A 72089-nucleotide genomic window follows, 5' to 3' on the forward strand; every position below is an offset into this window, starting at 1 on the left:
AGTTGAGAGAGAGTTTATGCAGAGCTCCAACGTAGGGTATGCCTGATTACACATAGTCTTTCACATTGTTTTGTCATGAGCGTGATGCATGTTCATTGTCTGTCTTGACACAGGTCCATGGAGGTGCTCATCGCCCAGTAGCATATTTTTTAGTGGCTTTGGGCCCAGTTGCAGCAGCCTTACCAGGTTGTTTGCTTGCAGTTGCCGCAGTTCGTCAAAGTCTTTCACAGTGTGAAGGCTTGGTGATGGGATATCCCCTGACTGTAATGGACCCTCACTCGATTGAGGTTTAATTGACAAGGACGAAAACCCAATACTTGACTGGTGCTAAGTTGACTAGGTACAAAACAAGCAGTTTGAGATCACCAAATGTGACACTGAAAAGATGTACAGTGCTGAACACTGGAACTTTACTTCTGAGTAAAAATGTTGAAATCGAAAAAGAGGAAAATGTTGAACATGATTGTAGGAAGTTGGCTCTGTATGCACTATTTCAAAGTAAGGAATAGTATGAACAGAGTCCAAGGGTTCCCCTTAGAGGTAAGATAGTGGCAAAAAGAGATAATACTAATGCTCTATTTTGTGTTAGTGTGGTCGAGCAGTAGGCTTATCAAAGGAGTAGTGTTAAGCATTTGTTGTACATACACACAGGCAATAAATGAGGAACACACACTCAGAGACAAATCCAGCCAATAGGTTTTGTTATAGAAAAATATATTTTCTTAGTTTATTTTAAGAACCACAGGTTCAAATTCTACATGTAATACTTTGCATGAAAGGTATTGCAGGTAAGTACTTTAGGAACTTTGAATAATTACAGTAGCATATATACTTTTTACATAAAACACATTTAGCTGTTTTAAAAGTGGACACAGTGCAATTTTCACAGTTCTTGGGGGAGGTAAAGTATTGTTAGGTTTTGCAGGTAAGTAAACCACCTACGGGGTTCAAATTGGGGTCCAAGGTAGCCCACCGTTGGGGGTTCAGAGCAACCCCAAAGTCACCACACCAGCAGCTCAGGGCCGGTCAGGTGCAGAGTTCAAAGTGGTGCCCAAAACGCATAGGCTTCAATGGAGAGAAGGGGGTGCCCCGGTTCCAGTCTGATAGCAGGTAAGTACCCGCGTCTTCGGAGGGCAGACAAGGGGGGTTTTGTAGGGCACCGGGGGGGACACAAGTTCACACAAAAAGTACACCCTCAGCGGCACTGGGGCGGCCGGGTGCAGTGTAGAAACAAGCGTCGGGTTTCCAATGGATTTCAATGGGAGACCAAGGGGTCTCTTCAGCGATGCAGGCAGGCAAGGGGGGGGGGCTCCTCGGGGTAGCCACCACCTGGGCAAGGGAGAGGGCCTCCTGGGGGTCACTCCTGCACTGAAGTTCCGATCCTTCAGGTGCTGGGGGCTGCGGGTGCAGCGTCTTTTCCAGCCGTCGGGATTTTAGAGTCAGGCAGTGGCAGTCAGGGGGAGCCTGGGGATTCCCTCTGCGGGCGTCGCTGTGGGGGCTCAGGGGGGACAACTTTGGTTACTCACAGTCTCGGAGTCGCCGGAGGGTCCTCCCTGAGGTGTTGGTTCTCCACCAGCCGAGTCGGGGTCGCCGGGTGCAGTGTTGCAAGTCTAACGCTTCTTGCGGGGTTTGCAGGGGTCTTTAAATCTGCTCCTCTGAAACAAAGTTGCAGTCTTTTTGGAACAGGGCCGCTGTCCTCAGGAGTTTCTTGTTCCTCTTGAAGCAGGGCAGTCCTCTGAGGATTCAGAGGTCGCTGGTCCTTGAGAAAGCCTCGCTGGAGCAGGTTTCTTTAGAAGGCAGGAGACAGGCCGGTAGGAATGGGGCCAAAGCAGTTGGTGTCTTCTTTCTTCTTCTGCAGGGGTTTTCAGCTCAGCAGTCTTCTTCTTCGGTAAGTTCCAGGAATCTAAATTCTTAGGTTCAGGGGAGCCCTTAAATACTAAATTTAAGGGCGTGTTTAGGTCTGGGGGGTTAGTAGCCAATGGCTACTAGCCCTGAGGGTGGGTACACCCTCTTTGTGCCTCCTCCCAAGGGGAGGGGGTCACAATCCTATCCCTATTGGGGGAATCCTCCATCTGCAAGATGGAGGATTTCTAAAAGTTAGAGTCACTTCAGCTCAGGACACCTTAGGGGCTGTCCTGACTGGCCAGTGACTCCTCCTTGTTATTCTCATTATTTCCTCCGGCCTTGCCGCCAAAAGTGGGGCCGTGGCCGGAGGGGGCGGGCAACTCCACTAGCTGGAGTGCCCTGCGGTGCTGGAACAAAGGGGGTGAGCCTTTGAGGCTCACTGCCAGGTGTTACAGCTCCTGCCTGGGGGAGGTGTTAGCATCTCCACCCAGTGCAGGCTCTGTTACTGGCCTCAGAGTGACAAAGGCACTCTCCCCATGGGGCCAGCAACATGTCTCGAGTGTGGCAGGCTGCTAGAACCAGTCAGCCTACACAGGTAGTTGGTTAAGGTTTCAGGGGGCACCTCTAAGGTGCCCTCTGGGGTATAGTTTACAATAAAATGTACACTGGCATCAGTGTGCATTTATTGTGCTGAGAAGTTTGATACCAAACTTCCCAGTTTTCAGTCTAGCCATTATGGTGCTGTGGAGTTTGTGTTTGACAGACTCCCAGACCATATACTCTTATGGCTACCCTGCACTTACAATGTCTAAGGTTTTGCTTAGACACTGTAGGGGCACAGTGCTCATGCACTGGTGCCCTCACCTATGGTATAGTGCACCCTGCCTTAGGGCTGTAAGGCCTGCTAGAGGGGTGACTTATCTATACTGCATAGGCAGTGTGAGGTTGGCATGGCACCCTGAGGGGAGTGCCATGTCGACTTACTCGTTTTGTTCTCACCAGCACACACAAGCTGGCAAGCAGTGTGTCTGTGCTGAGTGAGGGGTCCCCAGGGTGGCATAAGCTATGCTGCAGCCCTTAGAGACCTTCCCTGCCATCAGGGCCCTTGGTACCAGGGGTACCAGTCACAAGGGACTTACCTGGATGCCATGGTGTGCCAATTGTGTAAAACAAAAGTACAGGTTAGGGAAAGAACACTGGTGCTGGGGCCTGGTTAGCAGGCCTCAGCACACTTTCAATTCAAAACATAGCATCAGCAAAGGCAAAAAGTCAGGGGGTAACCATGCCAAGGAGGCATTTCCTTACAATGATTGTCTTGAAGTAAATGAGTTGTGCACAAAACTGAGACCTGACATTAGAGTTACCCGATGGGAAGAAAATGACCAAATTATTTTTGTTGATGGTTCTTGTCTGAGAGACAGCACAGGGACACTGAAAGCAGGATATGCTGTGTGCACAATTACAGGTATCTAGGAAGCCTCCTGGCTTCGAGGAGTGTATTCTGCCCAGGTAACGGAACTGGTTACCCTTACTAGAGCATGCCATGTTTCTGCTCAATTGAGAGTTACTATCGATACAGATAGCCAATATGGATTCGGACTAGATTATGATTTTGGTCAATTGTGGTCACAGAGGGGTTTCCTGACCTCTTCTGTTTCACCAGTGAGAAATGGTGAGAAAATAAAGGAGCTGTTATATGCAATTTAATTGCCTGAAAAGATTGCTGTGGTGAAATGCAGTGCACATCTGAAGTCGCAGGACAGCGTGTCATTAGAAAATGGATATGGGGATTAAGTCGCAAGCTGTTACCTGAAGAGGACGCAACATGTACGAGTTATGCTTTGAAAGTAATTGGTACTTTGGAAGAATTAAAATCTTTACAGAATAATGTTGACAAAGAGGAGAAACTTTCATGGAGTAAATTGAAATGTGTTCAAAGACAAGATGAGTTATGGGTTTCTAAGGAAGGTCAATTGGTTTTTGCCATATAGCCTGTTGTCACAAATGGCAAGGGACTATCATGGTCAGGCAGATATTGGGAGGGATGCCATGGTTTGTCGGTTCAAAACTGATTGGTTCAACCCAAAGTTTAGACAAGTTGCTGAAGCAGTTTTCCATCGTTGTGTCATTTGCCAGCAGTTAAATGCAGGGAAAGGGACAGTGGTTAATTTGAGCCACATTGGAAGAGATGGAGGTCCATTCAGCAGAATGCAAATGGATTTTATTGAGATGGCTATTTGTGGAGGTTTGAGATTTGTGTTGGTGATTGTTTGCATCTTTAGTCACTGGATTGAAGCATATCCTACACAAAGAAATAATAGTCTCATAGTAGCAAAACTGCTGCTTAGGGAACTGATACCACATTTCGGATTTCCGATCTCTTTAGAATCAGATAGGGGAACTCACTTCAATAACGAAGTGATTAAATTATTGTGTGCAGCATTAAACATTGAACAGAAGTTGCACTGTAGTTACTGACCTGAAGCATCAGGACTAGTGGAACAGATGAATGGTACCTTGAAGTCAAGAAGTGCAAAAATATGTGCAGCTACAAATTTGAAATGGCCTGATGCATTGCCTTTAGTGTTGATGCCAATGAGAAACACACCTGACAGGAAGACAGGACTGTCGCCTCATGAGATCCTCATGGGCAGAACAATGAGATTGCCAGCAGTACCAGCAAATGCACTTGACAACATTACAGATGATATGGTGCTGGATTACTGCAAGGGGTGTGGTTCTAAAAATTCTGGACCCATGTAATTTACTTTGCCACAGCAGTACGATTTTAGTATCAAACGACCGATAATGACTAGTACACTAAGCAAGAGCATTTTCGCTCAATTCCAACAGCGTTTTCACCTCGAAATCGCCATTTTTGTCCTGCACTCGTGGCTCCCATTTTATACACGGCAGCCATTTTTAAAAGTTGCCCTCACATAGGCTTATAATACAGTCAGATTTGATTCCAAGGACACGTACACCTTGATTGACTTTTCTCTGACCTGGGCAAACTGGAACCATTGCCTCAGGCCAAACCTGTTTGGTCAGTCCCTCTCCCAGTGGCCGAATCAGATAGCATCAAGGCACACCATGCCATAAAACCCTTATTATCGCTCACACACCCTGCCTAATCTTGCTCACACCTGCACCTGCTCTTTTCTTCTTCTTACTTTACGAGGGGGAGGTGCCCGTTTTTATTGGGGGTCCACACTTATCTGATGTAAAATACTAGGCCTTGCCGGGTAATTTATTATGGGTTGGATGACATGAAATATGAGGTTTCATCATGACACTGTTTTTTCCTTTGTAGTGAAAACATGTGAATGACCAACCAAAATGTCAAGAATGTTTGCCTGAAGCTTAAAAAACTGTATATAAGGAAACCTGACTTTGCATTGGAGAACCGTCTCCTGAGAACATACAAACCGTGCTGTTGTACTTCTAGGACGCTTGTTACTTGGTTGCAGCCAATAAATTCGATCTTTGACTTCACCTAGAAGACTCTGAGTTTCTGTGGTCTGAATCAGGAAAGTATCCGAGGTCTTTGGGTGTACCCTGGCACCGCTGGGTTACCGGATCAGTACCGGTTCTGAAAAACCCAGTACCTCAGTTGGCGCCCAACGTGGAGCGATACCAGCGGTACCGGTCCAAGCCTGAGGTCCGTGGGGAGCTTTGTGTGAAAATTCTGGAGGAAGGCCGCCACTTCATCGACCCCTGCATGTCGACGTGGTCCGAAAGTCTTTGCTGCGAGGTTCCCCGCTTCCCGACGGCTACAAAGGACTGCTGCCCTGGCTATCGCCCTGATTTGGACCCTTGATGTTTGGTAGAGCGAAACGATAAGACGAGTCTTCTGGTGACATCATCGATATTTTCAGTTAAGTATAAGTGGAGCGTCTCCCAGTCCTTAGTTGGACACTTGGTTTGGTCCTTAGTTGGACATTTGGTTTGGTATCCCTTCGGGATCACTTTGATTTGGAACTTGCAAGTACCAAAGCCGAAGGACTCGTGTATTCACGAGACTATCGTAAATGATAATCCTTTGAAGTTTGAAGCTAGACTAGTGAGCGAAGATGCCTGGTCTTAGCAGACTTGGAAATTTGTTTTGTCTTGGTTGTAAAAGGGACTCCCGGTTGGAGGACTCATGTCCGGTTCCTCCGATTGGAACTCCAACCTATGAACTATATGTGAAGCACGGAGTAGGCCCCATCACGTTTAATAAAGTATGGGTCCGCTATTCTTGGAAATAATTGAGAAAAGTTTTCTTTTTTTCTTGTAAATATGACTTACAACTAGGATCTGCAAACGGTTCTGTAAGTAAATTGCGACGGCGCTATTTATGAAAAATGGCTAAAGCGCGCTGTATTGTGTGTACTGAGTGTTTTCTGTTTATATCTGAAATGAGCTCAATGTGTGTTTGTGGGTCTTCTTGATGTTTACAGTTTGTTAAGTAAAATGTTGGTTAATTAATATTAAGTAGAAACTTAGAAAAAATCCAGAAATGAACCATGTGATGTGCTAACATAGCTATATGTTGCTCTTTAATTTATAGAATGAGCAATTGTGCACATATACAAAACTGCCGTTAAATGCTTAATAAATTAGAAAACACATTCAATAGATATAAATAGGGCCCCAAAAAAAAAACCGAAATTATCTATTTTTGCAAAAAAAAAAAAAAAAAATACATTTACAGCATTTTTCTTAGATGCATTGTATTAGATGTTCACAGGCAAACTTTTCAGCTGCAGTATATTTGATAGGAATGTTCAATTCAGCCAGCACTTTCCCAGTTAAACATGGGTGGAATTTTGCATAACCTTCCTTTTAAATGAAAGTGGCGCAAAAATGTGACGCATTTCAAGTTAGGCTTATGCGCTCAGGCTTGTGAGTTAATGTATCCCAAATAATAGGCAAGGGATGCAGCTTGCTTTTATATGTGGAATTATCACAAAAAAAAGAATAATTGGGTTTTTTTTTTTTTTTTTTAAAGAAAATTATTAATTATGGAAAAATTATTTAAAAAATAAGTGCCTTTCAAAATCGTTTTTTAATATTTATAAAGCTTAATACCTATACTATGACCTCCTAACATTAAAATTTAATTTAAGTTATGTTGCACCGCTAAAATGACATTTGTATGTGCAATTTTCCCTTGGCGCAGGAGCAAACAAGCTCATTTCTATAAAGTATAAGTTAATATTTTCAATGGCTGAATCATGTATTGTGTAATAGACATTCTGGTAATGCATATTATGCAAGAAAATTGTAGGATATTGATTTTTTAATGCCTAAAATATCAAAGTCGATTTTGGGCAAAAGCACTGTTTAAACTGCATTTTCTTTCATTCAGAGTACTTTTTAAAGTGTCTCAGGCTTCAGTAAATGCATACATTCAGGTTTGATATATATTTGCAGGTTGTGCCTTCTTATGATTCAATGAGTCAATGTGCCAGTACAAAGGCTTGTTTTAATATCAAGGTTGAAGGTTCTAACTTCAGCTGGGCCTACTGAGACGTTCATTCATTCGAGGTTGATGAAATATGTACCATTGCATGGGATTGCAACAAGCATTTATTCTAACAACTGGTATGTGTGTTATTAAGGTTTGTGAATTATTCACAGTAAATGTAGTTTAATAATCTGGAAATAGAGATAATTTTTTTAGCGCCTAAAAAGGAAAAACATTTTTTTTTAAATAGAGTGAATTATTGCAGGTTAGAAGGAAAATAGGAAGGCCTACTGTCTTTGACAGATTCAGAGTGGCAGAAGCTAGGAGAGCTACAGAGGCTGGCTCAAGTCATGCTGCTGAGATGCTATCTTTAGTTTTCCCATAAACAATGGAGGAGGCTGACATGTTGACACTTGTGACCTTTTAAATTAGGGCCTTGTCTCTGTGAAATGCAGAATGACCCTACGGGCCTCTAAAAGTGGGATTTCTGGTTTCTCCAGAAGAACATCAATACAATTAAAGAACTTAATTCCAAAGGGAAAATATAAAAAAAAGGGGTTTCTTCGAAAGTCCCAACATCATGTTAAATGCTCTGCAGAACTGATACATTTGTGTCTCCGCTCTAAAAAAATAAAATGATGCCTGCTAGTTGCTTTTATTTGACAGAAAACAAAGTGTTGCATTAAGTCTTAGACAGAAAATAAGATGCAGCCCTTTTCTAAAATTTTGAAGGCTACATGCCTTAATGAGAACAATTTGCCAATTAAGACTTATTTTTCACAGTGGAAATTGTAGGTGCCAAATTAATATGGAGTGTCAGTGTAACAATTTTTACTTTTAGAAAGGTAAAACTAAGGTGGCTTGATGTTGCGAAGTAACTGACAGGAGGGTAACAGTTAAGTAATGGAAATTTATTTTCATGTATTTGGTCCTATCATGAATTGTTCTTGCTGGTCCTGTATGTTAGAAGAGAAACAGTAAAGTTATATTTGACAGCTGATTTCCATTGCCTGGTGATCTACTGTCAAAAGGAGGGTAAGGATTTTAAACCTGACAAATTAAACAGGCCCAAATATTGGGTTTTGGGCTGCAGGTTTACAGTGCATAAAGTACATGACATGGTGTTGTGTGTCACCGCTTATTCACACATGCTATTGTTTTGTCTATGCTTTTTGTGCTTGATACACAGCAAGTATATCTGATGGCTTGACGTTTTGTGCGTTTTTATTATTTTTTATTTGTTTTTTGCATGTTTGTTGCTGCTTTTGATACTATTACAAGCTCCCCTGTGTTGTGAGGGGATGGTCATGACGATGCCCATCGCTACGCAACAGTTGGTTGAACTTGTTCTGGTTACTAAATTCCATAGATAATGATATTTCATGCTGTGAACATAAAAGACAACACTTCACCAGTGCATGTCTATTTGGCTATAATGGTATTGAAGGAAAATAAAAAGAGATATACAGGATCAAAGTGTGTCACCTGCAGTTAGTCACGTTACTGCCCCTTCCCTTAAAGGAACAGGCAGCCCTACATTTATGTAGCCTTGATTGGACCTAAGGATGAAATTATAGATCTGTGACTCAAGGTGGCCTAATTTCTATATTACATTAGTTAATGATGTTCTGTTTCCTAAGTAGCATATGGCTTTCGTTCCTTAAAAGAAAACCAGGTTTTCATTTTTTCCTGAAGAAGGAACTGAAACATTAGCTAGGAGTACCGTATATGGTGTAGTCGCCAACGGTAGAGTTAAAATTTGTGTAACTTTGGCCTTTGTGTATCACCCATACTCTCGGTGTTGTGTCACATGCCTGACTATCACCCAAATAATTTTTTTTGTTCTTCCTATAGATTTTTTCTTTTGTTACTTCCCCTGACCAATGTCGCATCATGCTTAGTTATTGAGATTTTAGCTATGTCCTAGTCCCATTTCTCTTTTTCGAATTCCTTTTACCAGTCAGCCCTTTTATTATTATTGATGTATTGTTCAGGTTCACATTTCCAGACTGCAGTGATGTACCAGGGACCCCCATGTTATGTATAATTCCCTTTGGTATGACCAGACTGGTTTTCAAGAATTTGCCTTAGGCCTGCTTCAATGTTTTCCAGCCTGACTGTCAGGTTAGCGATAGACTGGTTAACTGACTCAATATTATAGTAAGACAAGTTTTCCATTTCAATAGGAGATATCTTATGTTTACCTTTTTGAACATGACGAATTTTCAATGTCTATTTTAATTTGGTTTTCGGTTCCCTTCTGTTCCTGCTACTTTAATTTTTGGTGGGATCAGATGTGTCCTAATCATGCAAATAACAGGACCCTCTAGTTCTTGTCTTTTTGTTTGCACATTTGACTATTAGCCTGTGTATTGCATAGTGCACCTGATGCACAGTTTTTAAAGGAAGGTTTCTATATGTCCCTGATAATCGGTATCTTGTGATTTCTCTATTGAGATGTTCTAAGGTAAGGAGGAACACCTAGACTTAATCATTGAGGAAAATATGTGTTTACCCCATTAGACAATGCCACTGTGTGAGGAAATCCATTCAGATAGAATTCTCATGTAGATATAGATGGCAGAGAATAATGGAGAGAACCCAATTAAAGATGCTAGAGACCCTGTTTTGCCCTTCTGCCTTTGTCTTTGTATTTTATGCCCATGGTGTATGGCTACTCCTTTGAAGATTGCAGACCACCTGCTTGCAGTCCCCTTGCTAAAAACCATGAACTGTTTTTTTTACTAAATTGAAGGAAACTAACAACTGTGGCACATTTCCTACGTCACTAGATTCTGCGGGTATCAAGTCATAATAACCTGCAGGACATTGATTTAAGCCTAATTCCCATCAGTGACAGCTACAGATGAAAGACAGACGTCTTGGCCCTACAGTCTCAGCACCCAGAAAGTAGCAAAGCTGGACAGCGATCGCCAGCGCATGGTATCGTACTTGCTCCATCAGACGGCGTTGGACATCACAAAACCAAAGTTTCAGTGTAAAAGAGATAAAGAGAAGGATTCCTGTTGTTGATAGCAGAGCTGTTTTGAGGTTTCATTTCTCTACCTGTCATGTGCTGGTAACCTCTGACAGTGTGCAATCCCTTGAGCCCCTTGGCCTGAGTTTTGGCCACACCCCCCTTTTTTTTTGCTCCAACGGAAGAAGGGCAGTGCACCGGAGATTTCAAGTTTGGAAAAAGGCACTATATTGTGGTGCCCATGAAAGAGCAGCTTGAGCGTCTTCTGACACTAAATAATGAGTGTTGGATTCTGAAAGTGCTGCTGAGCTTGAGCTATTTCCCAATTAATGGTGCTTGGGTCTGCACGAGATGACTTGTGCCCTTGATCAATGAAGAGCACATTGTTTGTAGTGTCTGCCACAGAGGAGAGACACTGGTGCATTGCTTTAAGACATTGAGACTTTCGAGTGAGCTGTGGGTGTTTGCCAGGAGGGCACTCCAACTAAGCAGTACTTTTCTCACGAAGAGGCTTGAATTGAGATGCCCATGCGAAAGAAAACAACAAAAGAAAATTTGATGGACAATAGAAGCCTGCCAGAGAGGATTTTTGAACGGATTCTGGGCATAGTTGGTTTCACAAGAGGTTTCCGTGTGATTGTATAGACTAGGTGTTAGGAGACTGATTGTTTTGCTGGCATTGTTTTAAAGTACTATTCTGTTTAGTAAAAGCAGAATCAAGTCAATTTTCTGTGGAAAGAGTACCCCCTTTTCACCTTAGAGCATTGATGAGAGTCACCACTGTTCCACCTGAACATACAAAAATTACTGAAATGCAGAGGAGCCCTAAAAATGTTACTAGATAATTTTAGGATTTGCTTTTTGGTTAGGATTGTGAAAAATTATTATTTCATTTGTACTAGTGGTCACTACTTTCTCCCGTTGTCTATATGTTCTTAATCACGTGTTTTCTAGTGTCTTTTAAACATGACGTTGTCATTTATGGGTGGGATTGTTTTTCTCTACTCAATTGACTTCTGCACCCACTTCCCAACCTATGTCTTTTCCTACTATTGTTTCTTTGCACTCTTTTCACCCTTTTCCTGAACATGAGCAGGTTAGAAGATCAGAATTTGTAAGCAATTCTTTTGTACAGCTTCTGCATCAACACTAGTTAGTAGTGAACATCACTAATTGTTGGGTGTGTGATCTTATGCCACCTACTGCAGATAGAGGTATTCCTTATTTTGTCCTGCCATATGTGGCCTTTTGTGCTACTTCATGTTCAAGGAGACCTGTCCAGAGAGAGTTACCAAGTACTAGAATTTTGCTCCAGCAACATCTCCATGGCCTTATAAACATAGACCTGGACTCAGATTAGAATGAGAATAGGTTTATTGCCTATGTAAGGGCAAAAGGAGGGTTTGTGGTTCTAAAAATTCTGGACCCATGTAATTTACTTTGCCACAGCAGTACGATTTTAGTATCAAAAGACCGATAATGACTAGTACACTAAGCATGAGCATTTTCACTCAATTCCAGCAGCGTTTTCACCTCGAAATCGCCATTTTCGTCCTTCACTCGTGGCTCCCATTTTATACACGGCAGCCATTTTTAAAAGTTGCCCTCACATAGGCTTATATTACAGTCAGATTTGATTCCAAGGACACGTACACCTTGATTGACTTTTTTCTGACCTGGGCAAACTGGAACCATTGCCTCAGGCCAAACCTGTTTGGTCAGTCCCTCTCCCAGTGGCCGAATCAGATAGCATCAAGGCAAACCATGCCATAAAACCCTTATTATCGCTCACACACCCTGCCTAATCTTGCTCACACCTGCACCTGCTCTTTTCTTCTTCTTACTTTACGAGGGGGAGGTGCCCGTTTTTATTGGGGGTCCACACTTATCTGATGTAAAATACTAGGCCTTGCCGGGTAATTTATTATGGGTTGGATGACATGAAATATGAGGTTTCATCATGACACTGTTTTTTCCTTTGTAGTGAAAACATGTGAATGACCAACCAAAATGTCAAGAATGTTTGCCTGAAGCTTAAAAAACTGTATATAAGGAAACCTGACTTTGCATTGGAGAACAGTCTCCTGAGAACATACAAACCGTGCTGTTGTACTTCTAGGACGCTTGTTACTTGGTTGCAGCCAATAAATTCGATCTTTGACTTCACCTAGAAGACTCTGAGTTTCTGTGGTCTGAATCAGGAAAGTACCCGAGGTCTTTGGGTGTACCCTGGCACCGCTGGGTTACCGGATCAGTACCGGTTCTGAAAAACCCAGTACCTCAGGGGCTGGCTTATGTAGTCCACCACACTGCCACCGATCCATGACCCAGAGCACAACCTGAGAGCTGGAGAATGGATTGTCATCCGAAAGCATGTAAGAGAGATGTGTTTGGAACCTCGTTGGAAGGGACCGTATCAAGTGGTCCTGAAAACTACGACAGCTGTGAAGTGTGCTGGGATCCTGAACTGGATTCATGCAAGTCACATGAAAAAAGTGGCATGTCCGCTGGATCATGAAGAAACGTTGTTGAGAACACCAACAACAGTGCAACAAGTCTCAGAGCTGGAAGGAGAACAAAGAGGAACTGAGACCAGATCTGAGCTCGTTTAGGACGGTTCAGTCACTCCTGCGAGAGACGAGGGTGGAGACCTCCAGGAGAGTTACAGAGAACCTATCTCAACTGAAGCAGCAGAAGAGCCTAGTCAGAGGAGGGCTTTGCCAGAAGCAGACGAATCTGAGAGACAAGCAGAACAATTGCCAGTGGAGAAAAGGAAAGAGGTGGTTGTGGAACCAATAATAGAGGAAGAAGTTGATACTACGAGAAAAGAAGAACTCGAGAGGAGATCGAAAGTTGAAGAGAATAACAAATCAAAGATATGCAGGTCCTGAATGTGCGTTTGCAACTACAAATAAATGGCAGCAAGACTTTATGTATTTTTGTTTTGATAGAGAGGTTCAGGTCAATATTTTGAGGTGACGAGAAGAAGATTAATGAACTGAACTGTTGAAACAATCTGAGAGAAAAATATTTTTGAGAAAGAGACTGTTGAAAGTAACCGGAAAAGACATTGATAACCTGATTTGACTTTTTGAAAACCTTTTTGATTTTGATAAAGCTGCTTACCCATTTTGATAAGGAAGAAGGGATCCCGAAAGTGAAACTGAACTGCTGAAAGAAGAGTTGTCTATTTTTGCTTTTTGCTGCAAGATTTCTAATATACTTCTGCTTTCTCATTCTTTACAGACCATGGCTGACTTTCATTAGCAGGTTAAAGATGCTAGGCGCTGTAAATATAAGAGCATTGGTTTGGCAATTATATGTGGGATATTGTTTATGGTGTTGATTGTGGGTATGTCTGTTCTTGATGTGAAAGGAGCCAACCATACTTCTGCTTTTGAGACGACTACTGAACTAACAGCACTAGAGAAGTTTAAGTTAGATGAGAAATATTTGCATGATTACACTAATGCACAGGGAAATCTTTCCTCTAATGTTTTCTATCGCTTATTGCGTGAGTATGTTGAGACTATGGATGCGAAGAATTGTTTTGTGTGTACGCAGATTCCTTCATCAGTCTGGGAAGGAGTCACCTATCATGGCATGCCTTTAACATACGGGATAGGTTGTAGTTTGTTACTAACAAGGTTTTATAACCAGGAGTATATTCCTTGAAATAACATTGACGTTTGGCACAGCTTATACGCATAAGAATAACCTGACATGCTTGCTTGCACCCTTAGAGAAGAGCTTCTTAGATCATACTGATGACAGGAGAAAGGCATTAAAGGAGAAATTAGAGAAAGGCTTAGAACCGACTAATGCAAGTACTGATTTGAAAGAATTGAAAGAACCAGGTGTTTGGGAAAAAGTTGGCAAAGGTTTTGCTTCAGTGGGAAATTGACTCAGCAACATTTGGAATGGGGTTCTATTGAAAATATTACAGGGACTATTAATTGTGGTTTGTCTAATTGGGGTATGGGGATTATGTAAATTATGCAAAAGAATTAAATTGAAAAGGTCTAAGAATAATCAGAGGAGGGAAGAAAAGAAAAGGGAAAGAATTCACAGGGAAAATTCAAGGAGAAGACAATATTTTGAAGAAATCGAATTATAAAAGTTGGGGGTGGTAATCAGTGTGATGACACACTTAGTCATCAGAGGAGGGACTGATAGAGCAGGAGTTTTAACTAGAAATTATTAATGAGTGTTTACGTATATTGGATAACTGAATTATGTAGAAAATGAATAACGTAGAAAAATAATGCACGCATTTGGAAATGTGACCTCGAAGAATGGCGACTAGTGTTTATGACATGTATTAATTAATGAATAACACTTATGAAATATTGAAAATGTACTAGATTAATGCAGTAATATGTCATATTAAGGGTTATGAAGTGTGCCTTAGCTTTATAAATTGTAGTCCTTAACTAAGCGAGTGTCTTAGCCTACTCTTGCCAGGCCTCATGTAGAAGCTGTGTTTCTTAGAGTTTAATAAAACTGCTGACCGAGTGAATTAAACTGTGAAATGTCCATTGTCTTGCTAAAATGTGTTTAACAGAAGATTTCCGTGAGAACTGACTACAAGAAGATGATGTTCCTGCGAGTGTAACAATTTATGTGTAATGTGTGTGAGCTGTACTTTCCCAGGACGAGAACAATAAAGACACTAACTGGAGCTGAAGATGCAACAATATTGTTACCTGATGAGTCCGATGATGAGAACATCGTAAAGTGAACCAATCAACTTTATGTGAAGAGTGAAATATTAGAATTCACAGACTTGGTATAGAAATATATAAATGTACGATTAACTGACCAATAGAGAATTAGGGGATAGTTTAGGTGACTTTGATATAACAATGCAACAGAGGAGAATTATTCAGATTTTTGCCAGGAGAATTACTGTGATTTTTAGGGAAGAAGATACTTTGAAGAGGTTCGAGATTCATTCTGTCATTGGGCTCATACTCTCTGACTGAGAGACTGATGCTTTGCTGATCGATTGATTACCTGAGTCTTTCTAGGTACCAACTGCGCTGTTTTGATAGATCCATAGCTAGATGTTTTCTAAAATTGTGTTCTAAATTGTTTTGCATGAAGCCCATCATGCTTGTGCTAATCTGACGTTAGTTAAGGGCACTCACAACTGACTGACAAATTTCAGGGACTAATGATTGATGAGTTATCTTGCTGAATTCAATGTACGTTATAACTTTGTCGCATCTGACTCTGCTATTGATTTGCACTGTAGCTCTAGAATGTGTCTTGATTCAAGCTTTGACTAGATTGCATTATTTTAGCCTGTGTGAACAACCAGTATTGCTATTAGATGTGTTCCATTTGATTTTGAGATTACTCTACATGACCTTGGTATTGTTAACATAAGGGAAATAAACTTACTACACTTTTCTAAAGGTGTGGTTATTCATGGCTGAGAGGTCATGGTGTGTGACAATTACTGATGCCATTGATTATTGATTTTATTGATTACTAATGATTATTGATTAATGTGTATTGATTATTGATTATGTACTGGAGCTATGGTAAGAACTACGAGTCAAAAGGTTCATCGACCTTTTTGCGTCCCCTTGTAAGTTTACTTATTAAGGTCTGACCCGCTAACAGAGTTATGGGTTGGTGAGCTGGGTGACACAGAATGGAGTAGGCCAGAATGCCCCCAAGAATTAGATATTTTCACATGCCTCTGGCTGATTCAGATTAACTACCTACACCTAACCTATGTGGCCCTCCTTCGGTTCCACCAAGCTGGTAAGATTCCCCAAGCTAACAGTTTTTGCTGTGTTTTGTCAGTTGCAGATTTTTAACACATGGTCTGGTCCTGTTCAGTGATGGTCCTGCACAGGTGGAAAATAGAGAGAGAGCTCTTGTCAATCCTGGATCAGCCACCTTCTCCCAGGATTGCTCTACTAGGTTACTGGAGGAACTGGGAGGCATGAGCTTGGAACGCTCATTCATAGGGGTTGGGACATTGGTTGCTAAATGAAGCATGCAAAAACTGGTACCCACAAACCCCCCACAGTGGCTGGATGGTTGGTAGGGGTGGACTAGTGTGCTCAACAAGAAAATACTATTTATGCTGTCTGAGTCTGCCACAAAAACATGGGAAGATCTGGGGTAAATGGTAGAAGTACTTTGAGTTGACACTGATCACTGAACAAATTGTGTATATGAAATGTACTGTATGAAGTGACACAGATAAAACTAATTTGTCAAAACAGTTATATAGCTCTTTTGTTGGAAAGTGGTTGATTAGTAATCAGGTAGGTATCTGCACTTAGTAATGAGGTCACAATGACACATGGGCCAACCCTTGGTAGTTTGGCCAATGAGCAGTTAGGCTTAACTTAGAAGACAGGTGTGTAAAGCATTTAATAGCAACAAAACAGTAAATAAGTAAGACATAACACACAATAAAAATCGAACACCATTTAAGAAAAATAGCAAATAATAGTATCTTTAAAATGACACCCAAGTGACAAACATCCAATGTAGGGAGCTGGAGATTTGAATTTTTAAGGTTACATCTATAAATGTACTTTCTAGTGCCTAAAAGCAAACAGCACTAATCGAGGACATCTGGTTGCCCTTGACCAGGACAAAGTCAAAGTTTGAGGCTGACCGCGATGGAACCTAAGTTTTATATTCTGAGGAGGAGGCTTTGGTCAAAATTTGACCATCTGACTTTGTGCCTCATTTCAGGTTTGATGGTCCATGCGTTGCCATGACGGCGGTAGTGGTTCGACTGCCATGGGCTTGGCAGTCGGACCACTGTAATACGAGACATGCGGGCCTATGAAGCAAAGACCACTGCGTTTTTTGCTGGCACTGCGGCTGTCATGAGGCAGGACAAAAATGCCAGCAGAGCCTATGTTTCCTCCAGACACATTATGAGATTTCACACCCCCAATGTGACTGTGGTGGTCCAACCACCAGGTCCCAGCAGGAGGAAACAAAGAGTATAAAGAGAGCAACTCACCTGCAGGCAGCATTACACATCCTATGATACCATGGAGCCCATCACACATGTCGTACCACTGCTGCTGCTCATTGATGGAGCCCAAATCCATGTGGATGTGGACACAACTGACTGTAAGAACACACACCTACCTGTGTAATTACGCTCAACAATAGATTGTTGCACTGTCATCCACATGATATATGGATCACGCTAAGGGCACCAAGAACACGTGTCTATGTCCACAGTCGGAGTCATTCACAAAGAAGGACACATTAACAGCCCTGAAACGCTTCCTTTGGGCAGGTCACTCACACTGCACTGCTACTATACACAAAAACACAGGTCTGCATATCTGAGGCACAGGAACAGTGAAATGTACAAAAAGCTGTGTCACACAACACCAACAACACAGCAGCATCACATCTACCAACTGACATCCTCACATTGCACACATGCCATGGACTGTCATCAGATTTAACATACATAAGAATGGATGTGTCATAGAATACAAACACCACTCCCATTAAACATCCCTGTAATGGACCTACACATCTCCCACATTGCAACACAATGGAAGAGCAATGGGATGCACAATAGTCAGAGAGACAAATATTCAAAGCTCACTATGCAAACAATATCTGCATGATAGGGACGAGCAGCAGGAACACTCAGGGAAGGATGCTGCACTGGGATGCATATCACTTTGTACACAGCCCTAAAACGTGTTTGCACAGGATCTGGCCCTATATGTATCTCATAGACAAATAATACTATAGCCAAGTAACATGCCTAGCAGCGGAATGTAGAACTGCAAGCCAAGAAAGTACATACAACTGGAACTGCATGATTGCAGAGGTGCAATACAGCAACTCAGGAAGTGGAGGTGTTGCTGGCAGCAGTGTCAGTAGTCAAGTGAGTGAAAGTGCACAACATGGCGTTCATGTCCACCATGTATGCGTCATCACGGCCAGCGGACTCAGCCATTGGGACAGGACCGCCACAGGCAACAATGTTAGCCTATGGCTGTGTCTGTCACGGTTGGAACCACCCACCACCCTGATGACTTCTGCCAGCGGTCACGGGAGGTTCCTAATGTCCAGTGTAGTAGGTCAGACATCCCCCATTTTTGGAGCCTGAAATACTCTGGTTGGCTTTGTAAACAGTGTCACACCTGTAATATATGTGTTGCAGCATTACAAACATCCTTTTCTGTCTAGTCATGCAGGCGCTTCTACACAACCACAAGTGTAGAGTGTTGCAGGGCACAGATGGCATTTGACGGCAGTGCACGGTCCACCACTGTTGATGGTTATTTTGGCAGACGGAATATATAGTCACATTTTGAGGGCCAATTGTGTAGCACATCTATGAGTTTCATCCAAATCCATGTTGTAAACATGTGTTGAAAACCATGGGAGTCACATGTGACCCTTGTGTAGTTGCCAGCTGTGATGTGTACTGGGTGTCATGTCTATTTAGAAGGAAATCTTTGGCATATGCTATTATTGGCATGCATCATGTATGTTGCTGTGGACACAATGACTAATGTCACAAATTATGTCCTGCCACACTTGGATGTGACAATCTCCTGTCTACTGTCTACTGCCAGACATTCAGGCCATGGAGCAATGGCATATAACTATGTTATACCCCCTGGATAGACAAACAATAGTGCACTTATTTCATCAGTTGGAGCCTGATCTGATGTCAGCTATTAGTAATCCAATCTGCATACCACCCGTTCGTTGTACAAGTCTGTCAGTTTTGCACTTCCTGGCCACAGGGTCCTTCCAACATACAGTGGCCCTATCTGCTGGTATGTCCCAAAATATGTTCAGTCTGGTGTTAAAGGATTTCCTCTCAGCAGTGTTGAAATACTTGGAAGGCGATATCAGGTTCCACCGTTGTGAGGATTTGGCCAATATGAAGGCTGAATTTTATGGTTTGAGCCACCTCCCTCATATGGTGGGGGCCATTGATGGTACACATGTGGGCTTGGTGCCACCGCAGGCCACTGAACAAGTCTTTTGCAACAGAAAGAAATTCCATTCCATCAATGTGCGAGTTGTCTGTTTGGTAGATCTCTACAGTTAGCTGTTCCATTATCCAGGATCAGCCCATGATTCCTTGATAATGCGGAACATCACCATACCCCAGCTGAAGTCACAACTACACCCAGAGAGGGCCTAGCTGATTAGTATGTCATGTCTGTCCTGATTGTTTGTGTGCAATGTCAGGGGCTACAATCATGAAGTGAGTGACTCATTGTTGCACTTATGACCCATTCCTTAAGAGGAGACTCTGCATTTCCAAACCGTCCTCAGTTGTTGATGTCAGTGAGGAATCCAAATGCATAAGGGGAATTCCGCTTTAGTGAGGCCCATGGAAGAACACAGCGGCCAGTGGAGAAGTCTTTTGGGCTCCTGAAGGCCAGATTTTGCTGTCTGGACAGGACTGGTGGAGCCCTCCTCTACTCACCCTGGAAAGTGTGTCAGATCACTGTGGCATGCTGCATGCTCCACAACATCGCCCTGCATATCCCAAACATCCCAGGAGAGGGGGGCCTGCAGTGCCTCTGGGTGTGACTCCTAAAATGCTAAGTGAGGAAGACAGTGGTTAAGAGGATGGAGCTGACTTGTGGGAAGATTTCATAAACAGCTACTTTTCTTGATTGTGTCATGTGATGTAATGACGGTAACTGTACAATAAACAGTAGTTGTCGGAATGTGTGGAGATGAGCATTTTGGAAACAGCTAGGGAGCTGATACTTTGCAATATTCAGTCAAAGGCTGCTTATTGAGATAGCTTTGACACATCCCCACCTTGTTGATGCTGCTTTGCTTTTGTCAGTTCTCTTGTACTTTGTTTTCTAGTTGCTTGCTATGTGAGTTGTGTCATAGATATGGTTTCAAGCCTATACTCCTTGTTTTGTTCTTTGTATAGGTACCTCCACCGTAACATCTTCATATGGGCATTTCAGAGTTGTGATATTGACAGGTATCTGGTGCTGTTCTGACATACAAAGTGGACATGGATTGTTCCAGGTAATGTAGGTCACTTAGTTTGGAAGCATGAGACCTGTACCAAAACAGCTTGCAAAATGTTTATGTTGGTGTACATAAGGGCCCATTTCACTTGTTTGGTGTGTTGTGGTGGGCCTGATGCATGATGTGGTCAGAAGATATGTAGGCCTAGCTTTTGACCAAGTAATTGTTCCTTCACATTGGATAAACACTCTTTTTGTATGACCTGTATTTAACTATAGATGTATTTTGTCATTGTAGTGCTTGTGCCACAACGCTGACATATGTTTGTGTCATACCACCAGATGCATGGGAACTGGATTATAATGTCCCTGAGATCAGGTACTGTTGTACTGCCATCTGTCTGTATCTTGGATTATGTGATGTTGTATTACTTTGGTGAGGTATGTGATAATGCTGAAGCTGCTTACATCAACCACTTTAATATTTGCCTATTCTACTGGACAATGTCTGGCAAATCCATCCTTCTGTGGTCTGAGGTCTGTACATGTTAATATGTTCATTTACCCAGTATGAATCACTCATTCTTGATTTCCAATTGTCTTATCATCTGCACCTCCTGGATTCTTTGCTGAACATCCCCACTTTTGAGAGGGATGGATCTGCTGCTACAGAGGCAGGGTGTCTGGGGATGGTTCTTCTTCTGGCAGGGTCTTCCTTCCAGTGGCTGGCACCAATGTTGATGTGTCTAGTTTTGTTGAGCCAAAGAAAGGAGTAGACTGTTGTATATCCCTCAACACCCCTGGTATAAGGCCATGTTGTTGCTGTGGGCCTTAATCTGTTCCTGCATGCCTCTGTACATGCCCTTCTGTAGCTGCTTGATTTCTCAGATTTTGGTCAACACCTGGCCCATCCTGTCTTGGGACTCTTGATAGACCACCAAGAAGTAGCTGTTGGTGTTCTGGCCAATAGCAGCCCCAGTGGACTTACTCCACTGGCCCACAGCATCCCTCCAATGCACCTCCCCCCACAGGCCTGTGCCATTGCCACAGGGTGCCCTTTCCAACTTGTTCCTGGATCCCCATTGTCAGAAGCATTGCACTGCAACTCAGGATCCAGGCCTGGGGGGCACAAGATGGTAGACACTGTGCTAGGTACACAGGTTGGGGGGCAAATGGTTGCCTGCACTGTTGAGGCGACTGGGCTGGGAGGTGAAGCTATGGGCACAGTGAGACTGAACTTTGCTGTCTGACCAGGTTTCCGAGATGGACCAGAACCGTCCTCCATGTCCAGATGTCCACGGGTGTCTTTTTCACTGAGGTCTTCATCCGGGCGGTAGTGACAGTCTGTTCTGTGACCTCTGTGTACCCAGCAGCAGCTCCACCTGTTGATGTAAAACAAACAATGTTACTGGTTGTATTGTGACATCTTCCTCCAAAGGTTTAGAGTTACAGTAGGCAGAGATCTTGTGCAAAGTTGATTTGCAGTCCCAGGTGAGTAAACTTCAATTGGGAGGTGCCAAACAGTTGTATTTGGGCAAGTGAACATTGGGCTGGTGTCTGTAGTAACACACAGGGCCTGCTGAGAGTTGCAGTCAGGTCAGGCCCTGTACTTCACACACTCGACTAATAGTGTCCTCACAAGTAGGTAAACGAAAGTTGGGATTTGCCAAACAGGAGTATTTGGACAATTGTACCATGGTCTGTTTCTAGTTACAGAAACAGTACCTCCTAGGAGTTGCAGTCATGTCAGTCTCTCTACTCCAAACACTTTACACATGGTATTTTCCCAGGTGAGTACACTTCAATTGAGAGTTGAGGAACAGGGGTATTTGGTGAACTGAACACTGGGCTGGTGGTTGGAATTACAGGAACAGAGCCTCCTGGCCTTAGCAATCATGGCATTCCCTTTGTTCACACACTATACAAATGTTATCCTCCCAGATGAGAACAGTTCAAATGAGAGATGACAAAAAGGATCTTAAGACAAGTGAACACCGTGCTGGTGTTTGGAGTTACAGAAACAGTGCCTCCTGGGAGTTACACTCATGTCACTCTCTCTACTACACACATTATACACATGGTATCCTCCCATGTGAGTACATGTCAATTGAGCATTAAGACACAGTGGTATTTGGACAAGTGAATATTTGTCCGGTGCCTCCTGGGATTTGCAGTCAGGTAATTCTCACTACTACACACACTGTACACATGGTATCCTCCCGGATGTGTACAGTTCAATTGAGAGTTGAGGAACAGGGGTATTTGGACAATTGAACACTGGGCTAGTGGTTGAATTATAGACACAGAGCCTCCTGGACTTAGCAGCCATGTACTACACACACTATATAAATGTTATCCTCCCAGGTGAGAACAGTTCAATTGAGAGATTACAAAAAGGATCTTTAGACAAGTGAGCACTGTGCTGGTGTTTGGAGTTACAGAAACAGTGCCTCCTGTGAGTTGTGCTCATGTCACTCTCTCTACTATACACATGGTATCGTCCCAGGTGAGTACATGTCAAATGAGCATTAAGACACAGAGGTATTTGGTCAAGTGAATACTCGTCTGGTGTTTTGAGTTAGAAAAACAGTGCCTCCTGGGAGTTGCAGTCAGGTAACTCTCTCTACTACAAAAACTCAACAAATGTTGGGTATTACATATCTGTATGCAGACTGCATTTAGGTTTGGGCATACATTTACCTGTTGAGACAAACCATGCGTCCTGGGATTATTATTGTATATTGAAATTCTTACAAGCCCAATGTGAACCAATGGCATGTGATGGTCCTTAGTAGCTGTGATGTTGGGTCCAACAATACAGACTGACAGTGTCAACCCCCAGATACCGTGGGTATTGAATGTTGGTGGCTATAGGTGAACTATGAGCATGCATGACATGGCATTTTGCTGACTTTTTTGTGTTGTGATATACCAAACTCCACTCCCCCAGGTATTCCTGTCAAGCCCTCAGGATGCAGGATTGCCAAGACCTTCTCCTCCCAGGGAAAGATATGTAATTAGGCACTGGAAGGCCCACCGCCAGTCTTCGTGGCCTGCAGCTGGTGCCTGGAGACCAGAAAATGCACCTTGGCCCTAAGGTCATTCCCCCTCTTCCTGATGTCCTCCCTTGTGTGCAGGGTAGTGCCTACAGCATTCAGTTTGTCAACAATCCTATCCCACATTTCCATTTTCCTACTGAGAGGAGTATGTTGGACTTGTGCTCCAAAAAATGGTGGCTCTACTCATGATTTCATCCACCATGACTCTTAACTCATCTTCTGAAAAACTTGGATTTTTAGAACCTGACAAGGTGGGAAAAAAGTACGGGTGACTGACTTACCGAACAGGGGAAGTGCAAAAGGGTGTTAATGGACAAAATGTGTGCAGGGTGTTCTATAGGATGGTGAAAAAATAGGGATGTCTATAATATGGAAAAGTGAGAAAATGGTGGTTAGTCTTCTTCGTCGTGTAGTGGAATTGCAAACAATTGTGGTCTGTGAAGTGTCCTTTGCAGGTGTGTCCACTGAAGCAATGTGTGTCAGCTGTGTTCTTTTTTTAATTCCTCTAAAGTGCAGCTGTCTGTTACTTTTCTGACAGCTAACCATTGTGGTTTGGACCGCTAATGGCTGTCTGCCATGAATGAGCTGCTACGGCGACTGTGTGCCTGCAATGTGCTCAGTGGTTGGTCGCAGTGCTGATGGCGCTGGTGGTCGGACTGCCTATTTCCAGAACGCCGCTGATGGTCTGCCATTTTTGCTTGGTGGTCTCATGTAACTCATAATAGGATGGTCTGAAAACTGCCAGCATGGCGGTCTTTTCAGGTCCGCCAACATGGCAGTCTGGCGGTCCCACCGCCAAACTCGTAATGAGGCCCTTAATCTTTTTTTTTGAGCTGCTTCTCTTGCTTTCTAGTGGGGCTCCTCTCCAGGCCAGGTTGTGATGCAACAACAGTAGCCTGGATCAATGCAAGGCCCCAGTCGACTCCTGGAAGTCTTGTCAGCAGGGAAAAGCTCCAGAGCTTCAGCAGGACAAACCTGAAATTCAGGCCGGGTCGCGGTTCGATTTCACCAGCTTGACTCTCGCCGACAAGTTGGTCACCTTACAGAGCTATCTTTCAAAACTCCCCCAAACTTCTTTCAGAAGTCCTTTTTGGGGTCTTGCAGTGATCACAAACTTGATTCAAGGTTCCAGAAGCTCTGAATTGCTCCTTCAGAGTTGAGACTACAATTCACAGAATACACCTGGTCAACATTCTTAAAAGACCTCTGGACGCTGGTCAGCTGGGCTCTTCCTGCAGGAATTGATGCAGGGAATTCTTGCCAGCTACTTTGTACCTGTTGCTTACAGGGAGTCTACTTCTGAATCCTTTGAAGCAAGTCAAAGTCATTTCTTTGGGAAGCTCAAAGTGTGCAGCAGGTGCAGTCCTTGTGAGTGAGGTACTTCTTGGCGCAGTCCACAGGTTCAGCAGTACAGTTCATCTTCTTCTTGGTTCCAGGCAGAGATTGGAGTTGCTGGGCAGCTCTTCAATATTTATGAAGGTTTCTGGGTTGGCAAACAGCGGTGCACTCCTGATGAATGGGGTGAAAAGTGCCACCTTCTGTAATGACCACTTCTTTTAAAGTGTGGCATATTGAAATCGCGGAAAACACTTTTTCTTAAAAATGTAAGATGAAAAATACCTCTGCTGGAGTTGCAGGTCTGACTAAGTCCACCCACTGGTGTGGCTAACTTTTCCTAACACTCCCCCAATTAGTAAAGCTACTACAGCATTGATTTTGGATAACTTTTAGAAACAGTTCTAAAACTCTTTCCCTGTAATAGGTTTGTTAAATCTAACATTGGCAAGTTGTTGGATTTGTTCTAACTATTAATTTGATATCTTGAATGACATCTTTACCTTGCTACTATCAAAAGTAACACTTTATTAATTTAAAATAAATTCTTCCCATGATAGTCTGTGGAGCTAATACACTATAACGGGGAGAAACAAAATTGGCAGTTTTTCCCTCACCAGTGCTTATTTTTATAATGTTCCTGTTTATAGTTTATAGTTACACTTCACCCTAACATTGGGGCACCTAGGGTGGGCCTTAGGAGTCACTCATATGTAACAAATGATAGTTTAAGACTTTGGAAGTACTTTTAATTCCAAACTCGAATTTGGAGTAATGTTAAACTAAGCAGCCAGCAAGGCAGGTCTACCTTTAAAATGACATCAGGCACACAGTAGTGCACCAAGGGGTGCCCTATCATCATTGTGGGCTCTAAAACCAGATGCCCTACCCTATAATAGGCATTTTCAGGTAGGTTGTCAGTACCAATTGTAATTATACCTTATTGCCATGTACCTTTTTAATCAGAGCACTGGTCTGGGAATTGTTAGCATACCCTAGGGCACAATCAGAGTCAGAAAACACCAGTATCAGTCAAAAGTTGAGGGACAAAACATGAGCGTTCCTCTATACAAAGGAAATTATTTTTCTAATCTTCCAACAAGGTACCAGAAGCTCTGATTGCACAGCAGCCCTGTGAGTGTTCTGTTTAGCACTCAATACCTTAATTATAGAGGAACGGCAACTGGAACTGATATTTCTGCCCCCCTCAGCTACTTTAACACATCCAACCATCCCATTCTCATACGCACCCTTGAGTCTCAAATGGGATTCATCAGCAATGCCCTTCACTGGTTCTCCTCCCACAATTCAAACAATACCAGTTTGGTAACATGGCTACCTCCAGGTCACAAAAAAATTATTGTCACCTGTGGAGTCCATCAGGGTTCCATATTGTATAACAGCATCAAGATTCACCAATATGCTGATAACATACAACTTTACTTGAAAGTCTCATTTGCTTCAGACATCCAATACCTCAAACACTGCTTGCACATCATCCCGACCTACATGATCTGCGCCTACCTGAAGCGCAGCCCAACCAAAACGGAATTCCTGTTATTTACCAAGAAAACACACAAGATGCAACACAAAACTGTCTCAACGACATTAACTTAAACAGCTTTGAAACCCAACCCCAAGTCACTTGGATTCAACTTGGACAACAAGCTCACACTCTGGGAAAACATTGACACAGACATCCAGGTACCACCTCTCTGTTATAAAAAAAAACCTCACAGTTTCTTGCAGAAAGCGACTTCAGAACTTCTGTTTAAATTCTTATCCTCTCACATCTAGAGCATGGTAATGCCCTTCTCCATGTTCTCTCAGACTTCACACTGACACCCCTGAGGAGGATCCTACATTCTGAAGCATGTCTTATCTAGGACTGAAAAAATATGATCACATCACCCCCATCCTGATGGAACTCAATTGGCTCCCATTGCTCACCTGCATCATGTTCAAAACCAGCTGCATCATTTACAAAGCCATTATGACTAGCACCACTGCTTTTCTTGCTGACAAGTTCATTATCTCTGGTGGTTCTTGACACACCTTCATCCAAGACATCATCTGTCTGCGGACTGAGAAGTGTAAAAAAGAAAAAAACAAGACAGCAGACCTTTCCCATTTATGTAGCCAGGATCTGGTACATCATTCCATTATCCATCAGGACAGCCCCAATGCTGCCCTGTAAGAAAGTGAATTTCTAATTGAGGTAAATGTAAGTCTAGTTCAAACAATTTTGTCATCAACCTGTTAGGTCTGGTCAACCTTTTAAGTAAGTTATCCCTGAATGCAACCCCTGGTAACTATGACACAGAGCTGACAGGCTTAACTTAACAAAAGTGTGCAAAGCATTTAGAAGTATCAAAACAGTACAAATATAAAAGAAGCAACACAATAAATATTTACTACTCCCATTAGTACAATATAGAACATTGTAAAAAGGAAATTGACACCAAAACAACAAAAATCCAATAAGGGTAACCAAAAATATGAATTTGTAAAGATTTAGGTGGAAGAAAGTGCAGTGTCAATGATAGTTGATTTCTTTTAAGTCCCTCTTCAGAATGGGACTTTATCACCTCATTTTTTAGAAGTTAAATCCTCCCCACAAGGGTTGTTGCTGACACAGTAGCTGCTGCCGTAGAACCGAAGGACATATACCTGAAGCATGTTGAGCCTGCTGGAGTACTGGAGCTTTGGAGATTTATCACTGAAAACATTTGAAATAGAATGTCAGAATGGGATTCAGACATTTTTTGAAGGTTCAGATCTGACACTGTGCAACTCCTGGTCAGACACATCTTTTCCAGCAGGTTACTCTGAAGATCTGGAACTCTGGATGAAAAGTTTTCAAAAGTTTCCTAACTTACTTTTAGTGTTCAAACAGTCACACTTCTTAGCACCACTTCTAAGAACCTGCAGGACATCAGGGAGCACTTTAATACTTTCAGGGTGTCAAGCAGAGGTGGCTGGACACTTACAGCCTCCTCTGTCACTATACCCACACAGGTAATCCTCCAACTGACCCTTGGTGTCCACTTCTTTGTACAGGGTACACATGGGAGCAGGTTGAACCCTCAAGGTCTCCTCACAGGCCTCCAACAACAGATGCAGTCCTTCTTCTATTCTTCCACAGGTCTGAAAAGTGTGCTGATGATGGTGCCTTGGAATGTTAGATTTTTGCTTGGCTCCAGCTAGTGAATGGGGGTGGTTCCTAGCCCGTCGCTGACCAATGGGATAAGGGTTCCCAGGGGCAACCCTACCCACTTCTATAGCAGTTCCTGGCTCCCCTACTCCAAACAATCCCTCAGGTCACCTTATTCCCAAAATCTAAGATGGGGAAACCTTTCTCCCCCTGTGCCCACCCAGAGTTGTGAACAAGGAAATGAGCAGTTCACTGATCTGTGGTCACTCAAACAATTGTTCTACGGGATGATTTCTCCCACTAGATTTTGCATCAGCCTAACCAGGGTTCAAAGTGTTGACCCTTTCCAGGTGTCACCCGATATTTACTTTTAAAAGGGCAGGCCACTTTGATATTTATTAAGTTCCTGGGCTCACCTTTACTGGTCTGCAGGTAAATAAATGCACCTCCCTACAGCCAGATGATTGCCCCAACACTGTGAGCAGTTCGTTCACCTCTTTAAAGTCAAACTCTTGATTAGCAGCAGTTGGAGAGCTAATGTATACAAACCTTCAGGAGCTTCAGGCAGAGAAAAGGTAACTTTAAAAGTTACTTTTCTTCAATATGTCTTACAAACCCAACTTCACATTGAATTGGGCTTTTATTAAATGTTAAAAAAGTGGTAGATTTAGTTTTCTAGCTGGTCCTATACTTGAGATACATTGTTATTTAATCAATTTTCTCATAGGACAGCCAGGGTCTTCAACAGTGAAAATAGCCTTTTTTAGCCTTGTCACTAGCCTTGTTGATACTAAAGTTGTAAATGTAATTATATTCATATAGCGCTTACTACCCCTGTCAAGGCATCAACGTGCTTTTCGGGGAGTCGCACGCTACTCTGGAAACCACAAAGTATTAGTGGTGGATTAGTATAGGGAAATAGGAGTTAACTTGAGCTGTGGACATGTAAGTTCATCAGTTGGATTAAATAGGATAATTGAGTTCAAGTTTTAAATACTATGCACCCTCCCTTGTGAGCTTCAAGGCCTACATAAGGGTGGCTTAATAATATTTAAAAGGAGGATATTCCTCTGTGAAAAGGCTTATTTTGACAGGTCAGGCTGCAGATTTAAACTGCAGGAGTCAGGCCTACTGGTAGGCCTGAAACCATGGTTTCCCTGTTACACTAGTGGATGACACAATAAGTGCTGCAGTTCATAGGTGACATTTAACTTTCCATACCACAAGAGTAGTTTCCACATCATATACTAAGGCTTTATAGGAGAGTGAAATAACAGGCCTTGGAGGAAGTTAAACTGCACTGACATAAATTGTGTACTTTCACCTTATGCTTGTTATGCAAAAAATCTTGAAGTTATCCAATCATACCACTGCGCGATTACACTGTAAAGATTTACATAAAAAAAGCCATGATGTAAAGCCTGCTAAAGTACCTGTTGAAAATTCACTTATAATGCATGCAAACAGTAAAAAAAGAGCAGCTCTCATTCGCTGTCATTTGTGTTTTTTCTAGGTGCGTGCTTACACATAAAAAGAATGTGTAAATGCATTTTGTGCTAAAATGTAGTACAAATTGGCTATAGATATATATTTTTTATCATGAATCAAAGTCATAATGTCATATTTATGCAACTGGGCAAAATCATAAATGCACATTGTTAGACCTGGCAGATATTTGGCGTGTCTCCCCTGTCTTTTTGCTTGCTGACCTCCTGTTTTTATGGGTTACTGGACTCAGTTTTTGCTGATTTATTGTCTCTGCGCACTTTAGCACTGCTGATCAGTGCTAAAGTGCAAGTGCTCCCTAGATAAATTATAATGTTGATTGGTTTATCCATAATTGGCATATTTGATTTACTGGTAAGTTGCTAGTAAAGTGCAGAGGTGACATGGGCCTGTAAATCAAATGGTACTAGTGGCCCTGCAGCACTGATTGTGCCACCCACATAGGTAGCCCTGTAAACATGGCTCAGACCAGCCTGTGTGTGCAGTTTTAAACTGCCAATTCAAAATGGAAAGTGTACCCACTTGCCAGGCCCAAACGTTTCCTTTTGGTACATGTAAGACACCCCTAAAGTAGGCCCTAGGTAGCCCCACAGGCAGGATGCAGTATATTCAAAAGGTAGGACATGCACTGGTGTGTTTTAAATGTCCTAGCAGTGAAATACTGCCAAATTCTTGTTACACTGTTGCAAGGTCTGTCTCCCTCATAGGTTAACATGGGTGCTGCATTTAAATAACTTTAAAACACAGATTCCCTTTGAGAGCAGATCAAAATGTGGAGTTTGGAGTCTGAACTCACAATTTAAAATACGTCTTTTAGTGAAGTTGGTTTTTAGATTGAGAGTTTGAAAATGCCACTTTTAGAAATTAGGCATTTTCTTGCTTAAACCATTCTGTGATCCTGCCTGTTTGTGGATTCCCCATCTGGGTCAGTTTGACAGTTGGGCTGTTGACACCTCTCCTCTAGACAGTGACACAAAGGGAGCTGGGGTGTAACCTGCATATCTTGAGGAGCCATCTGAGTTAGAGTGGAGGGAGGAGTGGTCACTTACACCTAAAAGTGCTGTGCCTGCCCTCAAACAATGCAGTCTCCAACCCTGTGGTGTGTGTCTGGGGCCTCGACAAGGAAGGATCTTACAAAGACTTGAGACTTTGCAGGCAGAAGAAGACCCAAAACCCCAGACTTTTAGAATCTGTCTAGAATCAAGAGGAACCTCTTCCAAGGAGAACAGCTGAAGAGTTGGAGAAGTAGTACTGTCCCTTTGCTGTTTTGCTGGACTGGCCTGCAGTTGCCTCTTCTGCCTGAAAAGAGTGTCATGGGTGAATTTTGCTGTGTGTCCTGCTTGAGAAAGTTCTCCAAGGGCTTGGATGAGAGCTTGCCTCTTGCTGGAAGTCTCAGGGACACCAAAGACTTCAGTTTCCTCGACCTGCAGCACTGGGAACTGTATGTTTTGTGCTGTTCAAGAGGAGAAACCACTGCGATGCCACCAACAATGCCGCTGGCCTGCACCGTGACCTGCCGATGCGGCACAGAGCCGCACTGGCCCGCTTCGCACCGCGACCCTTGTCTCACCGACGCCGTCATTGGATGACTTCACTGAGCCGCTGCTCGCACCGCTACCTGTGGGCCCCACTCTTCAGCATTGCCTGCTCACACAGCAGCCTGGGAATCCCCAACGATGCCGCTCCTGCTGACACCGGCACCGCTGCCTGCACCGTGGCCTGTGGACTCCACTCGTGAGGTACACGAAGCACCATCCCATCCCGCACTGCAGGCCCGGTCCGCCGCTGCCAGCATCATCAACTCCAGTGTAGTCACCAGGAATCCTGCCCACACCGTGGCCTGTGGACACTGCTCATGAGGGTCACGAAGCACTGTCCCGTCCCACACCATTGACTTGGGCATACCGATGACAGCGATTCAACAATGACAACACCGCTGCCTGCACCGTGACCTGGTGACACCACATGTCGCACTGCCCCACTTCACCCTGCAGCCCTGGTCTCACCAATGCCTCTGGACGCCATCACTGAGCCGATGCCTTCACTGTGACCTGTGGGCACCGCACATAATATTCTCCCACTTCGCACCGCAGCCCTGACGCCATCCAAGCAGGGCGCTCCTGACTTCATCAGCACGGAGTTCGATCCGCAATGCGTGTGACTTCAAGGGCTCAAAAACCCATGCACCGACTCTGCAACCCACACCACAATGCCAGCGACGCAGCTCTCCGGAGCTCAATTTGAGAATCACGATGCCCTGCAAATCTAAGGTGCTGTTTGCAGGTCTTCCCGACACCGTAGCTTGCCTGCAACGTCGCGGCCAGCCTGAACTGTTGGTTTTGTTTATCACAACGCCGTGATAGCCCCAGGTGGAGCTGTTGAATTTAAGGAACTGTATTTGTGAGTAAATCTTGCAGAATTCATATATCTATTAGTGTATGGTGGATTTTTATTGTATATGGTCTCGTCTTTTATAGATAAATATTGGCTTTTTTCTAAAACTGGTGTGGTGTCCTTTTGTAGTGTTTTCATTTATTACTGTGTGCTATGTGCAAATGCTTTACACATTGCTTCTGAGATAAGCCTGACTGCTCGTGCCAAGCTGGCAATGGGGTGAGCAGGGGTTATTTGAGTGGGTATCTCCCTTATACTGACTAGAAAAAGGGTCCCTATTTGGACAGGGTGCAAACTGACTGCCAAGTAGAGACCCCATTTCTAACACAAATGGTGTTCTGCATCATTGTTGTGGCCCCATGGGGCTTCTGTGCCCAATCTTATCATCAAATGGGACTCCTCCCGCCAGAGTTCTTTTTCCCAGTCACCCCCATGATTCCACTTCCTTATGTGATTCCATAAAACATGAAACTTGTCAATGATCTATTATGGAATTGCTCAAAGTGGAATGCCATTGGGTAGCTTCAATTGCCCTTTTTAATGGCCTGAACGTGCAGTAATATTCTTAACCTTAGTCTATTGGTCGTACTGCCAACGTATAGTTTATTACAGCTACATTTTAGAACATACACCACATGGTCAGTGTCACACGTGATGTGGTCCTGGATCTTCATCATGCTCCCCTCCTCAGTTTGATAAGTTCTTTGACTGGTATGCTTTACAGGCACTACATTTAATGAATCCAGTCATTCTCCCGACAACCAGTCCTTTCCTAATTTTGGCTCATAAAAGCCGTGAAGAAGGATGTCCCTTACAAATTTCAATTTTTGAAGTCATTTGCGGACCCTTATCAATGAAATCCCTGATGAGCTCATCCCTTTGAAGAATGCTCCCATTTTTCAGATGTTCTTTACTGTATATTCAATTGTGCAGGGTCACATTTCAAGAATAACTATTTCATTTGGTTACTCATTTTCTTGTGGTCAGTTCCTTGTTGATATAAAACGTATTCTCTTGTTTTCTTCATCAACTCTTACTATTGCATCCTTTAGTATGTTAAGGGGATAACCCCTCTGTGTGAACCTCCTAATCATCACATTTGTCTCTTTCTCATATTCCTCAGTGGTAGAACAAATTATTTTTGCTATTAATACCTATTAATACCTGACCATATGGAATGCTCTACTTACTTACTGCAGGATGGCCACTGTTTGAATAAAAGATTGAGTTTGTAGCTGTTTCTTTTCTGTGTATTTTTGCTATTAACTGCATGTTTTCAACAGTCAGTTCCATATCCAGAAAGTCACAGCGTTGTCTGCTAATGGGATTTGTTAACTGGATATTATTGTGGTTGGAATTCAGTTTAGCAATGAAAGTTTCAGATTGTGACATCTCTTCTTTTCAGAGTGTTGGAAAGTGAATTACTGGTAACGGCAGGTAAGTACCTACACTTGGCAATAGGCCACAAACCCCCACTAGGTCCAGTCAAGTTCACAGTAAATTAATCCTTCATCAACCCTTGGTTGCTTGGCCAAGAGCAGTTAGGATTAACTTAAGAGACAGGTATGTAAGGCATTTAATATCAACAATACAGTAAATAAGTAAAACACAAAACACAATAAAAATCCAAAACCAATTTAGATAAATAGAAAATATTTTTATCTTTAAAATGATACCAAAGCGACAAAAATCCAATGTAGGAAACCAGAGATATACATTTTCAAAGAGTACATGTTTTCTAGCATAAAAGCAAAAAGCGACATTCTGGACATCTGGTAGCTCTCGACCAGGGCAAGGTCAAAAGTTGAGGCTGACGGCGTTGGAGCCCTGCTCGGCTACTTTGAGCGGGAGGCTTTAGTTAAAGTTTTACCTTCAAACTTAGAACATTTCTTGAAGATTTCTCTCCGACTGGGACAAAGTCACAAATTTAGGCTGATCTCGCTGGAGCCATCGTCAGATACACTGCTTGGGAGGCCTTGTTCAAAGCTTCTAACTTCGGACTTAGAAACTTTTTTGGGAAGATTTCCTCCAACCGGAACCAAGTCAAAAGTTGAGGCAGACCCGATGGAACCCTCCTCTGATACACTGCTCTGGTGGCCTCAGTCAAAGTTTTACATTCAGTCTTAGAAACTTATTTTGAGCTTTTCTTCCACGATATCGGGCGGTCCTCCTCGACAAGCCGATTTCAATGCAACATCATCAGATTGCCTTTCCGCAAGCCCCCGGTTAAATCCTGGAAGTCTGGGGCTCCAGAAGTTTTCAGAGGGATGAACCTGCAAGTCAGGCCAGGTCGCGGTCAACATTGGCCAGCTTGATTCTCGACTTCGGGTCAGTCTACTTATGGAGCTTTTTTCCAAAGTTGCTCCAAACTTCTGGATCTTCTTCCATAAGTACTTTTAAGGTCATTCAAGTGTCCACAGCTCACCCCAAGGTTCTGGAAGCTCTGAGTTGCTCCTTGGGAGTTAGGACTCCCTGAATGCACCTGGTCAAAAGCCTTAAATGGCCACTGGTTACTGGTTAGCTGGGCTATTTTTGCAGGACTTGATGGAGAGGACTCTGGTCAGCTCCTTTTTACCTGTAGCTTACAGGAAGTCCCTTCCTGAGGTTGTAGAAAGAAGGCAAAGTCGTTCTCTTGGTGAAGCCCTAATTGTGCAGCTGGTGCAGTCGTGAGTGCAGGGTCCAGGTGCAGGCCAGGGATCCAGCAGGGCGGTCCTTGTTCTTTTTTTCTTTTTCCAGTAGGGATCTGAAGTGTGAGGTAGCTCTGCCATATTTATCCTTGCCCCTGAGATGGAAAGCACAGAGGGTGTTCCTGTCCAATCATGTGCAGGCCACCAGCCTCATGAGTGTCCACTTCTTGGGAAGTGTGACAAAAATAAATCCCATGGAGCAACATTCCTTCAAAAAATCCAAGATTGCAAAAAATCAATCTAAGAGATTAGGGCCCGTATTTATACTTTTTGACGCTAAACTGCGCTAACGCAGTTTAGCGTCAAAAAATTTTGCGCCGGCTAACGCCATTCTGAAGCGCCATGCGGGCGCCGTATTTATTGAATGGCGTTAGCCGGCGCAAGCAGACCGGCGCTGCCTGGTGTGCGTGGAAAAAAAACACGTACACCAGGCAGCGCCGGCGTAGGGAAAAATGGCGCTAGGGCGTCTTAAAAATGGTGCAAGTCAGGTTGACGCAAAAAATCGCCTCCACCCGATTTGCGCCATTTTTAACGACGCCTAGACGCCATTTACATGACTCCTGTCTTAGTAAAGACAGGAGTCATGCCCCCTTGCCCAATGGCCATGCCCAGGGGACTTATGTCCCCTGGGCATGGTCATTGGGCATTGAGGCATGTAGGGGGGCACAAATCAGGCCCCCCTATGCCACAAAAAAATATAAAAAAAAATATTTATACTTACCTGAACTTACCTGAATGTCCCTGGGGTGGGTCCCTCCATCCTTGGGTGTCCTCCTGGGGTGGGCAAGGGTGGCAGGGGGGGTCCCTGGGGGCATGGGAGAGCAGCTGTGGGCTCATTTTGAGCCCACAGGTCCCTAAACGCCTGCCCTGACCCAGGCGTTAAAAAGTGGCGCAAATGCGGGGTTTTCTGCCCCGCCAACTCCCGGGCGTGATTTTTGCCCGGGAGTATAAATACGACGCATTTGTGTTGCAGTCATTTTTTTGGACGGGAACGCCTACCTTGCATCTCATTTACGCAAGGAAGGCGTTCACGCTAAAAAATGACGCTCTTTACTCATACTTTGGCGCTAGACGCGTCTAGCGCCAAAGTATAAATATGGCGTTAGTTTTGCGCCGAATTTTCGTTGGCGCAAACGGAGTATAAATATGCCCCTAGATTTGGCTGAGTCCACCCACTGGTGTGCCTAAGTTTCCTTTAACACACCTCTTTCTAGCCCTCTCCTAAACTAACCAGGGGGCACCTGGTTTCAGGAAATGGGGGAGGTCCAGTTGCAGTCTCAAATGCCCTTCCATCATCTGAGGTCCAGTTTGGCTGCTCTCCCCCAATCATGTTCTACCATCTGCAGAGGCAGATGTCCTCCTACCAGATAACTTTCAGCCCAGACTACTTCACACCTCATCAAGACAGTCTGACTTAGGCTGCCAGGGGTGGACCAATCAGAGAAGGGCTCTATAGGGCTAAAGTTGGTAACTTTTAACAAAAGTTCTAAAACTCTTTCCCTGTTCAAGGTATATTAAATTCAAAAGTGGCAAGTTGTTGGATTTATTATACCGTTTAATTTGATACCAAACTTGCTATATTGAGCTCCTTCCTGTGGAAAATAGCCTATGGGGCCCATTTACTACAATGGGGAAAACAAATTTGGCTATTTTTTCCCTCACTAGGGCTTATCTGTTATAAAGTCCCTGCTTATAGGTACACTGCACCAACCCAGGGCGCACTTACGGCATACCTTAAGGTTGACTTATATGTAAAAATAAGGTAGGTTAGGACTTTGGAAGGACTTTTAATTCCAAAGTCGAATTTCGGGTTACCTTTGAATTAAAAGCAGTCAGCAAGGTAGGCCTGCTGTTAAGATAACACTGGGATCCACAGCAGTGCACCTATAGGTGTACTACCTAAGCTGGGACCCCAAAACCTACATGCCCTACCATATACTAGGTACTTATAGGGAGGTGGTACGGCCAATTATAATTAGCCCTATTTTCATATACCATTCTACTCAGAGCACAGGCCCTGGGACAGTTTAGCAGTGCCCAGGGCACCATCAGAATCAGGAAACACCAGTATGAGTGAGAAATGAGGGCAAAAAGTGAGGAGGTTTCTGCAATCAGCCCAGCTTTCCCACACAAAGAATAAACAGGTTGTCAATGAACCTGGTCCGCCTCACCACATTTCTCATGTGTTCCTCATTATCTTAAGCCCAAGCCCCCTTCTTCTCCCTCCCTCCCATGAACAAATTTGCATAGGTGGGGGACAAAGGAGATGCCCCTGGCTGTACCTTGTTACTGTAAATAATACCTCTCATTGAATATGAACACGTTGTTCATGAGACAGAACTTCAGCATTTCAATTACCATGTAGGTATGCTCAAGATGTTCAATGGGTCAAATTCTTAAGAAATATTAAAAGCCGGGATGCTACCACCTTTATTTACTGAAGTATACAAAGATAATACATCCAATATTAGCATCACATATTCAGCCTTCCACGTGATGTCATCTTGTTTCTTCAAAAAATCGATTGAGACCGTTAGATAAATTGGTGACATATGCTTGAAGGAACAAATCCAAATATCTTTATTGCTTGCAATTGGCCTTCCCGCAGGTGTCTTCAGGTCCTTATATATTTTGGGAAAGGAAGTAGATCATTGCAGTGATAGCATTTTGTGTTTTCAGATACTGATATCATCCCATTCCAGTGTACCTATTTGGTCCCAGTCCTGTAATTTCTGATGGGACTCCTTTTCAGTATTTTTATTGGGATTATGAGGGAGACATTTATAGTGCATGGTATTATTCAATTGGCAATGTGCTTTCATAAGGTATGCTTCGTGATCCATCAGTATAATGTTCCACCCTTTATCTAAGGGTCTGATGTTTAAGGACTTGTTGTTCTTCAGTGAATGATATCATGCCAATCCCTTGCTGTGAAATATCCTTTATTCTCATTGGTACACCAACTCTTTCTCAAGTGGTCATCCACTACTACTCATGGAATAGATACATTTTATTAGTTGGTGGTAACTGTAGGCAGAACTTGGATTTTAATCGACAACCACTTTATATGGTTGCATCTGTCATTATTCCCATCACATTCAAGGTAGAAATGTCTGTGCTCATCTCATTATTCATCGCACCATTGAAGTTCTCATTGGTATTGATACTGTCCATTTTCCCCCAGATCCACCTACCGGGTGGTTCATGATAATGTATTTTCCTGATTATCAATCGTATTACTGAGGTTCATACTGAAACGGCCATTGCCAACCCCCCTGGGTGCATTGTCTTTAGGAGATGATCTTCGTACATCGTTTTGATCTAATTCCTGTATTTCCTTTAGTTCCACAGCATCCCCTATAGTGAATCCTGGTGTTTCTTGTCCTGATCCGATCTCATTCATGCCCTTTATTAATCTCAATAGGAAATATTTGTACGGTTTGAGCTTTCTGATGTAGTCATAGAACTCTGTTGTAACACAGTAAAGTCAGGTGGTGCTGAGGGGCAAAACTTGAATCCCAAATTCAATATCTACTCTTGATTGGGGTTAATTGGGTTTTTGAGATGGTTATGAACAATGGTTTGTCTTATTCATCCTCATTCTCTCTCTCTCTCTCTCTCTCTATATATATATATATATATATATATATATATTGAAAGAATGTCCTGCAGCAGCTGACTGCGACCACCAACGGGGCCTTTGCACGGCTCCGGATGCAGGCTCTGGAATAAATGGCAAGGATTTCCTCCCAATCCACAATCCTGAAGGAGAACGCCAGCACTCCGTACTGCTGCACAATGATAAATTTATTTCAAACCGATAACACGAAACTGAAATCCATCCTAAGACTCGGGCAACGCTTTTCAACCTAAACAGTCTTCTTCATAGCCCATCTCATTTCAAAAAGACACATATACAAGTTGCACCACCCTCCCCCTCCTCATTTTATGTCCTGTTTTACAATAGACATAGAAGAAATCCTGCCATTTAACAGTCCTGAATATCAAAAAAACAACAATTCATCAAATATACTAATCAAAGTATTATCTTCACTGTTAATACATTGTTACATTACTTCACCCCAAATAAATTTCCTAATAAAGACTTTTCATCATTTACCATTTTTGCCAAATAAATAACCCAAATGTCACCCTTTAATACATCGTGCTACCATCCCCAGCAGGGAATTTATTACATAATTTCATCACTATTCATAATACTTACAACACTTCCTACTCACTACTACAACTAAATTAATTGATACTCAGAAAAATAATTACTAGTAACACAAAAATACTCTTATAAAATATAATTAATCCAATAAATTTCACTATTCGAGGTGATGGTGTCAACTGATTAGATCAAACAGCGCCTAGTTATCATCATTGATCTACATGTACATACAGTTCTTCATCCTGGTTCAACCCCCACGGTATTCAGCTATTGAGTCTGATAATATATTCCAATTCCATTTTTCTTAAAATCCGTTCCCTGTCTCCTCCTCAAGGGGATAGTATGGCCCTGTCAATTCCAAAAAATAACATATCATCAATTCTCCCCTCATGGGTTTGTTTACAGTGTCGAGCTATGAGATAATTGACATAATTGTTCTTAATCGCCCTCCAATGTTCCAATATCCGTTTCTTGACAGGGAAGATTGTACTGCCCACATACCAGAGGTTACACGGACACTTAATGACATATACAGTATAATCCGAGTTACAATTAATAAACTTGTTAATCTTTTTCTCCTCCCCTTTGGGCAGCGTGTATGCTTTACAGTTCTTACTATACTTACATGCCTTACATTTCATACATTTGTAAAAGCCTGTCTGCTTCATAAATCCCACATTTTCTTTTCTACTTCTATCCATGTAGCTATGTACTAGAATATCCAGCAGGGATCTGCTCTTCCTATATGTTATCCTCGGATAAGGGCCTATCAATGAGCCTATGACTTTATCCATTGTGATTAATTGCCAATATTGCTTTAAATTATTCACCATTGCTTTAGAGCTTGCATTAGAGGTAGTAATACATCTTATCACTTTCTCATCACTTTCTCGTTTTACTCGGAAACAGGATGCTCTCCCGATTAATATTTTCTACCTTCCTACAAGCATCCCTAACAACACTGTCAGGATAATCTCTGGCTCTGAACCTGGCAATCATATTCCTTCGTTCTTTCTCAAACCCACAATTCGTACTGCAATTTCTTCTTGCCCTTAACAGTTCCCCATAGGGTATGCTCCATTTAAGTCTGGTGGGATGGGCACTCCTAGCATGCAAAATGCTATTACCTGCTGTACTCTTCCTATATAAATCTGTCTGTACCTTGTCACCCTCTATTGTCACTAAAACATCCAAAAACTCCATCACCCGTCTGTCCATTTTATATGTGAATCTTAGGTTCAACTCATTCCTTTGTAAACCCTCCACAAATTCCAATAAGACATCTTCCTGGCCATCCCATATTATGAAGATGTCATCTATAAATCTTGTCCAAAAAATCAAATATTGCATCCACCTATCATTATCTTCTGTCATCACATGTTGGGTTTCCCACCAGCCCATAAAAAGACATGCAAAACTCGGAGCAAAACAGCTCCCCATCGCAGTCCCTGTAGTCTGCCTGAACCACTTGTCATCATATAAAAAGAAATTATTTTCCAAACAAAATTTCAACATTTCTGATAACATTTTTGTATGAGCATACATCTTCAAGGGTTTGTCCCTAAAAAAGTATTCGCAAGCCTTAATCACCAAATCATGATTGATAATGGTATAAAGGGACACCACATCTATAGTTGCCATAATGTAACTCTGCTTCCACGGAATGTCTTTAATTTTTGTAATAAAATCCATACTATCTCTACAATACGAAGACAAATTCAAAACATATGGACATAAAAAATGATCCAGGTAAATAGATGTATTTTCTAAGAGACTGCCTTTTGCTGATACTATTGGTCTTCCTGGCGGATTATCTTTATCTTTAGGAATCTTAGGCAGCATATAAAAACATGGTGCTATTGTTTTTTTTACCATCAAAAATTCAAATTCATCTTTACTCACTAAGCCTCGATCATACCATTCCAAAAGCATAGAATGATAGGTCTTAATTGAGGCCGTATACGCCATTACCGTTGATCCCTCATAACAACTAGAAAACTCCAACTGTTTCCTTTCTTCCTGCTTAAACTTGTTCACATCCCACAATACCAAATTACCTCCTTTGTCAGCAGGCTTTATGATAAAAGATGTCGCATTTCTCAAAGTTTCAAGCGCTCGTTTTTGCCCCATTGACTAGTTATTTGCCCAACATTTCACACTATTTTTCCATAATTGTAATAGATCAAAACCTACTGCCTCATGAAAGGCATCAATATTATCATGTGGAGTAATCGGATTACATCTTGACTTGGGTTTAAAACCACTTCCACTTGAGCTCTGACAATCCAATCCTAATTCATCTAACAAATCTTTTTCAGTCTCCCACATTCTTTCTCCTACTTCCAATTCCCTTAAGGCCGCTAAACCCTCAAGTTCTCCTATACACAATTCCTCTGATGTTAAAACCTCCCCCCCATCCTCTTTCTGTGACACCTGCCCTTTTGTTGCGTGAATATTTTTAACAATTTTAATTTCCTTACAAATTGAAAAATATCTATTTGTGCTCTAACATAATCAAATTCCCCTTTGATTAGTATATTTGATGAATTGTTGGTTTTTTGATGTTCAGGACTGTTAAATGGCAGGATTTCTTCTATGTCTATTGCAAAACAGGACATAAAATGAGGAGGGGGAGGGTGGTGCAACTTGTATATGTGTCTTTTTGAAATGAGATGGGCTATGAAGAAGACCGTTTAGGTTGAAACGCGTTGCCCGAGTCTTAGGATGGATTTCAGTTTCGTGTTATCGGTTCGAAATAAATTTATCATTGTGCAGCAGTATGGAGTGCCGGCGTTCTCCTTCAGGATTGTGGATTGGGAGGAAATCCTTGCCACATATATATATATATATATATATATATATATATATATATATATATATATGTAAATATTACCTACTGGCAGTCACCAGTTTGACGAATCTTCACAATTTTTGTAAAAAAAAAAAGTCTCAATTAGGACTTTGCGCAAGGAAACTTTCACAATGTTCCATCAAGGGGGGGCTGCGAAAAAGAGGGTAAAAAAAGTGTGTGTCCCATGTTAATTCCAATGGACTCTTTAAACAAACCTGCAGCTAAACCGCTGGATGGAATAACACCAAATTACGGAAAAGGGTAGCTTTTGGTCCGCAGATCACCTTTTTTAAAATTTGGTGTAAATCTATTCAGTAGTTTTTGAGATATTAAAGGGAGAAAAAAAATTGCATATCTAGGGCTAGGTATCCCGGGAGATCTCCTGCTGAGATTGATTGGCTGCCAACAGTTCATACAAGAAGTGTTGGTAGAAATTTGACTCAAGCTGAGTCCCAAAAAAAAGGAAAAGAGAAAAGAGAAAGAGGCAGGGTACCTTTACTCTAAGCCCCCAGGCTTTTTTCAGGGGTCTCCCTGGGATCCTCCCAAAGCTTAGAAATATTGCTTTAAATCACAAAGAAATCCACATCTAGAGCCATAGATCTCTCTGTAATTTTCTTATTTTAAAAAGGGTCTCCTGCATTTTAATGGCTCTGGCCCCCAGGTGGGCCAGGTCCCAGGGGCTTTGCTGGGTAAATAATAGGAGGGGGCAAACAGGGCCCCTCTCCTAGGGTTTTCAGTAGCCCCAGGGACCGCCACCTCCGGGGCTATGAATAATGAAAATGTGGGGGTGCATGGTCCCCTGTACCTGGGGCACCACCACCTTCCTGGGGACATGTGTTTAATAAAGTAATGTGGCATTCCAGCAGACTCTCCAGGCCATGTAAACTCCCAACCCATCGGGACTAAGGGTATAAAGTATGTGGGGGGCTGCTTGGCACCATCACATCCCTGGGGCAATATACTAAACAAATGTAAGTGGGGTCTTGTGGATGCACCTGGGCCCTGGGTACCGACACCTCCCTGGGGCTAAGTATATATAGTATATTGGGTGACTACCCAGCCCCCCATGCCCTGGGGACTACTACCTCCATGGGGCAGCATACTAAAGAAAGATAAGGGGGGTCCTGCAGACCCCATTGGGCCCCAGGGACCACCATCTCCCTGTGATAATGTACATAAAGTATGCAGCGGTTAACTATAACTCATGCATTAAGGTAACTACAACTCACACCCTCGCCATGCGCTGTTATTTACCCAAGATATTACAGCACTTATACCATCCTTTATAACACCATTGATAATGTCACTGTAACATTACAATTATTGATGAGATAACTGTGCATGGTGGGAGCATGAGTTATAGTTACACTAGTGCATGAGTTATAGTTATATAACAGCTGAATTTCTATGGTTTAGTATGTTTCAAATGTGACCCTAACTGTAATCTCCCTGTAACCTTTGGCTTTGTAAGTGAATTTCTATGTTGTTTAAATTTTATTTCCTAACTATAACATCTCTTTAGCCTTTGTTTTTTTCAGAGAATATATATATATATTTATATATATATATATATACACATATACATATATATGTACACACATATATATATTATATATATATATATATATATATATATATATATACACATATATATATATATATATATATATATATATATATATATATATATATATATATATATATATTTGCAAATGTTCCCTATCTCGTGCAGAGATCTGATTGGCTGCCAGCACTTCAACCACTTTGGCAGTAATTTTGAAACTTTGCTTCAGCTGTAGGGGGGCAGGGTACTGATGCCCTTTTCCTCTATCCTTGGTGCAAGGGTTCCCCAGGGCCCCCCCCCAAAGGCTTAAAATTATTTTTTTAATCACTGTGAAAACCATGGCTAATCTGCAAATTTTGCTGTGATTTTAAAAACAAAAATTCAAGCGTGGTCTCCTGCACTTGGTTTATTTCCCCCCCTCCCCCGGCAGGTCAGGTCCCGGGGCCATAATATAAAAATAGGAGGGGAATGCATTGGACCCCCGCCTGGGGCTTACAAAAGCCCTGGGGACCACCACCTCCCAATGTCACTGCTTTTAATGTATGTGGGGTGGCCCACACAGCCCCCCCATACTCTGGGGACCACACCTACTTGGGGCAGATCTTTATTAATTAATGCGGTGGGCCCATATTGCCCCCCCCACAATGTCAGGGACCGCCACCTCCCTGGGGCACTTAAAATATGTATGCAGGTGGGCCCGCTGATCCTGCCTACTCCCTTGAGGCCGCCATCTCCCTTGAGAAAATGATCTTAAATTAATGTGGGGGGCATCCGGCCCCCCAATATCCCCAGGCACCATCACTTTCTAACAGCAAAACATGTTCTAATAGTGCAGGGGGCCCATACACCTCCGCGGACCCAGGGATTGCCCCTACCAGGGGCGAAACATAAATCAATCCGGGGACCATGCTGCCCATCGAAGCCCTGGGGACCACCATATTCCGGGGCAATGGGTTTGTTACATGGCTTTCCCACACCCCAGGGACAGTCACTGCCCCTTGGCATTTCATTCAAATTTAAGGGGGGGGGGTCAACCTGCAGCCCTGGGACTCTCACCTCCTCTGGGTTGAAATAAATTAATGTAGGGGGTCTGTTGAGGACCCTCTGCTCTGGGGACCACCACCTCCACAGGGCTAAGTAGTACAATGAAGGGGGTGCACGGTCTCCCTCATAGAGCCATTCCTGACCCTGGGGCCCACCAACCCCAAGGGCCAGCTCCAGCTTCCTCCTGACGTGCCCACCCTCTGGAGGAAGCTTTTTGCTTTTGCTTGGTGGGAGTTGACAGCTCCCAAAAAGCAAAAGCAAACATAACTCAGCTTTCTGCAAGCATGAGCTGTCAAACGAGTTTTCATTTGTTCCCTGCATGCAAATATGTGTGTAGGGAAACAGATGAAAGCATTGTTCCTGCAAGCAGGGAGCTGCTATTTAAAGCAACTCCCTGATAGCAAGAGCAATGCCAGCTCCTGCAGGAAATGGGGGGCAGGCTAGGACCAAGGGGGCTTTCATGCTGCCCCCGCATCCTTTCACTTTCTCTCTCTCTCTCTATCATCCCATAATTGGATGGAAGAGAGAAAGAGAGATGTTGTTATTGCAATAGTCTCTCCTCACAATACCTCCAAATTGTCACACCAGCAGAGTCACTTCTGGCCTACTGATAAAGCTATTGGATTGCCAGTCAGCAGGGTGAAGGTTAAAATCCTGGCATCTCATGCAGTGTGTCTATTTATTTACTAGTGTTTTGACATTCCTAGTGATGAAACATTTACGTCTTTTTGTCATCACAATCTTTGGGTTGAATGTCATACGTGTAACTGGAAGCTGTATAGAAAAAAAGTCACCCGTGGCCTAGAGGCTAAGATCTCAGCCCCTCACCCTGAAGGTTGAGGATTCTAGGTGTGTCAGTAGTCACATTCCTGCTTTAATTACTTTTCAAATTCAAATATTTAAGATATATGCTGGAATGTAATCACATTCTTTTTACCTGACAAATAATTTTTTTCTTTTCAATTTGCCCTAAAATATCTAATTCCAAGTATATCATTCATCAAAGTCGAGAAAAACTCTCTGATTGGTCATAGGGCTTGGTCGCAAGGCCTGTTCGCAGGCCAGGCCCTGTGGCCAACCCCCGCTGAGCATGGCCATAAGCCTTGCATGTCCCAGAGTCTGGTGGTTATAGGGGCTTGACCACGGGGCCTGCGGCAAACCCCAGCCACACACAGTGGTGGTCAGATTTATGTAAAGTAATAAAAATTACTTTATGTTAAAAAAAACAGCAATTCACTGAAAAAAACAAAGGGTACAGGGGCGTTAAAGTTAGATGATATTGGCCCTCATTACAACCCTGGCAGTAAATCCTGCTTACCGCTGTGCCGATGGCTGCCAAAACACTGTGTCCGCTGCCAAAATCCAGTACGAGTATTATGACCCACACTGAGAATTCCGCCACTATGCAGTTACCCACACAAGTCCGCCAGACCAAAGGTCAGTGATAAAGTGGAGATAGCAAAACCCACACCGTTACTCCAACAGGAATACGCCCACAGTATCACAACCCACGAATCAACGTGGCGGTCTTACAACCGCGGTAAACCATTGGCGGTAAACACCCCGCGCTCAAAATACACACAAATTGACAAAACTATACCACATTAGATAATTCAAACTACACACACCTGACACACATACACATACCACACCCACACACCCAATCCAATATAAAATGCACACCCACACTACCCACAACCCCTTACACAGAAACATTTGGAAGATGCAGGGAGAGAGAAAAGCAAAGACCACACCAGCATCCAGAATCACACAACACCATCACTCATACACCATCCATACACATCACACCACACACCCCAACACATCACCCCACACATTAATTACATCAACCATCACCTCACACATCACTCACACCACATCATGGCACCTCAAAGACACCACAGGTTTTCAGAGGAAGAGCTCAGGGTCATGGTGGAGGAAATCATCCGGGTAGAGCCACAGCTTTACGGATCACAGGTGCAGCAGACCTCCATTGCAAGGAAGATGGAGCTATGGGGGAGAATTGTCGACAGGGTCAATGCAGTGGGGCAGCATCTAAGAACAAGGGATGACATCAGGAAGAGATGGAACGACCTACGGGGGGAAGGTGTGTTCTGTGGTATCCAGACACCAGGTAGCTGTACAGAGGACTGGCGGTGGACCCCCACTTCCTCCCCACACAACTAACAATATGGGAGGAGGAAGTCTTGGCAATCATGCATCCTGAGGGCCTCGCAGGAGTAGCAGGAGGACTGGACTCTGGTAAGTCATATATTTACTATTATATCCCCCACCCTACCTGCATGCCATCACATACTCCCACCCTCACCCTCACTCTCATGACTCTAAAATCTCCCACACACCCCACCATCACGACCCACCACTCCCACAACCAAGCCCTGCATGCAACAACAATGCATGGACACCCATCACAGACATGCATGGACACCCATCACCAAAGCATGTCCAATAGAGAGACTCACCCAGGGCTCACAATCACCACTCACACAAGGGCCAAGGGGTCTATCATAGACGGAGCACCCACTGCCGCAAGAGATGGGCGGACCTGCGCCACTAGAGCAAGAAGACGGCGGAGGCCCAGCTGGGGATGGCCTCCCAACGTGGAAGGGGTGCCCGTCACACCATTACCCCCCCAATGTTCCGGATCCTGGCGGTGGCATATCCGGAGTTGGATGGGCGCTTGAGGCCATCACAGCAGCCACAAGGGGGTGAGTAGAGTGTCATAAGGCTGACTCTGCGCGCTTTACAAAGTGTCTGGGTGGGGGATGTTGGCTGTGGGCTCCCCTAGGCCAGCGTGAACATGGCAAGGTAGGTCCCTTGTTGGGCAGGCTCTGAGGCACTCCGAACCCCAATATTTTTAGTACGCATCTATAACTGGCCAGGCTCCTGTGGGTTCCAGGTGTGCAGCAAATGGTGTTAGGCATTGCACCCCATGGCCTGGTGAATTTCCTACTAACTGCTGGTGCATGGCCTAGTGCATAGGGCTGCTCCCTGGGTGTTGTGTCCGCCAGCGGTAGTGGTGATGCTGGTATTGAACTTGTTTTGTCACCCTGTGTTTGTGTGCATTAGCATCATCTGACGGAGGAGCAGAGGTACCGGCGACGGAGGGAGCTGCATCCCACATGGCCCTGGAGGGTGAATCCATGGAGGGTGCAGGCACAAGTGGGATGGAGGGTGAGGCGAGCTCCACGACGGGGTCAGGAGGGGATACCAGGAACAGCGACTCCTCCTCCAATGGAAGCTCCCTGGCGCTGGCGGAGACCTCTGTGCCCACCCCAACAACAGATACAGCCACCCCCCCCCTGCCAGCACCGCCCTCCCAGCAGCCCCTCAGCGTGTTTCCCGTGCCCGCTCACCCAGGAGGGTGGGCATCTCCTTCGCCCCAGGCACCTCAGGCCCTGCCCCAGTCAGCCCTGCTGCCTTCAGTGAGGAGGCTATTGACCTCCTGAGATCCCTCACTGTTGGGCAGTCAACCATTCTGAATGCCATCCAGGGTCTCGAGAGGCATGTGCAGCAAACAAATGCATACCTGGAGGGCATTCATGCTGGCAGGGTGGCCCAACTGAGAGCATTTCAGGCTCTGACCTCAGCACTGATGGCAGCCATTGTCCCTGTGTCAAGCCTCCCCCCTTCAACTTCCACTACCCCGATCCAATACCCTCTACCTAAGCCTATTCCAAGCACACCATCAGACAAGCATGCACACACATCAACACACAAAAGTGGCTCAGGAAAATTTAAGCACCAGACTTCCCACTAGCACCATACCCATGCACACATACCAACATCCACTTCCTCCACTGTGTCCCCCTCCTCCATGTCCTCCACCTCCCTCCCAGTCTCGTCTCCACTCACACATGCATGCACTACATCATCAGCCACTGCCTCCATCACAGGATGCCCAACACTACACACCGCTCATGTGCAATCACCACCCCCACTACCGTTCACACGTCCCCTGTGTCCTCTCCCAGTGTGTCTGTGAGCCCTCCTGCCAAAGTACACAAACGCAGGCACTCACCCACACAACAGCCATCCACCTCACAACAGCCTCCAGCCCATGCACCTTCACCCAAACTCAGCACACGTACACCACCAACAACCACTATCTCTTCCTCACTCCCACACCCCCTCCATCTTCCCATCCCAGTGTGTCTAAAAAACTTTTCCTAGCTAACTTTGACCTCTTCCCTACACCTCCCCCCTGTCCTACCCCTAGGGCCAGGATGTCTAGATCCCAGCCCAGCACCTCAGCCACCAAATGTGCATCCGCTATGGTCCCTGCTGCTCCAGTATGATCTAAGGGGGCATCCGTCAGAGCTGCCAGTGTGCCACCGACAGAAAAGAAAGACCACCCAATTCCACCACCTGCAAAGGGCAAAAAGGGGCCGGCTTCCAGCAAGGGACAGTTACACCACCCAGCAAGGCCTCACCCCAACACCGAGTGGACAGTGCTAAGGTCCCTGCAGCGACTGTCAAGATGGGGAAGGTCCACAAGCCAAAAGCCACGTCACCTCAGGGCACGATGTCTCTTGGTGAGGGGCTGTTGACCACCATATCATCAGGGATGGCAGCCACATGCACCACAGTCACCACCACCGCCGTTCCGACCACCACCTGCATCGCGGCTGCCACAACTTCAGTCTGCAGCATCAGGCTGCCGGAGACGGAATGGTGTCTCCATCCACCACAACAGTCACTTACACCACGGCCAGCACTGGCAGCATCTCCGCCACAGACACCGCCACCTGCACCACCATCAGCACCGCCACATGCACAGCCAATGCCACTCTGTCGGACGTCAGCTCCATCCCCTGTATGCAGCCCTCAGAGTCTGCAGGTGACATCCTGGACCCTGGACACACCACTTGAGACACCACCTCCAGCACTGTCACGTACCAGCAATTGGTAGCCTAAGTCGCCGCAGGATGGCGTGTGGCTCTGCCTCCATGGAGTATCATGCTACCTGTTCCAGGTACATTGTGTGGCAAAGACACCCAGTTGAGAAGATGTCAAATGCCACACCCCAGGTGCAGCATCACTGGGCACAAAGCCCGCTCCACAACCAGTGGAGAAATGCATCCACTCACCCAGTCCTTGGCAGGATGAAGCACTCTGGGCACAAAGTCCCCTCCAGAACCAGTAGAGAAATGCATCCACTAACTCAGTCCTTGGCAGGATGAAGCACTCTGGGCACAAAGCCCCCTCCAGAGCATGTGGGCAATCCACCCACTTAAGAGACTGTGGTTTTGCACTCCCCAGGACCAAGCAGTGGGCAAACCCACTTGAGAGACTTGAGAGACTGTGGCTTTCCACTCCCTAGGACCAAGCAGTGGGCAGTGAACCCACTTGAGAGAATTGAGAGACTGTGGCTTTGCACTCCCCAGGATCAAGCAATGGGCATGGACTCCCCTCGAGGAGCAGTGGTGTCGTACCATTATCCGGCTGAGGTGCCCCCTCCCCTTCCCCCTGAGGTGCCTGTGTTTTTTTTTTACCTCATGCCCCTGCAGTGCTCTCTCCGTTTTGAGGCAGGTGTCGTGTGGGCTTCGCCCGTGCTTTTTGAGACCACTGGTCCACAGACATTTCATGGGACAGTGTACGGACTTGTGTACTTGCTGTAAATATTTGTGTATACTGATTATTTGCTGTTCTCTTGATCTATCTGATTATTCCAATATTACACTAGTTAAGCTCATTTCATTTGGTCCTGGTGTTCTTCCAGGGGATGACGGGGTGTATCTGTAATGTTATTGGATATGTGTGTGTGTATGTTGTTGTGGGTGGGGGGTAGGGGTGGTGTGTGCCGCATGTGTGTGTCACTTTCTTTTCCCTCCTCCCCTCCCCTGTGTGCTAGGTGCAGTACTCACCTTCGTCATAGCCGCCTTCTTTCCACTTCGTGGTGTATTAATAGATACAGCAACATGGGTAGGATCTACAATTCGGGCTCCATGACATCCTAGTTCTTCCTTGGGTGTCGAAAGGAGAGTGGTTTCCCTTCTGTGTACTGTTTCCGCTGTGCTTTTGATGGAGTTGGTACCGCACCAGAAAAGCTGGTGGATTGGTGCCTTGAAATAGTGTGAGAGGTACATTGTCTTCCCGCTGACTGTTGGCGGTTTCCGTTGCAGTGTTAAAGTGGCTGTCTGTGTTGGCGGTTTCCACCATGGTCCTGATCCTATTTTTTTTTTACCGCCGGCCTGTTGGCGGTATTACCGCCACTTTAACACCGACCACCAGGGTTGTAATGAGGGCCATAATGTAATAAAACACAGAAATTCACCTAAAAAATTAAAGATTACAGGGACATTACAGGACTCGCGCCCTAAGGTCACTATAACTCACGCCCTCACCATGCACTGCTGATTACCACAGATATTGCAGCACTCATGACAACTTCTATAACATCATTAAAAATATAAATGAAACATTAGCAGTATAATTATTGAAGGGAAAGCCGTGCATGGCGGGGACGCGAGTTATAGTGACTTTAGGGTGCAAGTTATAGTTACTTGAACTAACTATAACTATAACTGCTGAATTTCTATGTTTTTTGTGAGAGTAAATTTTGAATCTAACTATGATGTCCCTGTAAAATTTGTTTTTCAAGTGAATATATAGATAGATAGAGAGATAGATAGATTGATAGAAAGATAGATAGATAGATATAGATAGATCAGAAAATAGACCGTCTGCAGCAGTCCATCAGGCTCTGCTCCCGACAGCAGAAATTCCAGCAAAAAAAGAAAACACTCAGAAAGTGTTTTTTTAATGAACAAATAAAAGAGCCTGCAGCCTGTTCCAACCAGAGGGTCTTGCTCGCTCAGAGGGGGAAACTGACAACATACCAAATATATGTAACACCTGGAAAGCAATTGTGATAAACATAAAAGAGGGACTCGTAAATGCATAAATGATACAAGACAAGCATCTGCCATCTTGAAGGGGAGAAAAAAGTGTAAGTGAATGACTGCAACTCTATAAACAGCTCATTGCTGATCATAAGGCAAGACATGATGGAAACAAAACCATAACAATATTCACATACCAAAAGAAATGCAATGCCTGCAGCCATTTAGATCCCACAAAATATTAATATGGACAATGTGAAAAATCATCAACAATAAATTGCAGTTCTCCCAACACATAGAAATAATCATCAAAGAATCTAAAGGCATTTTGTCATCAGCCAAGTACTGTAAACATAATTTTGTAATTAACTACAAGGGAAAATACATGTAAAATACACTAAGGTGCTCATTCCGTTTCTGGCTGTCTTGAGACCACCAGACCTGGGGTGGCCATTGGTCGGCCGTGGTAGTGATGGTACAATCCGCCACATTCCGACAGAAACGCCGTAGGAATATCGATATCGCTGCCACCGCCACCCTGGAGAAGGACTCCAGCCTGGTGGTCCTGGCGGTTGTAATCTGCTAGGGCGGTGCTGCTAGTAGCACTGCCTGCAGGATTACAAGTTCCATTCCGCCATTCTTTCCATGGCGGTTCACACCACCGTGGAAAAGCTGGCATAATGGGAGTGCCGGGGCCCCCCTGGTGCCCCCTGCACTGTCCATGCACTTGGCCTGGGCAGTGCAGGGGCCCCCATGCACAGCCCTGTCATGCATTTCACTGCCGGAATTAGGGGCAGTGAAAAGCACGACGGGTGCTGCTGCACCCACTGCACTGCCACATTGGCACTGGGTTGATTACGAGCCGGCGTCAATGTTAAGGCCTTCTTCACCACAGGGCCGGTGGACGGCAACAGCGCGGTGGAGTCGGAATATGGCCGGCGGTGTCCTTACACCACCAGCAGTCAGGTGATGGTTTGAGTTTGGTGGGCACCCACCAAGCTCGGAATGAGGGCCTAAATGTATATATGTCTCATCATCGGAATTCAAACCCATCGGAGACTTGTTGGCGGTGGTGGTCTAACAGCCAACACGTTGGTGGGGAAGAGCGGCACATTATGAGTTTGGCGGTGGTGCACACAGAAGACCTCCAAAGCACCAGTGGTACCGGCAGGCAGGACAGACTGCCACTGTGGAATGGATTCACAAATTGTCCAGCAGAGACAATGTTTCCACAAGACCTACTAGGAGGTTGCACACCACCAATGTGAACGTCGCGTTTGAACTACCACAGACCACCAGGCGGAAATGAGCAGTATAAAAGGAGGCACTCACCTCCAGGAAGCCATACAAGGAATTGCAACTAGACGTCATCCTGCTGCTCCTGCTCGCTGAAAGATAAAATAGACATTGCTGACGAGGACAACAACAACTGTAAATGCACACACTCACCTGTCACTTTTGTGAAATGTATAAATTTGTACAGTCACATTACATACCATAAGGAGGGGGGTGAAGGGCTGCACTCACATGTGACAAAATAGTGACACACACACTCATATATTGCATCAAGGACACCCACAGGTACACATCATGCACACTGCAGCACCCACACACACCACATGTCAATACCACAGATTCATGCACGCCAACTTAGCACAGACCTAGCCTCAAAGATCCTCATTCAAAATACAAACTTGTAACAACAACACAACAGCACGAATTCATACACATGTCACACACTCACAACCAACACTGGCCAGGGACCTGACGCACACATTGTACAGACAGTACATCAAACCTATAATGCCATACACAATACATGCAGACTCAAACAGTCAAAACACACAAAGCGACACTGCACAACAACAAACACATATCATGACAACCACTACACACTACTATGACACCAACATTTCAGCTACATACACATACCTATCACACTTCCAACCGCTGGGGTACAACACCACTGCACACAACTTCACATACTTCTAAAATGAAACATGAAGCAGCACACACAACAAAATACTGGCACACAAACAATGTCAGCCAGGAACAACTCAAACCTAGGAAAGGAAATGTAGGACAAAGATGTAAGCAGAAAACCAACAACTGGTTGGTTGTGACATATTATTTTTTTTTTTAATATAAAAGTCCAATGCAATTGGCCAATCCATTTATATAAAAGTCATTTGCACCAAAGGCACAGAATGGTGCCCCAACTTAGCTTATGACTGCCATGTAACCTCCACAGGTAGGGGCATCAAGGGGGCAGGCAGGCAGCTCAGGGAGTATTCGGGGCGGGGATGGGAGAGGGGGGTTTGGGCTTGGGAGATGGGTTTGGCTTTGGTTTGGGAAGGGGGGATCCTTCTTGGGAGGGATGGACCTCTTCTTGGCAGGGGAGGGGCATGGATGCTGGCTGGTGGGGACGGGAGGCCTTGGAGGTGGAAGGGATTGCCTTCGGGAGGAAAACAGTCCTTTTGAGGGTTTCACAGGGAGGGAGAGTAGGGAAAAGGTCAAGATGAGAAAGGAACACTTTTTTTTGACACATGGGGATGGTTATCAGAAGAGGGTTTGGGTGTGGAGGGTGAGGGAGTGGTTGTATGACATTTAGGAGTGTATGTCTTGGGTGCATGTTTGTGGGAGGTATGCTTGTGTGTGGTGGGTGTCTGTTGTATGGGTGAGTGAGGGCATTTATGTTTCTTGGCCTGAGGGGGGTGGAGGTGCTGGGGGATGCCATGGTTGGTGGGTGGCTGTCTGTTTGGGTGGTGACTGCAGATATGGCGGATGTTCTGCATGTAGGCATGTCAGTGGTTGTGGTGTCTGTGTCTGTGGTGACTGGGGTAGATGTCTGAGGGTCTGCTGGGGTGGTGTCTGCAGATAGGATAGGTGTGGTGGCTGGATCAGTGAAAGTTGATGTGGTGTCTGTAGGTGTGGCAGGTGTTGTGTTTGTGATGCTGGAGGTGGTGGGGTGTCAGGGCTGGTTGTGACTGTTGATGTTTCTGCAGGTGGATGTTGCCTCTGTGTGTGCTAGTGGTGTGTCTTGTGGTGCTTATGTTTGTCTGTGTTACCCTTGCATGTTGAGGAGGATGCATGCCTGTCTTGTTGTGTGCTTTGGCTGGGTTGAGGAAGGGGGATTTGGACTGGGAAGGGAAAGGTGGAGGAGGGACGGTAGACAAGGTGTAGCTGACTGCCATCAGTGTGGAGGCCGGAGCCTGAAATGATGTCTGTAGGCCAGAGATTGCACCATGAATACCCTCCAGGAATGCATTGCTCTGTTGGATTTAGCTTGCCAGTCCATGAATGGCATTCACAATGGCCATCTGACCCGCAGAGATAGACTTCAGGAGGTCAATAACCTCCTCACTAAGGGCAGCTCGGGCAACAGGGGCTGGGAGAGAGGTGCACATCCTCTTTGTTGAGCAGGCATAGCCAACTGGTGGGGAGCTTCAGTGAGAGCAGTGATAAACTGGGAGTGGTGGACAGAGATGGTACAGGAGTGGTTCTCGATGGGTCAGCCACCACTAGGGAGTGGCCACTGGAGGTGGACTCAGATGAAGATGTTGCAGATCCAGTCTCCCCGTGGCACTCCCCTCGCCCTCCGGGCCACTGGGTCCCTCAGTGTCTGTAGTTCCAGTAAAGTGCCAACATCATGTAACAATACTATGCATGTCCCTCAATTTCTCAACTGTCACACACCAGCAAAGCAAGGTAACTGGAACCTACAATACCATGAATGAAGTTGACAAATCACACTCATCATACCATGACTTTTGTTTAATTTATTTTTTATTTATAAGAGTTTTCTATAGCGCTAGCAAGACCGAGAGGGTAACAGAGCGCTTTACAGCCGAACAGGAAATAAACATAAGAATAAACATAAGAGACACACAAATCAAGAGTCATTTTGTACAATGAGGGTACATATGGGTTCTCAAGAATAGAAGGGTGGCAATTCGAGGAAGGGGGGGTGGAGAGGGAGAGACCCTTATTAATGAGAGGGGTGGTTTAGGAGGAATTCTTTGAGTAGTTTCTTGAAGGTCATGTGGGAGGTGTTAGATCTGATGTGGATGGGTAAGGAGTTCCATATTCTCGGAGCGTTGTTGGAGAAGGAGCATAATCAAGTTTTTTGCTTGTTGGGTTTCGGAAGGAGAAGGAGGAGAGAGTTTGTGCTTCTCAAAGATCTGGTTTGACCAGCTTTCACTAGCTTGTTAGCGAGGTATTCAGGTTTCCCAGTGTGAAGGGCTTTGTGTGTCAGGCAGGCAGTGCGGAACAGGCAGCGGGCCTCAATCGGGAGCCAGTTCAGGTTCTTCAGGGCTGGGGAGATGTGGTCAAATTTTTTTGTTCCTGTCAATAGTCTAGCTGCTGCATGAAGAGTGGACGTCATAGGGGCGAGTCGGGATTTGGCCGTGACAGTGAGGATAGAGAACCCATAGTCTAGTCTTGAGAGTGCCAGTGCTTGAGTGGCCTGTTTGAGGTCATCTTGGGGTATGAAGGATTTGATTTTGTGAAGAAGTTTAAGGCTGCGGAAGGCATTATTAGCGTTTGACTTAATATGGTCCTGCAAGGTCAGGTTGGAGTCCAGAGAGATTCCCAGGGATTTGACCGTGGTAGATGGGGAGAGAGTACATTTGAGGGCGTCAATAGATTTTAGCCATTCCTGCAGTTGAGGAAGCTGGTTAGATTTTGAAAGGAGGAGTATTTCCGTCTTGTCATGATGGAGTTTGAGGTGGTTATGTGAGAGCCAGCAAAGGGCTTCTTTAAGGGTATTGTTCAGACGGTGGATGTCATCTAAGGAAGATAGTTCAATATAGAGTTGCGTGTCATCAGCATAGAGGTGGAAGGGGATATTAGCTCGAGTGAGGATAGTGGTAACAGGGTCCATGTAGATGTTGAAGAGGGTTGGAGAGAGGACAGAACCCTGGGGGACCCCTCTGGTGATGGGGGAGGTGGGTGAGGTCGAGTTTAGAAGTTTTACTACTTGTGTACGGTTTTGTAGGAAGGAGGAAAACCAGCGGAGGACAGTGCCTTCAATGCCTACTCTCTTTTGGAGGGAGTCGAGAAGGAGTTTGTGGTCGACAGTGTCAAAGGCTGCTGTAAGATCAAGGAGAATGAGTAGGCAGGGTCTGTCAGAGTCAAGAGAGATGAGGAGGTCATCTACAATGTTGAGGATGGCGGATTCAGTGCTGCAGCCTTTCCGGAAACCAGATTGAAGAGGGTTTAGAAGGCTGTTGGAATCAATGTGTTGGGTTAATTGTTGGAGCGCACATTTTTGGAGAATTTTGGCCATGAAGGGAAGACTGGAGACAGGTCTGTAGTTGTGGAGGTTGCTCGGATCTGCTCCTGGTTTCTTCAAAATTGGCGTGATTTGGCCTAGTTTTAGGCAGTCCGGGAACACGACAGTCTGAAGGGAGCTATTGATGATCATTGTCCAAGTAGGGGAGAGGGACTGGTGGAGTTTTTTTGGCATGGAGGAAGGGAGGGGGTCAGCTAGGTGGGAGGAGGTTTTGGAGGAGGACATGAGTTTGGAGATGTCCGATACCAGGAGGGGTTGGAAAGAACTCCAGATGGCAGAGGCCGGCCGATGCGTCCGGGTGGGGAGAGTGATTTCGGTTAGGAGGGAAGAGTTGTCGGAGAGGTATAGAGTGGGGGTAAGATTGACAGTGGATGGGAGGAGGGGCACAATGTTGGGGGGAGAGTCCCTTGCTAAAGAACGTTCAATCTCAGTGATTTTATCGTTGAAGAAATTGGCAAAGTTAACACAGGTGGCCTCAGTGGTGGGTAAGGGGTTGGGAGTAGGTTTGGTCGTTTGTTGTTTAATGATGTTAAAGAGCTCTTTCGGGTGGTTTATGGCTCTGTCAAGGGTATTCTGGAAGAAGGATCTTTTTTCATTATATATGTGTTTTTTGTAACTTCTCCGTGCACTTCTGAGCTGATCTAAGTGGGTAGAGGAGGGGTCAGATCTCCAAAGTCTTTCCATGGCTCTGAGTTGTCTTCTCTCTGAGTTGAGGTCATTATTGAACCAAGCTCTGGATGGGATGTTTCGCAGTCTTTTCAGTTTTAGAGGGGCAAGCTGATCCAATATGGTAGTTATAGTTGAGTTGTAGTGGGTGGTTAAGTCCGTCGTGGAGAGGATGGTCGAAGGGGGGGAAGAAGAGAGGTGACTTTTTCTTCAAAGGTAGATAGGGGGATTTGGCTGACATTTCTTTTCCAACTAAAGGATTTTTGGGGATGGGGAGTGAGTTGGGGGATATAGTTGAGATGGAAAAGGATGATATGATGATCTGACCAGTCGACAGGAAGGATATCAACGACCTTGAGGGAATCTTTATGTGCTATGATCGCATCTAGTATAGCACCTTTGCTGTGGGTTTGGCCCTTGCAGTGTTGAGAAAGGTTGTTGCTGTGAAGGAGGTCATGTAGGGATTGAATGAGTGCATTGTTCTCATCATTCCAGCGAAGGTTGAGATCGCCCAAGATGATAAAGTTGGGGTCAGAGAGGGAGCAGTGAGTTATTAGGTCAGCTAGGTGATCCGCAAAAGGTTTGGTATTACCAGGGGGGTGGTAGAGAAGGTGGAAGGTCACCTTAGAGTTGGCGCTGGTCTTCAAGGAGGCGTTCAAGTGTTCACAGGAATTAAAAATGAGAGCTTCTTTGAAATCAATTTCTGCTGTATTTTTGTGGATGATGGCAATACCTCCCTGTAGGAAAGTACCATCTTGCCTGGCATGTTACCCCCATTTTTTCACTGTATATATGTTGTTTTAGTTGTATGTGTCACTGGGACCCTGCCAGCCAGGGCCCCAGTGCTCATAAGTGTGCCTGAATGTGTTACCTGTGTTATGACTAACTGTCTCACTGAGGCTCTGCTAATCAGAACCTCAGTGGTTATGCTCTCTCATATCTTTCAAATTGTCACTAACAGGCTAGTGACCAATTTTGCCAATTTACATTGGCTTACTGGAACACCCTTATAATTCCCTAGTATATGGTACTGAGGTACCCAGGGTATTGGGGTTCCAGGAGATCCCTATGGGCTGCAGCATTTCTTTTGCCACCCATAGGGAGCTCTGACAATTCTTACACAGGCCTGCCACTGCAGCCTGAGTGAAATAACGTCCACGTTATTTCACAGCCATTTTACACTGCACTTAAGTAACTTATAAGTCACCTATATGTCTAACCTTTACCTGGTAAAGGTTGGGTGCTAAGTTACTTAGTATGTGGGCACCCTGACACTAGCCACGGTGCCCCCACATTGTTCAGGGCCAATTCCCCGGACTTTGTGAGTGCGGGGACACCATTACACGCGTGCACTACATATAGGTCACTACCTATATGTAGCTTCACAATGGTAACTCTGAATATGGCCATGTAACATGTCTATGATCATGGAATTGCCCCCTCTATACCATCCTGGCATAGTTGGCACAATCCCATGATCCCAGTGGTCTGTAGCACAGACCCTGGTACTGCCAAACTGCCTTTCCCGGGGTTTCACTGCAGCTGCTGCTGCTGCCAACCCCTCAGACAGGCTTCTGCCCTCCTGGGGTCCAGCCAGGCCTGGCCCAGGATGGCAGAACAAAGGACTTCCTCTGAGAGAGGGTGTTACACCCTCTCCCTTTGGAAAATGGTGTGAAGGCAGGGGAGGAGTAGCCTCCCCCAGCCTCTGGAAATGCTTAGATGGGCACACATGGTGCCCATTTCTGCATAAGCCAGTCTACACCGGTTCAGGGACCCCTTAGCCCTGCTCTGGCGTGAAACTGGACAAAGGAAAGGGGAGTGACCACTCCCCTGACCTGCACCTCCCCTGGGAGGTGCCCAGAGCTCCTCCAGTGTGCTCCAGACCTCTGCCATCTTGGAAACAGAGGTGCTGCTGGCACACTGGACTGCTCTGAGTGGCCAGTGCCATCAGGTGACATCAGAGACTCCTTCTGATAGGCTCCTTCAGGTGTTGCTAGCCTATCCTCTCTCCTAGGTAGCCAAACCCTCTTTTCTGGCTATTTAGGGTCTCTGTCTCTTGGGATTCCTTAGATAACGAATGCAAGAGCTCATCCGAGTTCCTCTGCATCTCTCTCTTCACCTTCTGCCAAGGAATCGACTGCTGACCGCGCTGGAAGCCTGCAAAACTGCAACAAAGTAGCGAAGACGACTACTTCAACTCTGTAACGCTGATCCTGCAACCTTCTCGACTGTTTTCCTGGTGGTGCATGCTGTGGGGGTAGTCTGCCTCCTCTCTGCACTAGAAGCTCCGAAGAAATCTCCCGTGGGTTGACGGAATCGTCCCCCTGCAACCGCAGGCACCAAAGAACTGCATCACCGGTCCCCTGGGTCTCCTCTCAGCACGACGAGCGAGGTCCCTTGAATCCAGCAACTCTGTCCAAGTGACTCCCACAGTCCAGTGACTCTTCAGTCCAAGTTTGGTGGAGGTAAGTCCTTGCCTCCCCACGCCAGACTGCATTGCTGGGAACCGCGACTTTTGCAGCTACTCCGGCCTCCGTGCACTTCCGGTGGAAATCCTTTGTGCACAGTCCAGCCTGGGTCCACAGCACTCTAACCTGCATTGAACGATCTCCTAAGTTGTCCTCCGGCGACGTGGGACTCCTTTGTGCGACTTCGGGTGAGCACTGTTTCACGCATCCTCGTAGTGCCTGTTTCTGGCACTTCTGCAGGTGCTACCTGCTGCTGAGAGGGCTCATTGTTTTGCTCGACGCCCCCTCTGTCCCCAGACCCAATTGGCGACATCCTGGTCCCTCCTGGGCCACAGCAGCATCCAAAAATCTTTACCGCATGATTTGCAGCTAGCAAGGCTTGTTGGCAGTCTTTCTTCAGGAAAACACTTTTGCACGACTCTCCACGGCGTGGGGGATCCATCCTCCAAAGGGGAAGTCTCTAGCCCTTGTCGTTCCTCCAGAACCTTCAGCTTCTACTGTCCAGTAGCAGCTTCTTTGCACCCACAGCTGGCATTTCCTGGGCATCTGCCCATCTCCGACTTGCTTGTGACTTTTGGACTTGGTCCCCTTGTTCCACAGGTACCCTCGACTGGAAATCCATTGTTGTTGCATTGCTGGTTGGTGTCTTTCCTGCAGAATTCCCCTATCACGACTTCTATGTCCTTTGGGGAACTTTAGTGCACTTTGCACTCACTTTTCAGGGTCTTGGGGTGGGCTATTTTTCTAACCCTTACTATTTTCTAATAGTCCCAGCGACCCTCTACAAGGTCACATAGGTTTGGGGTCCATTCGTGGTTCGCATTCCACTTTTGGAGTATATGGTTTGTGTTGCCCCTATCCCTATGTGCCCCCATTGCATCATATTGTAACTATACATTGTTTGCACTGTTTTCTAATACTATTACTGCATATTTTGGTATTGTGTACATATATCTTGTGTATATTGGCTATCCTCATACTGAGGGTACACTCTGAGATACTTTGGCATATTGTCATAAAAATAAAGTACCTTTATTTTTAGTATATCTGTGTATTGTGTTTTCTTATGATATTGTGCATATGACACTAGTGGTACTGTAGGAGCTTCACTCGTCTCCTAGTTCAGCCTAAGCTGCTCTGCTAAGCTATCATTATCTATCAGCCTATGCTGCTAGACACCCTATACACTAATAAGGGATAACTGGGCCTGGTGCAAGGTGCAAGTACCCCTTGGTACTCACTACAAGCCAGTCCAGCCTCCTACATTGGTTGTGCAGCGGTGGGATAAGTGCTTTGAGACTACTTACCACTCTTGTCATTGTTCTTTTCATAAGAGAAAAATATACAAAACAAGTTCAGTGTATGTACACCTAACCAAAAAGTTTTGCATTTCTTTTCTCATTTCTTTTCTAAAGTGCTGAAAAGTACTTCTAAACTTTCAAAAAGTTCTTAAAAAGTTTTAAAAGTTTTTCTCTGTCTTTCTAAAAGTTCTGAAAACTTTTTTCTCTTTTTCTATCACTTAAACTCTTTCTAAAAATGTCTGGCACAGGCCAAACTGTTGATCTGTCCAAACTTGCATATGACCACCTTAGCTGGAAAGGAGCAAGGAGTCTCTGTGTAGAAAGAGGTTTGAGTGTAGGGAAGAATCCTTCCTTGGAATTATTGCTTAACATGCTTAGAGAACAAGATAAGGCCAAAAGGGCCCCATCTGTTGAAAAAGTAGCTAATGGTTCCCAATCTGATCCAGGGACCCCCCTAGGAAAAGATTCAGGAAAGAAACTTCATAGCCTGCCCATTACTAGACAGTCTAGCATAGTTGGTACTGAGGTTGAGTCACACCATACAGATAGTGTTGTCTCACATCATAGCAAAAGCATTCATTCTCACCACAGTAGAAGTGATGTTTCTGTTAACCAAGCTGTTAGGGTGCCTTCTGTAAGGGATAGGTCTCCTTCTCTCCATTCTCACCATACTTCTGTTTCAAGGCATGTCCCTCCCACCCACCCTGATGACAGATTGTTAGAAAGGGAGCTCAATAGATTGAGAGTGGAACAAACCAGACTGAAGCTCAAGAAGCAACAGCCGGATTTGGATAGACAGACCTTAGAAGTAGAGAAGGAGAGACAGAAATTTGGTTTAGGAACCCATGGTGGCAGCAGCAGTATTCCCCATAGTCATCCTGCAAAAGAGCATGATTCCAGGAATCTGCATAAGATAGTTCCCCCTTATAAGGAGGGGGATGACATTAACAAGTGGTTTGCTGCACTTGAGAGAGCCTGTGCTGTACAGGATGTCCCTCAAAGGCAGTGGGCTGCTATCCTATGGCTATCATTTAGTGGTAAAGGTAGGGATAGGCTCCTTACTGTGAAAGAAAGTGAAGCCAATGATTACAAAGTTCTTAAGAATGCACTCCTGGATGGTTATGGCTTAACCACTGAACAATACAGGATAAAGTTCAGAGAGACCAAAAAGGAGTCTTCACAAGACTGGGTTGATTTCATTGACCATTCAGTGAAGGCCTTGGAGGGGTGGTTACATGGCAGTAAAGTTACTGATTATGACAGCCTGTATAACTTGATCCTGAGAGAGCATATTCTTAATAATTGTGTGTCTGATTTGTTGCACCAGTACTTGGTGGACTCTGATCTGACCTCTCCCCAAAAATTGGGAAAGAAGGCAGACAAATGGGTCAGAACAAGGGTGAACAGAAAAGTTCATACAGGGGGTGACAAAGATGGCAACAAGAAGAAGGATGGTAAGTCTTCTGACAAGGGTGGGGACAAATCTAAAAATGAGTCCTCATCAGGCCCACAAAAACACTCTGGTGGGGGTGGTGGGCCCAAATCCTCTTCTAATCAAAACAGAGAAAAGAAACCATGGTGCTATTTATGTAAAATAAAAGGCCATTGGACAACAGATCCCAGTTGTCCAAAGAAAAGCACCAAGCCTCCTACCACTACAACCCCTACTGCTACACCTGGTGTCCCTACTAATAGCAGTGGTGGTGGGAGCAAACCTACTAATAGCCAATCCAAGGGAGTAGCTGGGCTCACTTTTGGTAACTTAGTTGCGGTTGGTCTTGTTAGGGAGACCACAGAGGCTGTGTTAGTCTCTGAGGGGGCTATTGATTTAGCCACCTTAGTTGCTTGTCCCCTTAACATGGATAAGTACAAGCAGCTACCCCTAATAAATGGTGTTGAGGTTCAGGCCTACAGGGACACTGGTGCCAGTGTGACTATGGTCATAGAGAAACTGGTCCACCCTGAACAACACCTACTTGGTCACCAGTACCAAGTAAACGATGCTCACAACAACACACTTAGCCACCCCATGGCTGTTGTAAATCTCAACTGGGGGGGGGGGGGTTACTGGTCCAAAGAAAATCGTGGTAGCCTCAGATTTACCTGTAGACCGTCTACTAGGAACTGATTTGGAGACATCAGCTTGGTCAGATGTGGAGTTGGAGGCCCATGCAGCAATGCTGGGCATCCCAGGGCATATTTTTGCTTTAACCAGGGCTCAGGCCAAAAAGCAAAAAGGACAGGGAAACTTGGATCCTGGAACAATGGACCAAGTGCTCCCGAAAGCTAGGGCTAGTAGAAGTAAATCACTTCCTACTATCCCTCCCTCTACAGTGGATTCTACTTCTAGGGAAGAAGAATTTCCACCCTGTGCAGAACCTACACCAGAGGAGCTGGAAGCAGACACTGCTGAGCTTTTGGGTGAAGGGGGGCCTGCCAGGGAAGAGCTGAGTGTGGCACAGCAAACCTGTCCCACACTAGAGGGTCTAAGAAAGCAAGCTGTCAAACAAGCTAATGGGGATGTCAGTGACTCTCACAGAGTTTACTGGGAGGACAACCTCTTGTACACTGAAGCAAGGGATCCTAAACCTGGAACTGCCAGGAGGTTAGTGATTCCTCAGGAGTACAGAAAGTTCCTCCTAACTCTTGCCCACGACATTCCCCTAGCTGGACATCTGGGACAAATGAAAACTTGGGACAGGCTTGTTCCCTTGTTTCATTGGCCTAGAATGTCTGAGGACACAAAAGAGTTTTGTAAGTCCTGTGAAACCTGTCAAGCCAGTGGCAAGACAAGTGGCACTCCAAAGGCACCTCTTATTCCACTTCCTGTGGTTGGGGTTCCATTTGAAAGGGTAGGGGTTGACATAGTTGGCCCCCTTGACCCTCCTACTGCTTCAGGCAATAGGTTTATCTTAGTGGTAGTGGACCATGCCACAAGATATCCTGAAGCAATTCCTTTAAGGACCATAACAGCACCTGAAGTGGCAAAGGCCCTCCTGGGAATATTTTCTAGGGTGGGCTTCCCAAAGGAAGTAGTATCAGACAGAGGAAGCAATTTCATGTCTGCTTACTTAAAGGCCATGTGGAAGGAGTGTGGTGTGACTTACAAGTTCACTACACCCTATCATCCACAAACAAATGGACTGGTGGAGAGATTTAACAAAACTCTCAAAGGCATGATTATGGGTCTCCCTGAAAAACTCCACAGGAGATGGGATATCCTGTTACCATGCCTCCTTTTTGCCTACAGGGAGGTACCCCAGAAAGGAGTGGGCTTCAGCCCCTTTGAACTCCTCTTTGGACACCCTGTTAGGGGTCCACTAACACTTGTCAAGGAGGGTTAGGAACAACCTTTAAAAGTTTCAAAGCAAGATATTGTCGATTATGTACTTGGCCTCAGATCAAGGATGGCTGAGTACATGAAAAAGGCCAGTAAAAACCTTCAGGCCAGCCAAGAGCTCCAAAAGCAATGGCATGACCAGAAGGCTGTTTTGGTTCAGTACAAACCAGGGCAGAAAGTGTGGGTCTTGGAGCCTGTGGCCCCAAGAGCACTCCAAGATAAATGGAGTGGACCCCACACAATTGTTGAGAAAAAGGGTGAAGTCACCTACTTAGTTGACTTAGGCACTGCCAGGAGTCCCCTTAGGGTGCTCCATGTCAATCGCCTTAAACCCTACTATGACAGGGCTGATCTCACCCTGCTCATGGCAACTGATGAGGGACAGGAAGAAGACAGTGATCCTCTACCTGATCTCTTCTCTTCCACAGAACAAGATGCTCTAGTGGAAGGTGTAGTTTTGGCTGATTGTCTTACTGCTGAGCAGAAAGACCATTGCATAAATCTCCTGGGTCAGTTTTCTGAACTCTTCTCTACTGTGCCAGGTACCACTTCTTGGTGTGAGCACACTATAGATACTGGAGACAGCTTGCCTGTCAAAAGTAAAATCTATAGGCAGCCTGACCATGTCAGGGACTGCATAAAGCAAGAGGTGCAGAAAATGTTAGAACTGGGAGTGGTTGAGCACTCTGAAAGTCCATGGGCTTCTCCTGTGGTACTTGCACCAAAACCTCATTCCAAGGATGGAAAGAAAGAAATGCGGTTTTGTGTTGACTACAGAGGTCTCAACCAGGTAACCAAAACTGATGCTCACCCTATACCCAGGGCAGATGAGCTCATAGATACACTGGCATCTGCCAAGTATCTAAGCACTTTTGATTTGACTGCAGGGTATTGGCAGATCAAATTATCAGAAAATGCTAAACCTAAAACTGCATTTTCAACCATTGGAGGCCATTACCAATTCACAGTAATGCCTTTTGGATTGAAAAATGCACCTGCCACTTTTCAGAGGTTGGTGAACACAGTCCTGCAAGGGCTGGAAGCTTTTAGTGCAGCATATCTGGACGATATAGCTGTCTTTAGCTCCAGTTGGGATGATCACCTGGTCCACCTATTGAAAGTTTTAGAGGCCCTGCAAAAGGCAGGCCTCACTGTCAAGGCTTCAAAGTGCCAGATAGGGCAGGGGAAGGTGGTTTATCTGGGACACCTTGTTGGTGGGGAACAGATTGCACCACTTCAGGGGAAAATCCAAACTATTATAGATTGGGTTCCCCCTACTACTCAGACTCAGGTGAGAGCCTTCCTAGGCCTCACTGGGTATTACAGGAGGTTCATTAAGAACTATGGCTCCATTGCAGCCCCTCTTAATGACCTCACATCCAAGAAAATGCATAAAAAGGTATTATGGACAGCAAACTGTCAGAAAGCTTTTGAGGAGCTGAAGCAGGCCATGTGCTGAAAAGCCCTTGTTACTCTAAAAAATTCTATGTCCAAACTGATGCATCTGAATTAGGAGTAGGGGCAGTCCTATCACAACTTAATTCTGAGGACCAGGATCAACCTGTTGCTTTTATTAGTAGGAGGTTGACCCCTAGAGAAAAGTGTTGGTCTGCCATTGAGAGGGAGGCCTTTGCTGTGGTCTGGGCACTGAAGAAGTTGAGGCCATACCTGTTCGGCACTCACTTCATTGTTCAGACAGACCACAAACCTCTACTTTGGCTAAAAAAAATGAAAGGTGAAAATCCTAAATTGTTGAGGTGGTCCATATCCCTACAGGGAATGGACTATACAGTGGAACATAGACCTGGGAGTACCCACTCCAATGCAGATGGACTCTCCAGATATTTCCACTTAGACAATGAAGATTCATCAGGTCATGGCTAGTCTTATTGTCCTTCGTTTGGAGGGGGTTGTGTAGGAAAGTACCATCTTGCCTGGAATGTTACCCCCATTTTTTCACTGTATATATGTTGTTTTAGTTGTATGTGTCACTGGGACCCTGCCAGCCAGGGCCCCAGTGCTCATAAGTGTGCCTGAATGTGTTACCTGTGTTATGACTAACTGTCTCACTGAGGCTCTGCTAATCAGAACTTCAGTGGTTATGCTCTCTCATTTCTTTCAAATTGTCACTAACAGGCTAGTGACCAATTTTACCAATTTACATTGGCTTACTGGAACACCCTTATAATTCCCTAGTATATGGTACTGAGGTACCCAGGGTATTGGGGTTCCAGGAGATCCCTATGGGCTGCAGTATTTCTTTTGCCACCCATAGGGAGCTCTGACAATTCTTACACAGGCCTGCCACTGCAGCCTGAGTGAAATAACGTCCACGTTATTTCACAGCCATTTTACACTGCACTTAAGTAACTTATAAGTCACCTATATGTCTAACCTTTACCTGGTAAAGGTTGGGTGCTAAGTTACTTATTGTGTGGGCACCCTGACACTAGCCAAGGTGCCCCCACTTTGTTCAGGGCCAATTCCCCGGACTTTGTGAGTGCGGGGACACCATTACACGCGTGCACTACATACAGGTCACTACCTATATGTAGCTTCACAATGGTAACTCCGAATATGGCCATGTAACATGTCTATGATCATGGAATTGCCCCCTCTATACCATCCTGGCATAGTTGGCACAATCCCATGATCCCAGTGGTCTGTAGCACAGACCCTGGTACTGCCAAACTGCCTTTCCTGGGGTTTCACTGCAGCTGCTGCTGCTGCCAACCCCTCAGACAGGCTTCTGCCCTCCTGGGGTCCAGCCAGGCCTGGCCCAGGATGGCAGAACAAAGGACTTCCTCTGAGAGAGGGTGTTATACCCTCTCCCTTTGGAAAATGGTGTGAAGGCAGGGGAGGAGTAGCCTCCCCCAGCCTCTGGAAATGCTTTCATGGGCACACATGGTGCCCATTTCTGCATAAGCCAGTCTACACCGGTTCAGGGACCCCTTAGCCCTGCTCTGGCACGAAACTGGACAAAGGAAAGGGGAGTGACCACTCCCCTGACCTGCACCTCCCCTGGGAGGTGCCCAGAGATCCTCCAGTGTGCTCTAGACCTCTGCCATCTTGGAAACAGAGGTGCTGCTGGCACACTGGACTGCTCTGAGTGGCCAGTGTCATCAGGTGACGTCAGAGACTCCTTCTGATAGGCTCCTTCAGGTGTTGCTAGCCTATCCTCTCTCCTAGGTAGCCAAACCCTCTTTTCTGGCTATTTAGGGTCTCTGTCTCTTAGGATTCCTTAGATAACGAATGCAAGAGCTCATCCGAGTTCCTCTGCATCTCTCTCTTCACCTTCTGCCAAGGAATCGACTGCTGACCGCGCTGGAAGCCTGCAAAACTGCAACAAAGTAGCGAAGACGACTACTGCAACTCTGTAACGCTGATCCTGCCGCCTTCTCGACTGTTTTCCTGGTGGTGCATGCTGTGGGGGTAGTCTGCCTCCTCTCTGCACTAGAAGCTCTGAAGAAATCTCCCGTGGGTCGACGGAATCATCCCCCTGCAACCGCAGGCACCAAAGAACTGCATCACCGGTCCCCTGGGTCTCCTCTCAGCACGACGAGCGAGGTCCCTTGAATCCAGCAACTCTGTCCAAGTGACTCCCACAGTCCAGTGACTCTTCAGTCCAAGTTTGGTGGAGGTAAGTCCTTGCCTCCCCACGCCAGACTGCATTGCTTGGAACCGCGACTTTTGCAGCTACTCCGGCCTTTGTGCACTTCCGGCAGAAATCCTTTGTGCACAATCCAGCCTGGGTCCACGGCACTATAACCTGCTTTGCACGACCTCCTAAGTTGTCCTCCAGCGACGTGGGACTCCTTTGTGCGACTTCGGGTGAGCACTGTTTCATGCATCCTTGTATTGCCTGTTTCTGGCACTTCTGTGGGTGCTACCTGCTGCTGAGAGGGTTCTCTGTCTTGCTCTACGCCCCCTCTGTCCCCAGACGAAATTGGCGACATCCTGGTCCCTCCTGGGCCACAGCAGCATCCAAAAATCCTTACCGCACGATTTGCAGCTAGCAAGGCTTGTTGGCGATCTTTCTTCAGGAAAACACTTTTGCACAACTCTCCACGGCGTATGGGATCCATCCTCCAAAGGGGAAGTCTCTAGCCCTTGTCGTTCCTGCAGAACCTTCAGCTTCTACTGTCCAGTAGCAGCTTCTTTGCACCCACAGCTGGCATTTCCTGGGCATCTGCCCATCTCTGACTTGCTTGTGACTTTTGGACTTGGTCCCCTTGTTCCACAGGTACCCTCGACTGGAAATCCATTGTTGTTGCATTGCTGGTTTGTGTCTTTCCTGCAGAATTCCCCTATCACGACTTCTATGTCCTTTGGGGAACTTTAGTGCACTTTGCACTCACTTTTCAGGGTCTTGGGGTGGGCTATTTTTCTAACCCTTACTATTTTCTAATAGTCCCAGCGACCCTCTACAAGGTCACATAGGTTTGGGGTCCATTCGTGGTTCACATTCCACTTTTGGAGTATATGGTTTGTGTTGCCCCTATCCCTATGTGCCCCCATTGCATCCTATTGTAACTATACATTATTTGCAATGTTTTCTAATACTATTACTGCATATTTTGGTATTGTGTACATATATCTTGTGTATATTGGCTATCCTCATACTGAGGGTACACTCTGAGATACTTTGGCATATTGTCATAAAAATAAAGTACCTTTATTTTTAGTATATCTGTGTATAGTTTTCTTATGATATTGTGCATATGACACTAGTGGTACTGTAGGAGCTTCACTCGTCTCCTAGTTCAGCCTAAGCTGCTCTGCTAAGCTACCATTATCTATCAGCCTATGCTGCTAGACACCCTATACACTAATAAGGGATAACTGGGCCTGGTGCAAGGTGCAAGTAGCCCTTGGTACTCACTACAAGCCAGTCCAGCCTCCTACACTCCCCCGTCGGTTCTTTCTCTCTTTGTTGTAGATAGAGTAGCCGGGAGGGACAAGGGTGTCCAAGATTGGTTGAGAGAGATCGGTTAGTCAGGTCTCTGTGATGAAGGCAATGTCAATGTTATGGCAGAGGATAGCGTCAACAAGATCCGTAGCGTGTTTGACTGCTGATCTACAGTTTATGAGCATGCAGTTGGTGCGAGGATGGATCTTAGGCTCAGGATTGGAAGGGAGAGGGGGGATATTAACAAGGTGGGCAGGGGGTCTGGGAGAGGGAGGTTGTAAACGTTGTCTCCTGAAACCGGTGATGACTGGTATGTTAGAGGGGGGGGTCGGGGTGGGGAGGGACGGGTTATAGGAGAGAGCGAGAATAGTGGCTTCCTTGTGGGATAAAGGAGGGCTGGTTCTTCTAGGTCTTGGGGTGTTAGGAGGAAGGGGTATAGAGGGCCAGTGGATGTAGGATCATGGGGCAGAAGGTTAAAGGAGGCTGTCGAGGGGTGGGAGGGGTCAGAGTCAGAGTAAGGGTTAGGGGAGAAAGGGGGGGCAGGCTTGGTATGAAAGTCACTATAGGTCAACAAGTTGGGTCTAGAGGAGATCCGGGGGAGAGAGGGGGAATGGGGGGGGAGTTGAAGGGGGGTTTGGAAAAAGGAGAGGTGATGTGGGGGAGGATCAAGGGAGTAAGGGAGGAGGAGACATAGAGGGCGTAGTGACTGGGGGTATTGAGGTTAAGGGAGTAAGAGGCATGACTGAGTTGAGAGGGGAAAATGGGGATGAATGGGTCAGACAGGATAGGGTTGTCGGCACTGGGAGCCGGGGGGGGGCAGAGGGTGGTGGTAGGGGGAATAATGGGGGTAGGGAGGGGTGTCAATGGGTTGGGGCTGGATTGGGGGGGAGGGAGTGTAGACTTAAGGGAGGGGAATAAGGATTCAAAGGCACGGAGGTTGGAGTCATTAGCTTGAATCATGATGGTTCCATTTCTGAAGATGGAGATGATGACATTTCCCTGGAAAGCCGGGGAGCTTGAGATAGAGAGTTTGCAACCGTAAGGGATATTAGTAGTCTTAAAGGGGTGGAGGTGAGTAGTGAGGAGGGTGTTCCATTTAGCCGGGCATCTAGTGAAGAAGATGAGATCAGTCTTTTTCGGGCCTTTATGAGCAGTGAAGTAGGTGTCCACAAGAAGAAGCTCCAGATGTTGCCTGGAAAGATTGCGTTTGAAGTTTTTCAGCGCAGAGGGGGAAAGGTGATTAGGGGGAGAAATGGAGAAGGAGTTGGGCCCGTGGGGTTTGAGGAAGGGGGAAATGGGGGAGGAGGTGTATCCTGTGGGGGGCGACATCAGGAGGGCGAGGACAACAGGGGGACTACCCCAGGTTAGGAGTCTTCAGCATCGGCAAAGATGGTTGACGGGCAGCTCCTCACAGGTGAAAACCGGAGATGGGGGCCCCTCCAAGGCAGGGGCCAGAGAAGGGGTTCCAGTAGACCAACCCAGGTTGGGGGCCTCTAGGGACGGTGTAGTCAGGCGGCTCCTCGCGGGTCAGAGTTGGGGGAGGAGATTCCTTAACCGTTGGAGCCAGAGATGAGATTCCGGGAGGGGGGGAGTCCGGACCTGTCTTAGACCCAAAACTGTTCAGGGAGGGCAGAACGCCCGCGGCCCGGCAGGGGGATCAGGGACGCAGAAGAATGCCCAATTGCCGTCTCAGTACAGAAGGCGGGCGGGTAGGTTCCCACGAGCAGGAGCTGGCGAAAACAGCTCCTCAGAAGTCGGGGCAAGAGCGAAGACTTAGATCAGTGTCTGACACACCCGGCGGGACCAAAGACACTGAAAAAGATGCCCTCATCTGCCTCAGTGCAGAGACAACCCGACGGCGGGGGCAGGCAAGGCTCCGGGAGGGCGGAGACCGGGTCCGGCGTCAGTCTCATTCGGTGGGACCAAAGATGCTGAAAAATGCTCACGGCTGCATCAGTGCAAAGGACGTGCGTGGCCCAGGGGGACCTGGACGCCAATCGATTCTCAGTCCTCACATGCAGGGCTCAAAGGCATCAACTAACCCCCAAAAGACCCTGTCCGAGTCAGGAGGTTCAAGGGCGGTCAGTAGTAGAGGGGGGGGCACCAGAGAGGAGGAGGAGAATCAGGACTTACATAAAAAAGTGATCCCAACCCTCAGGAGCTCCTCGAGGTGCGTCCGTCGCGGCGGCCATCTTGTTAAAGCTGCCAGGATCAGCGGTGAAAACCATACATCCAGTGGGGGCACCCCAGTGGGCAAGGGGCTGACAGAGGGCCGGATGGAGAGGCGGCTTGTAACTGAAGGGAAGCAGCGCCAGGGCGGTATCGTGATCTCAAACCCGAAGGAGCAGCCTTCCTCTATGGCTGCCAGGAGAAGATGTAGAGCAGTCCTCAGACTTCCCCTGATCGGCGGCTCACGGAGACCCACGGCGGGTCCTCCACACCACCAGGACTCGGGGCCAGCAACAGTTCTAGTGCCCTGCTGGACCTACGGCCCCAAGCAGGGGGTTGAAATCCCAGGCAGCCCTTGCTGCCACCCCAGGACTGAAAGGACTGGAGCTCCGGAGATGCTTTCCCTGAAACCCAGCCCTCTCTCTGGCCGTATCTGGGACTGCAGTGCTTTCCTCTTATCTAGTTTCTAAGCACTAACATAACACAACAGAAATGCACTTCTGAGGTCAAAGAAGACTTTTATTGTTGTTAATTCTTCCCCAACCACAATATTTTATGTATGACGAATTAGTAGCTTTCAAGTCCGCGTTAATCAAACAAAATATATCAGTTTGCAATATACACAGCAGGTTATAATGCAAAGCAAAACAAATACTTCACCGTGTGGGAACTATTTACAGCTACATCTTTCTAAGGTTTGCAAGCTGATGACCCCTGTCAGCCGCGAGAAAGAGTTTCATCTACCCACACGGGATGCTGGCAGCTGGCGCCAAGCTCCAGCACGAGGTCCGGCAGATTCGAATCTGACTCTCTGCAGCCTGTTACATTCGTTACAAAGGTGTGCCCCCTCCTCTCAGACCTGGGAAACTGAGCAAGCCTTTTGGAGACTGGCCAGGTCTCCAAGACTACTCCTGTTCCCAAGCTCAAGCGAAGAAAAAACAACACCCATGTACTCTCTCTTATCATGTCTAGTCTACTGTGAGAGCAAAACATCTTGGTTCATCTGGTGCAAAAACACAGCTTGGAAAAATACAGCTTGGATTCTCAACTGCAATGTCTAACTC

The sequence above is a fragment of the Pleurodeles waltl genome, chromosome 1_2 (genome assembly GCF_031143425.1).
Source record: "Pleurodeles waltl isolate 20211129_DDA chromosome 1_2, aPleWal1.hap1.20221129, whole genome shotgun sequence".
Classification (NCBI taxonomy): domain Eukaryota; kingdom Metazoa; phylum Chordata; class Amphibia; order Caudata; family Salamandridae; genus Pleurodeles; species Pleurodeles waltl.